At 44.3% G+C, this 72089-nt stretch overlaps 2 protein-coding genes across 2 annotated transcripts; both read right to left on the bottom strand.

The window, feature by feature from the left end:
- Window positions 1–42508: 42508 nt before the first annotated feature.
- LOC137351685 (uncharacterized) lies at window positions 42509–43245 on the bottom strand. The gene is made up of 2 exons (XM_068016390.1): window positions 43231–43245; window positions 42509–43177 (listed from the first exon to the last, which is right to left on the bottom strand). Exons 1-2 carry the CDS (start codon window positions 43243–43245, stop codon window positions 42509–42511), a joined length of 684 nt encoding a protein of 227 aa, XP_067872491.1.
- A 13972-nt stretch (window positions 43246–57217) lies between these two features.
- Window positions 57218–57928, bottom strand: LOC137351683 (actin-5-like). Its single transcript, XM_068016389.1, has one exon. The coding sequence runs from the start codon at window positions 57926–57928 to the stop codon at window positions 57218–57220; it is 711 nt and encodes a 236-aa protein (XP_067872490.1).
- Window positions 57929–72089: the final 14161 nt, after the last annotated feature.

Raw genomic sequence — 72089 nt, 5'->3', positions numbered from 1 at the left:
GCCTCCCTCAGTATTCTGGGGTAGATCCCATCAGGCCCTGGGGACTTATCTACCTCAATGCTTTGCAAGACACTCAACACCTCCTCCTTTTTGATAATGAGATGACTGAGACTATCTACACTCCCTTCCCTCGGCTCATCATCCACCAAGTCCTTGTCTTTGGTGAATACTGATGCAAAGTACTCATTTAGTACCTTGCCCATTTCCACTGGCTCCACACATAGATTCCCTTCTCTTGAGTGGGCCAACCCTTTCCCTAGTTACCCTCTTGCTCTTTATATATATATATAAAAAGCCTTGGGATTTTCCTTAATCCTGTTTGCCAATGACTTTTCATCACCCCTTTTAGCCCTCCTGACTCCTTGCTTAAGTTCCTTCCTACTGTCTTTATATTCCTCAAGGGATTCGTCTGTTCCTAGCCTTCCAGCCTTACAAATGCTTCCTTTTTCTTTTTGACTAGGTTCACAATATCCCGCGTTATCCAAGGTTCCAAAAACTTGCCAAACTTATCCTTCTTCCTCACCGGAACATGTTGGTCCTGGATTCTAATCAACTGACATTTGAAAGACTCCCACATGTCAGATGTTGATTTACCCTCAAACAGCCGCCCCCAATCTAAATGAAGCAAAGAATTAACAAACAAATTGAAATATAAAAGTTCCCTTTTTAAATTACCTCCCACCCGCAGCCCCCACGCATACACACTGAAAAAAATACAGAAATTCTCTCTATCGAGGTCTGTCATTGAAAAAAATCGCCCAAAAAAACTTTGGCCAAATACTTTCTAATTCTTGATGAAAAAAGGGAAGATATGGAAGGAAGTCAGTTGTCCCTTTTCGTCTGGCATCCAGGTACATGAAGACAGGTCACTGGGATCTCTTCTAAAGCAGTTCTTTTCAGGCAGTGTTGAGAATTAATCTGGCAGGTTTTTCCAGCTTCTCAGGAGAGATGCAGCACCAGGAATTTTAGCTCTCCCACACTGGATCTTTGTCGGGTTTCTTCAAAGAAGTAGAGAAAGAGGTGAGCTGGGTGGTTTTTCCTTGGCAAGTTGATCTCCAACTGTTTTCAAAACAGTTCGCATCCCAACTAGAAAGTCAACCTGACTTCCATAAACCTTGACATGTGGCTTCTCTGTAAACATCTACCCCAGGTCACAAAGGTTTCTATTGTTTATTGAGCCCAAAGCACATGATTTCCAGCAAAGGTGGTTTTCAAACAGTGAACTGTCAACAACAAAGCAAAGTCCAGCATTTATGAAATCTTCAGCCTTCCAATTAATCCATCTCTACAATTTAAATATAAATCCTCAAAATATATTAAGAAAAAGGAAGCATTTTCATAACAATGGACAAGAAAAATTAAAAGTAACAATTATTTCATTGGAACATAGAAATTTATATTTAGAGATACAGCACTGAAACAGGCCCTTCAGCCCACCGAGTCTGTGCCGACCAACAGACACTCGTTTATACTAACCCTACAGTAATCCCATATTCCCTACCATCTACCTATTTACAATGGCCAATTTACCTATCACCTACAAGTCTTTGGCTGTGGGAGAAAATCGGAGCACCCGGCGAAAACCCACACGGTCACAGGGAGAACTTGCAGACTCCGCACAGGCAGTAACCAGAATTGAACCCGGGTCTCTGGAGCTGTGAGGCTGCGGTGCTAACCGCTGCGCCACTGTGCTGCCCTGAATTATCCTTGGTGTCCTGGCCAATATTTATCCCTCGATCAATAACACAAAAATAGATCATCTGGTCATTATCATATTATTCCTTGTGGGAGCTTGATACGCGCAAATTGGCTTCCACATTTCCTAGATCACAACAGTGACTACAATTCAAAAGTACTTCATTGGCTGTGAAGTGCATTGAGACGTCCAGCAGTTGTGAAAGGTACTATATAAATGAAAATCTTTTCTTTGAGGTGGAAGATACTGCTGAACAAAAAATAAATTCAACCCCTTATGGCTCCTGAATATAGGTGAGCCTACATTGCTATCAAGCTGGCTAAAACTACACAGAGTGAAATATGTTGGTGCAAGAAACTGGGTCAGTCTGTGAAGTTAGGTTAAGTAGTCTGAAACAGCGATATGGTTTATGTAATGAATGTCTTGGGTAAGTTATTATATTCATACAATCTAAAACTTCACCTCACTCTCTTGACTATTTAAGAATAAAGAGGGTTAAAATTAATCATCAATGAGGGTGCAAAACAAGCTGTAGTGGATCATCTCCCTGTTTTGCACCCTGCCCGATTTTATTTCCAGTTAAGTCACTAAACGGAAGATTGGGCAGGGTGTACAAAAGGCAGCTGATCTCTACCACGTGTTTTGGTCACAGTTGTTATTGGTTCTTTCTTTCCCTTGGGCATGAACTTTTGTTGCCCCTCTCCCTGTAACCCCATTCCTCCCCTGCAAGATCTTTTTATATTTCTCCTTTTCAAATATATATCCCATTCCCTTTGAAATGAAGTTTTAGTCTGTACCTCAGCCACCACATATGATGAAGTATGCTACAGTCTAATAGCCCAGAGTTTAAGAACTTTCCTCCTCTGTTTTCCTTTTTCTCTTCCAGTGAAAATCCTTGTTTTTCATTCCCGAGTTCCCCATTTGCTCACCATTGGAAATAATTTTCCACTATCTACATATGTTAAGGTCTCCATATGTTAAGGGGACCTAACTTCACAGACTGACCCAGTTTCTTGCACCTACATATTTCACTTAAATCTTTGACTGGCAGCTGCTCTCTCAGTGTCACTCCCACTCACTAGCTTGCTCGCTCTGTGGTAATGCTTGTCTCCATGCCCACCCCCAACCACCTACTTTTGAGCCCCACTCTCCTGACCACTAGTCCCCTACTCTCCAATGACATCCCATCTCCTAATTTTCATCTCTCCCCCAAGCCCCAATTCCTCAGACTCAATCTTTCCCTCTGATTCTAACAACAAGTTAATGGCAGAATAGTGGTTATGTTACTGGACTACGCATCCAGGAGTCTGGAGGCATCTCTGGAGCCATAAGTTCAAATCCCACCATGGTGGCAGGCAAATTTAAATTCAGTTAAATAAATCTGCAATAACCTGGTGACTGTAAAACTACCAGTTTGTCGTAAAAACCCCTCCAGTTTTGGGAAGGAAATGTGCTGTCCTAATTTGGTCTGGCCTACATGTGACTCCCGACCCATAGCAATGTGGTTAATTCTTAACTGCCCTCTCAAATGGCATAGCAAGCCAGTCAGTAGTATCAAACAGCTACATAAAAGTTAAATAAGAAGTATGAACAGACCAGCTGCCATTGACCAAGGAACTAAAAATGACAGAAGCACACCCAGTCGACCCAGCAAATTCTTCCTCAATAACATCTGGGGACTTGTGCAAAAATTTGCAGAGCTTTTTCACAGACTAGTCAAGAAACAGCCCTACATAGTGATACTCACAGATTTAAACCTTTCAGCCAATGTCCCAGACTCCTCCATCACTCTCCCTGTGTATATCCCTGTCCCAGTGGAAAGACATACCCACCAGAGGTGGTGGTACAGTGATATACAGTGAGGAGGGTGTAGTCGTAGGAGTCATCAGCATTGACTCTGGACCCATGATATTTCATGGCATCAAGTCAAAAATGGGCAAGGAAACCTCCTGCTGATTACCACCTACTGCTCCCCCTCAACTGATGATCCCCCTCAACTGATGAGTCAGTACTCCTCCATGTTGAACACCACTTGGAAGAAGCACTGTGGGTACACTGGGCCTGTGGCAGGTGGTGAGAAAACCAATAAGAGGGAAAAACCAACTTGACCTCATCCTCACCATTCCACCCGTTGTGGATGTATCTGTTCATGACAGTCTTGGTAGGAGCGACCACCTGCACAGTTCTTGTGGAGACGAAGACCTGTCTTCACATTGAGGACTCCCTCCATCATCTGTGTGGCACTGCCACTGATATAAATGGGATGGATTCTGAACAGATCTTGCAGCACACAGTTGGGCGCTGTGGTCCATCAGCAGCATAAGGGCTGTATTCCGCCACAATCTGTAACCTCGTAGCCTGGCATATCCCTCACTCTACCATTACCGTAAAGCCAGGGGACAAATCCTGGTTCAATGAGGAGTACTGGAGACCGTGCCAGGAGCAGCACCAGGCATACCTGAAAATGAGGTGCCAACCTGGTGAAGCTACAACACAGAACCAGATGCATGCTGAACAGCAGAAGCAGCATGCTATAGACAGCTAAGAGACAACATAACCAATGGACCAGATAAAAGTTCTGCAGTCCCACTACATCTATTTGGGAATGCTGGTAGTCAATTAGAGGAGGAGGCTCCATGATGATGAAGGAGGAGTCCAGCATGTCAAGGCTGAAATATTTGCGACGATTTTCAGCCAGAAGTGCCCAGTGGATGATCCATCTCGGCCTCCAACTGGGCTCCCCAACCTCAATTATGCCAGTTTTCAACAATTTGATTCACTCTATGTGATAACAAGTAACAGCTGAGCGTATTGGATACAGCAAATGCTATAGGCTGCCACAACAGCCCGGCTATAGTGCTGAAGACCTGTGTTCCTGTGCTAGCTGTGCTTCTTAGCTAAGCCGTTCCAGTACAGCTATAATACTGGCATCTACCTGACAATGTGTAAAATTGCCCAGGTACATCCTGCCATAAAAAGCAGCACCCCATCAGTCAACTCTCAATCATCAGCATAGTGATGGAAGGTGTAGACAACAGTTCTGTCAAGCGGCACTTACTCATCAATAATCTGCTCACCAATGCTCAGTTTTGATTCTGCCAGGACCACTGGGCTGCAGACCACTTTGCAGACTTGATCCAAACATGGACAAAAGAACTGAACTCCATAGGAGAAGTGAGAGTGACTGTCCTTGATATAAAGGCAACATTTGACAGAATGTGATACCATGGAGCCTTTGCAAAACTGATGTCAATGGGAATTGGGGGAAAACTGTCCACTGACTGGAGTCATTCCTAGAACAAAGGAAAATGGTTGTGGTAATTGAAAACCAATCATCTCAGCCCAGGACATTCCTGCAGGTGTTCCTCAAAGCAATGTCCTAGGTCCAACCTTCTTCAGTTGCTTCATCAATGATCTTCCCTCTATCAGAAGGCCAGAAGTGGGGATGCTCACTGATGATTGTACAGTGTTCAGTACCATTCACAATTCAAGAACACGAGAGCACAGAAATAGGAGCAGGAGTCAACCACATGGCTCATCGAGCCTGCTCCTCTGTTCAAAATGATCATGGCTGATCTTAGGATCTTATGATCGAAGCTCTGCAGTCCTGCCACATCCAGCCATGAATGGTGGTGGACAATTAAACAACTAACTGGAGGAGGTGGCTCCACAAATATCCCCATCCTCAATGATGGGGGAGCCCAGCACATCTGTGCAAAAGATAAAGCTGAAGCATTTGCAACAATCTTCAGTCAGAAGTGCCGAGTTGATGATCCATCTTGGCCTCCTCCTGAAGTCCCTAGCATCACAGATGCCAAACTTCAGCCAACTCGATTCACTCCGCGTGATGTCAAGAAACGACTGAAGGCACTGGATACTGCAAAGGCTATGGGTCCTGGCAATATTCCGGCAATAGTACTGAAGACCTGTGCTCCAGAACTTTCCGCACCCCTAGCCAAGCTGTTCCAGTACAGCTGCAACACTGGCATCTACCCGGCAATGTGGAAACTTCCCCAGGTATGTCCTGTACACAAAAAGCAGGACAAGTCCAATCCAGCCAGTTACCGCCCCATCAGTCTACTCCCAATCATCAGTAAAGTGATGGAAGGTGTCATAGACAGTGCTATCAAGTGGCACTTGCTTAACAATAACCTGTTGTGTGATGCTCAGTTTGGGTTCCACCAGGGCCACTGAGCTCCTGACCTCGTTACAGCCTTGGTTCAAACATGAATAAAAGAGCTGAGCTCAAGAGGTGAGGTGAGAGTGACTGTCCTTGACATCAAGGCAGTATTTGACTGAGTATGACATCAAAGAGCCCTAGCAAAACTGAAGCCAATGGGAATCAAGGGGAAAAGCCTCCGCTGGTTGGAGTCATACCCAGCGCAAAGGAAGATGGTTGTGGTTGTTGGAGGTCAATCATCTCAGCTCCAGGACATCACTGCAGGAGTTCCTCAGGGTAGTGTTCTAGTCCTAACCGTCTTCAGCTGCTTCATCAATGTCCTTCCTTCAATCATAAGGTCAGAAGTGGGGATGTTTACAGATGATTTCACAATGTTCAGCACCATTTGCGACTCCTCAGATACTGAAGCAGTCCGCGTAGAAATGCAGCAAGACCTGGAAAATATCCAGGCTTGGGCTGATAAGTGGCAAGTAACATTTTTGCCACACAAGTGCCAGGTAATGACCATCTCCAACAAGAGAGAATCTAACCATCACCCCTTTACATTCAATGACATTACCATCACTGAATCCCCCACTATCAACATCGTAGGGGCTACCATTGACCAGAAACTGAACTGGAGTGGCCATATAAATACCATGGCTACAAGAGCAGGCCAGAAGCTAGGAATCCCGAGGTGAGTAACTCACCTCCTGACTCCCCAAAGCCTGTCTGCCATCTACAAGGCACAAGTCAGGAGTGTGATAGAATACTCTCCACTTACCTGGATGGGTGCAGCTCCAAAAACAATCAAGAAGCTCAACACCATCCAGGACAAAGCAGCCTGCTTGATTAGCACCCCATCCACAAACATTCACTCCTTCCATCACCGACGCACAGTGGCAGCAGTGTGTACCATCTACAAGATGCACTGCAGCAATGCACTAAGGCTCCTTAGACAGCATCTTCCAAACCTGCAACCTATCCCAACTAGAAGGACAAGGGCAGCAAATGCATGGGAACACCACCGCCTGCAAGTTCCCCTCCAAGTCATGCACCGTCCTGACTTGGAACTAAATTGCCGTTCCTTCACTGTCGCTGGGTCGAAATTCTGGAACTCCCTTCCTAACAGCACTGTGGGTGTACCTACCTCACAAGGACTGCAGCGGTTCAAGAAGGCAGCTCACCATCACGTTCTCAAGGGCAGGTAGGGGTGGGCGATAAATGCTGGCCTGGCCAGCAGTGGCCAAATCCCATGAATGAATAAAAAAAAGGAATCAACTCCACTTTCCTGCCTGTTCGCCATATCCCTTGATTCCCTGAGAGACCAAAAATCTGTCTATCCCAACCTTAAATGTAATCAGCGATGGAGTATCCACAGAATTCCAAAGATTCACAACCCTTTGAGTGAAGTAATTTCTCCTCATCTCAGTCCAAAATGATCGGCCTCTTATCCTGAGCCTGTGCCCCTGTGTTTTAGATTCCCCGAGCAGCGGAAATAATCTCTCAGTGTCTACCCTATCCAGTCCCTTTAGAATCTTATATGTTCCAATGAGAGCATCTCTCATTCTTCTACACTCCAGAGAATACAGGCCCAATTTACTTAGTCTGTCATCATAGGACAACCCCCTCATCCCAGGGACCAATCTAGTGAACCTTTGCTGCACTGCCTCCAATGCAAGTATATCCTTTCTTAAATGTGGACACCAAAACTGCACATAGTATTCCAGATTTGGTCTCACCAAAACCCTCAACAATTTTATCAATACTTCCTTATTCCTGTACTCCAATCCCCTTGCAATGAAGGCCAACATGCCATTTGCCTTCCTAATTGGAGGGAACAGGCTATTCTAGATTTGGTGTTGTGTAATGAGGTGGGATTAATAAATTATCTAATTGTTAAGGATCCTCTTGGATCATAGCATGCTAGAATTTCAAATTCAGTTTGAGGGCAAGAAGCTGCAGTCCCACACGAGTGTTCTGGAGTTAAACAAAGGTAATTATATAGGCATGAGGACAAATTTGGACTGGGCAGGAAGACTACAAGGTTGGAGAGTTGATGAGCAGTGGCAGATGTTTAAGGAGATATTCAATTTAACCCAACTAAAATATATTCCAGAGAGGAAGAAAGATTCTAAGAGGGGGAAAGGACATCCATGGCTAAGCAAGGAAGTTAAGGATAACATAAAGACAAAACCTAAGGCATGCCATATTGCAAAGGCCAGTGGCAGGCTGGAAGACTGGGAAACTTTTAAAGATCAACAAAGGGTTACTAAAAAAGTAATAAAAAGAGCAAAGGTAAATTATGACAGTAAACTAGCGCAAAATATAAAAATGGATAGCAAAAGCTTCTATAAGTATATAAAAGGTAAGAGAGTAGCTAAAGTGAATGTTGGTTCTTTGGAGGATGAGACTGGGGAGTTAATAGAAGGGAACACAGAAATGGCAGAGACACTAAATCAGTATTTTGCTTCAGTTTTCACAGTGGAGGACACTAGTACCATCCCAATAGTATCAGGTCATGCAGAGGTTATCGAAAGGGAGGAACTTAGAACAATCATCATCACTAGGAAAAAAGTACTGAGCAAACTATTGGGGTTGAAGGCAGACAAGTCCCCAAGGCCTAATGGCCTACATCCTAGGGTCTTAAAGGAAGTGGCAGTGGAAATAGTGGATCCATTGGTTATAATATTCCAAAATTCTCTGGATACGGGAAAAGTTCCAGTGGATTGGAAAAAAGCTAATGTAATGCCCTTATTCAAAAAGTCAGGGAGGCAGAAAGCAGGAAACTAGACCAATTAGATTGACATCTGTCATTGGGAAATTGTGAGAACCATTATTAAGGAAGTAATAACAGGACATTTGGAAAGTCAAAATGCAATCCATCAGAGTCAGCATGGTTTTATGAAGGGTAAATCATGTTTGACTAATTTGCCAGAGTTCTTTGAATGGGTCTTTTTCTGGTTGGCAAGATGTAACCAGTGGGGTGCCACAGGATTCGGTCCTCGGGCCCCAACTATTTACAATCTATATAAATGACTTGGATGCAGGGATAGAAGGTACTATAGCCAAATTTGCAGATGACACTAAAATAGGTGAGACAGTAAGTTGCAATAAAGATATAAGAAATCTACAAATGGGTATGGATATATTAGATAAATGGGCCAAAATTTGGCAGATGGATTTTAACATGGATAAGTGTGAGGTTATCCATTTTGGTAGGAAGAATAGAAAGGCAAATTATTATCTAAATGGAGAGAAACTTCAGAGTGCTTCGGTGCAGAGGGATCTGGGTGTCCTTGTGTATGAATCGCAGAAAACTAGTTTGCAGGTACAGCAGGTGATAAGGAAGGCAAATGGAATTTTGGCATTTATTACTAAAGGAATAGAGTATAAAAGTAGGGAAGTGTTGCTGCAACCGTACAAGGCATTAGTGAGACCGCACCTGGAGTATTGCGTACAGTTTTGGTCCCCTTACTTGAGAAAGGATGCAGTTGCATTGGAGGCAGTTCAGAGGAGGTTCACTAGATTGATTCCAAGGATGGGGGGCTTATCTTATGAAGAGAGATTGAGCAGTTTAGGCCTTTAATCTCGAGAGTTTAGAAGAATGAGAGGAGATCTAATTGAGGTATATAAGATGATTAAGGGGATTGACAAAATAGACATAGAGAGGATGTTTCCTCTAGTGGGGCAATCTAGAACAGGAGGTCATAGTTTTAGGATAAGGGGTAGCAGATTTAAAACAGATGAGGAGAAATTACTTCTCTCAAAGGGTCCTGAATCTGTGGAATTCACTACCCCAGAGTGCGGTGGATGCCGGGACATTGGGTAAATTTAAGGAGATAGACAGACAGATTTTTAATGAGAAATGGGTTGAAGGGTTATGGAGAACAAGCAGGAAAGTGGAGTTGAGGCCGAGATGAGATCAGCCATGATCGTATTGAATGGTGGAGCAGGCTCGAGGGGCTGAATTGCCTACTCCTGCTCCTAGTTCTTATGACCTTATGTTCTTTAATTGCTTGCTGCACGTGCATGTTAACTTTTTGCGTTCCTTGTACAAGACCACCCAAGTCTCTTTGAACATCAACACTTATAAGTTTCACACCTTTTAAAAAATATTCTGCTTTTCTATTCTTATGATCAAAGTGAATAACTTTACACTTCCCTGTTATTATTGTTGCCATCTTGTTGCCCACTCACTTAACTTGTCTATATGTTGTTGTAACCTCTCTGTGTCCTCCCCGTAGCTTACCTTTCAACCTACCTTTGTATCATCAGCAATCTTATATGCATTACTTTCTGTCTCTTAATCGAAGTCATTAATATAGATTGTTAATAGTTGAAGCCCTAGCACCGATCCTTGCGCCACTCCACTATTTACTGCCTGCCAACTTGAAAATGTTTATGCCCATTCGTTGCTTCCTGTCTGTTAACCAATCCTCTATCCATGCTAATATATTACCCCAATTAATCTTTTGTGTGGCATCTTATCGAATGCCTTTTGGAAATCCAGTTATACTACATCTACTGTTCCCCTTTATCTACCCTGTGAATTACATCCTCAAAAAACTATAATAAATTTGTCAAACAGGATTTCCCTTTAGTAAAAACATGTTGACTTATTCTAATCATACTGTGCTTTTCTAAGTGCATTGTTAAGGCATCCTTGCTAATAGATTCCGGCATTTTCCTAATGACTAACATTAGGCTAACTGGCTTATAGTTCCCTTTTTCTCTCTCCCTCCTTTCTTGAAAAACGGTGTAAAATCTGCCAACTTCTGATGGGACCGTTCCTAAATCTAAGGAACTTTGGAAAATCATAGCTAGTGCATCCACTATATCTACAGCTATCTCTTTTAGAACTCTTGGGTGCATGTCATCAGGTCCTGGAGATCTGTCAGATTTTAGTCTCTTAAGTTTCTCCAATACTTTTTCTCTGCTGATATGAATGTCCTTAATTTCCTCATTCTTTTTATCCCCTAGGTTACTGTCTATTTCTGGTATGGAACTTGTGTTTTCTACTGTGAACACAGACACAAAATATTTGTTCAATGCCTCTGCCATTTCCTCATTCCCCATGATAATTTCTCCTGTCTCTGCTTCTAAGGGAACAACATTTACTTTAGCTACTCTCTTCCTTTTGATATACCAATAAAACCTCTTACACATGGATTGCAGTGGTTCAAGAAGGCAGCTCACCACCACCTTCTCAAGGGGTAATTAGGCATGGGCAATAAATGCTGGCCTAGCCAGCGATACCCACATCCCATGAATGAATAAAAAATTTTAAAAATCTATTTTTATATTATTGACTAGTTTACTCTCATATTCAATTTTTTCCCCTTTTTATCACCTTTTGGGTGGCCCTTTGCTGGTCTCTAAAACACTCCCAATCCTTAGACTTGCTACTTTTTTTTTTGCAACATTGTAATCCTTTTCTTTCAATCTACTACCATCCTTAGCTTCCTGAGTGAGCCACGAGTGGGTCTTTCTGGCTGAGTTTTTGTTTTTCAAAGGAATGTATTTTTGTTGAACATTTCGAATGTTTCTTTAAAGGTTTCCCACTGTTTATTTACTGCCATACCTTTTAGTCTATTTACTCAGTTTACCTTAGCCAGTTCTCCCCTTGTGCCTATGTAATTGCTTTGTTTACGTTTAAGATTCTTGTTTGTGATTGGAGCATGTCACTTTCAAACTTAACATCGAATTCAGTGGTGGTATGATCAATGTTTCCCAGTGGATCTTTAACTATGACATTGCTAGTTAGCCCTGCTTTATTACACAATACTATATCTAAGATAGCTTTATCCCTAGTTGGCTCCACAACATATTGCTTCAAGTAACTGTCCTGAAAACATTCTACAAACTCATCTTCTAGAACACTCTTGCCAATTTCATTGTCCCAGTCTATATGAAGATTAAACTCCCCCACAATTATTACATTGCCTTTGTTACAAGCTCCAATAATTTCTTCTTTAATGCTCTGTCCAGTGGTATAACTACTGTTAGGGCCCTATAAACTACTCCCACCAGTGTTTTCTGATTCTTGCTATTCCTTATTTCCACCCATAGTGATTCTACTTCATGATCTTCTGAGGCCAGATCCTTTCTCACTGATGCGCTTATGTCATCCTTTACCATCAGTGCTACCCATCCTCCTTTGCTATTCTGTCTGTCTTTCTGAAATATTGTGTACCCTGGAATCTTTATTTCCCGACCTTGATCACCATGCAACCATGTCTCTGTAATGGCGATTATATCTAAATCACGACCTCTATTTGTGCCATTAGTTCATCTATCTTATAGCAGATGCTTCGCACATTCAGATATAGAACCTTTAATTTCATTTTTTTGCTTCTATTCCCTTCTATGACCTTATTTGCTGATGTACAATTATTTGCTGTCCCATTCTGCTTGTCTTTACCCACAATGCTTTACTGTTCCGATGCCTTGGCCTTTCTCTTTGGATTTCTAAATCTCACCTCTCCCGAACCCTTCCCCAACTCTGTTAGTTCACAACCTCTAGTCTTATCTGCTGGATCACTCTTGAGTTTGCACGCACTTTCCCTTCCTGTCACATCCTGATTATCATTATCCTTATTGCTATCTTGCCTGCTCCTTTCTATTTAAATTATCACATCTTCTCTCACGTGATCCCTCAATCCCACTATTTAGTTTAAAGCCCTCTCTACTCTCCTAGTTATATGACTCGGCAGAACACTGATTCCGACATGGTTCTGGTGTAGACCATCCCAACGGTACAGCTCCCATGTTGCCCAGTACTGGTGCCAGTGCCCCATGAATCGAAACCCATTTTTATTCTTTTTTATTCTTTTTATGGGATGTGGGCATCACAGACTAGGCCAGCATTTATTGCCCATCCATAAATGCCCTTGAATTGAGTGGCTTGTTAGGCCATTTAAGAGTCAACCACATTGCTGTGGGTCTGGAGTCACATGTAGACCAGACCAGGTAAGGACAGCAGGTGGCAAGGGTGCAGAATGTACTCTGGCTGGGGGACTTCAATGCCCATCACCAAGAGTGGCTTGGTAGCACCACTACTGACCGAACTGGCTGAGTCCCAAAGGACATAGCTGCTAGACTGGGTAGGCAGCAGGTGGTGAGGGAACCAACAAAAGGGAAAAACATACTTTGCCTCGTCCTCACCAATCTGCCTGCTGCAAATGCATCTGTCCATGACAGTATTGGTACAGTCCTTGTGGAGACGAAGTCCCGCCTTCACATTGAGGATACCCACCATCGTATTGTGTGGCACTACCACCGTGCTAAATGGGATAGATTTCGAACAGAGCTAGCAATGCAAAACTGGGCATCCATGAGGCTCTGTGGGCCATTAGCAGCAGCAGAATTGTACTCAACCACAGTCTGTAAACTTATGGCCTGGGATATTCTCCACTCTACCGTTACCATCAAGCCAGGAGACCAACCCTGGTTCAATGAAGAGTGCAGGATGGCATGCCAGGAGCAGCACCAGGCATACCTCAAAATGAGGTGTCAACCTGGTGAAACTACAACACAGAACTACTTGCTTGCCAAACTGCATAAGCAGCATGCGATAGACAGAGCTGAGCGATCCCATAACCAACGGATCAGATCTAAGCTCTGCAGTCCTGCCACAATGGTGGTGGACAATTAAACAACTGACAGGAGGAGGTGGCTCCACAAATATCTCCACCCTCAATGATGGGGGAGCCCAGCACATTAGTGCGAAAGATAAGGCTGAAGCATTTGCAACAATCTTCAGCCAGAAGTGCCAAGTTGATGATCCATCTCGGCCTCCTCCTGAAGTCCCCAGCATCACAGATGCCAGACTTCAGCCAATTCGATTTACCCCGTGTGATATCAAGAAACGACTGAAGGCACTGGATACTGCAAAGGCTATGGGCCCTGACAATATTCCGGCAATAATACTGAAGACCTATGCTCCAGAACTTGCCGCACCTCCAGCCAAGCAATTCCAGTACAACACTGGCATCTACCCGGCAATGTGGAAAATTGCCCAGGTATGTCCTGTACACAAAAAGCAGGACAAGTCAACCTGGCTAATTACTACCCCAGCAGTCTACTCTCAATCATCAGTAAAGTGAAGGAAGGTGTTATCAACAGTGCTATCAAGCGGCACTTGCTTAGCAATAACATGATCAGTGACACTCAGTTTGGCTTTCACCAGGGTCACGCAGCTCCAGACCTCATTACAGTCTTGGTTCAAACATGGACAAAAGAGCTTAACTCAAGAGGTGAGGTGAGAGTGACTGCCCTTGACATCAAGGCAGCAATTGACCGAGTATGGCATCAAGGAGCCCTAGCAAAACTGAAGTCAATGGGAATCAGGGGAAAACACTCCGCTGGTTGGAGTCATACCTAGTGCAAAGGAAGATGGTTGTGGTTGTTGGAGGTCAATCATTTCAGCTCTAGGACATCACTGCTGGAGTTCCTCAGGGTAGTGTCCTTGGCCCAACCATCTTCAACTGCTTCATCAATGACCTTCCTTCAATCATAAGGTCAGAAGTGGGGATTTTCGCTGATGATTGAACAATGTTCAGCACCATTCGCGACTCCTCAGATACTGAAGCAGTCCGTGTAGAAATGCAGCAAGACTTGGAAAATATCCAGGCTTGGGCTGATAAGTGGCAAGTAACATTTTCGCCACACAAGTGCCAGGCAATGGCCATCTCCATCAAGAGAGAATCTAACCATCACCCCTTGACATTCAATAGCATTGCTATCACTGAATCCCCCACGGTCAACATCGTAGGGGCTACCATTGACCAGAAACTGAACTGGAGTAGCCACATAAATACCATGGCTACAAGAGCAGGTCAGAGGCCAGGAATCCTGTGGCGTGTAACACACCTCCTGACTTCCCAAAGCCTGTCCACCATCTACAAGGCACAAGTCAGGAATGTGATGGAATAGTCTCCACTTGCCTGGATGGGTGCAGCTCCAACAACACGCAAGAAGCTCGACACCATTCAAGAAGGGTAGTAGGGATAAACCAGGTAATTACAGGCCAGTGAGTCTAACATCAGTGGTTGGGAAAATATTGGAAAAAATTCTGAGGGACAGGATTAATCTCCACTTGGAGAGGCAGGGATTAATCAGGGATGGTCAGCATGGCTTTGTCAGAGGGAGATAGTGTCTAACTAACTTTTTTGAATATTTCGATGAGGTGACTAGATGTGTCGATGAGGGTAAAGCAGTAGATGTAGTATACATGGACTTCAGTAAGGCTTTTGATAAGGTCCCCCATGGGAGATTGGTTAAGAAGGTAAGAGCCCATGGGACCCAGGGCAATTTGGCAAATTGGACCCACAATTGGCTTAGTGGCAGGAGGCAGAGGGTGATGGTCGAGGGCTGTTTTTGCGATTGGAAGCCTGTGACTAGTGGTGTACCGCAGGGATCGGTGCTGGGACCCTTGCTGTTTGTCGTGTACATTAATGATTTAGATGTGAATATAGGAGATATGATCAGTAAGTTCGCAGATGACACGAAAATTGGTGGTGTTGTAAATAGTGAGGAGGAAAGCCTTAGATTACAGGGAGATGTAGATGGGCTGGTAAGATGGGCGGAGCAGTGGCAAATGGAATTTAATCCTGAAAAGTGTGAGGTAATGCGTTTTGGGAGGACTAACAAGGCAAGGGAATACACAATGGATGGTAGGACACTAGGAAGTACAGAAAGTCAGAAGGAACTTGGTGTACTTGTCCATAGATCACTGAAGGCAGCAGCACAGGTAGATAAGGTTAAGAAGGCATATGGGATACTTGCCTTTATTAGCCGAGGCATAGAATATAAGAGCAGGGAGGTTATGATGGAGCTGTATAAAATGCTAGTTAGGCCACAGCTGGAGTACTGTGTACAGTTCTGGTCACCACATGATAGGAAGGATGAGATTGCACTGGAGAGGGTGCAGAGGAGATTCACCAGGATGTTGCCTGGGCTGGAGAATTTCAACTATGCAGAGAGACTGAAAAGGCTAGGGTTGTTTTCCTTGGAGCAGAGAAGGCTGAGGGGGGACATGATTGAGGTATACAAGATTATGAGGGGCATTGATAGGTTAGATAGGAAGAAACTTTTTCCCTTAGCGGAGGGGTCAAGAACCAGGGTGCATAGATTTAGGGTAAGGAGCAGGAGGTTTAGGAGGGATTTGAGGAAACATTTTTTCACCCAGAGGGTGGTTGGAATCTGGAATGCATTGCCTGAAGAGGTGGTGGAGGCAGGAACCCTCACAACATTTAAGAAGTGTTTAGATGAGCACTTAAAAGGCCATAGCATACAGGACAACGGGCCAAGTGCAGGAATATGGGATTAGAATAGTTGGGTGCTGTATGGCCAGCACAGACACGATGGGCCGAAGGGCCTATTTTTGTGCTGTATAACTCTATGACTCTATGACCATCCAGGACAAAGCAGCCCACTTGATTGGCACCCCATTTACAAACATTCACTCCCTCCACCACCGAAGCATAGTGGCAGCATTCCTTAAACAGCACCTTCCAAACCCACAACCTCTCCCAACTAGAAGGACAAGGGCAGCAAATGCATGGGAACACCACCATCTGCAAGTTCCCCTCCAAGTCACACACCACCCTGACTTGGAACTATATTGCCATTCCTTCAGTGTCGCTGGGTCAAAATCCTGGAACTCCCTTCCTAACAGCACTGTGGGTGTACCTACATCACAAGGACTGCAGCGGTTCAAGAAGGCAGCTCATCACCACCTTCTCAAGGGCATTTAGGGATGGGCAATTTATACTGGCCTAGCCAACGACACCCACATCCCATGAATGAAAAACAAAGGTGGTGATCAGAGTTGGCCTCATCTGTGGGAGAGTAGTGAGGCCATATGAGACTGGGTGGCCATGAATATCAGTTGGAGACTTTATATGGAGGAAAAGACTAAGGGAGGATAGGAGAGTAGTGAACTCAGAGGAGAGAGAGCATGATGAAATGAGATGGAGATTGAAATCACAAGGATGAGAAGTCACTCAGTGCAGAAGCTGAGGGAGGAAAGCAGTGAAGATATCTCAAACCGTACCATTTTATTCCCCAAATCCCAGAGCCCTCATGAACCCAGACATTCCCCTAATGAACATTCACAATTTCCAAGCCTCCTGATTGCTAAGTCTTCAGCCACTGCCAATTGCAGTCTGTGTGGTTGCTGCTCTTTGCGATGGTGGTCGATTGACATCACCAAGACTGAAATTTTAACAGCAGCCAGTGATGATAAAGAGTTGGGGTTGGATTGTATACTGCAGTGGGAAATTTAAGCAGGTGATTTATTGGACTGCTGGAGGCACAGCATGGATGGTAATCCCAGTAATACTGGGAGGATTGGGAACCCTATTTGTGTCTAGAAATGGGTGGAAATATAGCCACTGCTGTAGGCCTGAAGGGCCAAAAGCAATCAGGAGGCCTTTATGCCTGAAGATCTCTGGGGAGGGTACAAAAACTAGTCCTTCATCTAGGTTTTTCAGTAAGATAAAGACTGGTGTCAACGAAAGATATGGGTTTGGATAGAAACATAATCATAGAATTGTTACATTACAGAAGGGGGCCAATCACCCCATCCGGTCTGCACCTGTTCTCTGAAAGAGCAATTCACTCAGTTCCATTCCCCCGCCTTCTCCCCATAACCCTGCACATTCTTCCTTTTCATATAACAGTCTAATTCCCTTTTGAATGCTTCAGTTGAACCTGCCTCAACCATACTCTCAGGCAGTGCATTCCAGGCCTTAACCACTCGCTATGTGAAAAGGTTTTTCCTCATGTCACTTTTGTTTCTTTCACCAAATGCTTTAAATTTGTGCCCTCTCATTCTCGATCCTTTCACAAGTGGGAACGGTTTCTCTCTATCTACTCTGTCCACACCCCTCATAATTTTGAATACCTCTATCAAATCACCTCTTAGCCTTCTCCAATCTATCTTCATAACTGAAGTTCCTCATCCCTGGTACCATTCTTGTGAATCTTTTCTGTACTCCCTCCAATGCCCTCATGCCTTTCCTAAAGTGCGGCGCCCAGAACTGGAAGCAATACTCCAGCTGAGGCTGAATGAGTTCTAATCCGAGTTCAACATAATTTCCTTGCTCTTGTACTCTATGCTCCTATTAATAAAGCCCAAGATACTGTATGTTTTATTAACTGCGCTCTCAACCTGCCCTGCTACCTTCAATGACTTATGCACATATACACTCAGGTCCCTCTGCTCCTGCACCCCTTTTCGAATTATACCCTTTATTTTATATTGTCTCTCCATGTTATTCTATAAAAATGAATCACCTCACATTTCTCTGCATTGTACTTCATCTGCCACTTGTCTGCCCATTCCACCAACTTGTTTGTGTCCTTTTGAAGTTCTACACTATCGTCACAGTTCACAATGCTTCCAAGTTTTGTGTCATCCGCAAACTTTGAAATTGTGCCCTGTACACCAAGGTCTAGGTCATTATTATATATCAGGAAAAGCAAGGGTCCCAACACCGATCCCTGGGGAACTCCACTACAAACCTTCCTCCCACCTGAAAAGCATCCATTAACCACTACTCTTTGTTTCCTGTCACTCAGCCAATTCCATATCCATGTTGCTACTGTCCCTTTTATTCCATGAGCTATAACTTTGCTCACAAGTCTGTTGTGTAGCACTGTATCAAACACCTTTTGAAACTCCATATACACCACATCAACAGGATTGCCTTCATCTACCCTCTGTTAACTCCTCAAAAAACTCCAGCAAGCTAGTTAAACGTGATTTTCCCTTAAGAAATCTATGTTGGATTTCCTTAAATATCTCACATTTGTCCATTTGACTATTAATTTTGTCCTGAATTGTTGTTTCTATAAGTTTCCCCGCCACCAAAGTTAAACTGACTGGTCTGTCATTGCTGGGCTTAACTTTACACCCTTTTTCGAAAAAGGGTGTAACGCATGCAATTCTCCAGTCCTCTGGCACCACTCCCGAGTCTAAGGAAGACTGAAAAATTCTGGTCAGTGCCTATATAATTTTCCACCCTCACTTCCCTCCATGTCCTTGGATGCATCTCATCCAGTCCACTTTAAGTACAGATAGCCTATGTAATACATCCTCTTTATCAGTTTTAAACCCTTCTAAAGTGTATGAATTACCTCCTCTTTCACCACTGCCTAGGTTGCATCTTCTTCCTTGGTAAAGACAGATGAAAAGTATTCATTTAATACCTCAGCTATGCATTCTGCCTCCATGTGTAAATCCCCTTTATGGTCCCTAATCGGCCCCTCTCCTTTTACCACCCTTTTACTATTTATTTGTCTATAGAAAACTTTGGGATTCCCTTTAATGCTAGCTTCCAGTCTATTTTCATGCTCTCTCTTTGCTTCTCTTATTTGCTCTTTCACTTCCCCTCTGGACCTTCTATATTCAGCCTGGTTCTCAATAGTATTTTTGACTTGGCATCTGTCATAAGCACACTTTTTCTTCTTTATCTTAACCTCTCCCTCATTTGTCATCCAGGGAGTTCTGGATTTGTTTGCCCTACCTTTCCCCTTCGAGGGAATATACCTTGACTGTGCAGGAACTATCTCCTCTTTTCTATCTATTCAGCTACCGTTTTTCCTGCCAACCTTTGACTCCAATGTATTCGCCCCAGTTCCATTCTTACCGCATTGATGTTGGCTTTCCCCCAGTTAATAATTCTTACTCTGGATAGTTCTTTGTCCTTTTCTATAGTCAGCCTAAATCTTAGGATACAATGATCACTGTCCCCTAAATACTCTCCTACTGATTCTTGATCCACTTGGCCCACCTCATTCTCAAGAACCAGGTCTAGCAGTGCCTCCTTTCTCGTTGGACTAGCAACATACTGCTGTAGAAAATTTTCTGGAACACAATCTAGGAACTCTTGCCCCTCACTGCCCTTTACACTACTATTTTTTGGATAATTAAAGTCTCCATTATAACTTACCCTATAATTTTTGCACCTCTCTGTAATTTCCTTGCAAATCTGTTCCTCCATGTCCTTTCCACTAGCTGGTGGCCTATAGACAACACTGAGCAATGTAACTGCACTTTTTTGTTTCTTAGCTCCAGCCAAATTGATTCTGTCCTCCACTGTTCTGGGACATCCTTTTTCTCCAGCAGTGCAATGCTGTCCTTAATCAATACCGCAACCCATCCCCCTTTTTTCCCCTTCCTATCTTTTCTGAACACCTTGTATCCAGGAATATTTAACACCCAGTCCTGCCCTTCTTTGTGAGTTATACCCACAACATCATATTTCCACATGTTAATCTGTGCCTGTACCTCACCAAACTTATTAACCACACTCTGTGCATTTACATACATGTACATTAACCCTGATTTAGACTTTATTACTTTCTCCCTTACTCTGACCCCACCTAATAACCTACTATTCCCTACTGTAGTGCTATCTATCTCTCTCAGTATTCTGTGGACCTTGGTATTCCTCTCTGATATTTCCTTCTGGTTCCCACACCCCTGACATTTCGCTTCCCTCCAATCTAAGCTCCCTCTCAGGTTCGTATCCCCCTGCCAAACTAGTTTAAACCCTCCCCAACAGCACTGTGAGCATATTAGTCCCTGTCCTGCTAAGATGCAACCCGTCCATCTTGTACAGGTCCCACCTGCCCCAGAATTGGTCCCAATGCCTCAGAAAGCTAATGCCCTCCCTCCTACACCAGTTCTGCAGCCACGCGTTTTATATCTCAATTCTCCTATTCCTATCCTTACTTGCACATGACACTGGGAGCAATCCTGAGATTACTGCTTTTGAGGTCCTGTTTTTTAATCTTCCTAGCTCCCTAAAACCTGCTTTCAGGGCCTCATCCCCCTTCCGACCTGTGTCATTGATACCAACGTGGACCACGACCTCTGGGTGTTCACCCTCGCCCAGAAGAATGTCCTGGAGTCATGTCTACAGCCACAGAAACACCTGTCTGTTCCCCTAACTAACGAATCCCCGATCACTACTGCTACTCTTCTTCCTTCCCTCCTGTGCAGCTGAGCCACCTGCGGTGCCACAAACTTGGCTGTTGCTGCACTCCTCTGAGGAACCATCACCCTCACCAGTATCCAAAATGGAAAACTGGTTAGTGAACGAGATGGTCTCAGGAGACTACTGCACTACCTGCCTGGTTCTCCTAGACTGCCTGGCTGTCACCCATTCCCTCTCTGCCTGCAAGCTCCTAACCTACGGTGTGACCACCTCCCTAAACTTACTAACCACATAGTTCTCTGCCTAGCGGATGCACCACAGTGACTGCAGCTGCTGCAGAGCTCAAGCCGGTGACACTTCGTTCAGATGTGTTTGTCTAGGATACATAGTGCATCTATGATTTTTCACATACCTCAGGCTGTACATTCCACTCAGTCGAGCTGCCCTACCATACCTTAACTTTAAAGACTATTTATTATAAGTGCTGAGGTGATGATCCATCTCGGCATCCTCTTGAAGTCCCCAGCATCACAGATGCCAGTCTTCAGCCAATTCAATTCACTCCGCATGATATCAAGAAATGATTGAAGGCACTGGATACTGCAAAGGCTATGGGCCCTGACAACATTCTGGCAACAGCACTATTTAATTGAAAATTATGGAGATTGAAGGCCAATGTACACCAATATTGTGGTGACATATAATTGTCTTGGAAGCAGCTGGTGCAAATACAGTTTCGAAGAAATGCGAAATGAATTGATGCAGATATCCTTACAGGAAAGATTTCAATAATTTTTCTGAATTTACTGTGTAACATCTCGCTTTACCATTTTGGGCACAACATTAAAATGACCCCCAAAGATGGGTGATTGTTTGAAGCGCAGGCAGCAAACCATTTTCTTGCTGCCTGCTCATTAGCATGATTTCTTGGTGCAGCCAGTGCTAACTGCCTTGTTCAATGGGTTCATGCACCAGCAGGGGGGGCAAAATTGTAACTTCCTAGCACTACTAAAAGCTAGCCTCCACCACTTTTATTTGTTCACAGAACGTGAGCATTGCTGGGAAGGCCAGAATTTATTACCCATCCCTAATTGCCCTTGGAAGGTGATGGTAAGCCGGCCTTCTTGAACCGCTGCAGTCCTTCTGGTGTCAGTACACCCACAGCGCTGTTTGCGAGGGAATTCCAGGATTTTGACCCTGTGATATTGAAGGAGTGGCAATATAGTTCCAAGTCAGGATGGTGTGTGACTTGGAGGAGAACTTGCAGGTGGTGGTGTTTTCATGCGTCTGCTGCCCTTGTTCTAGGTAGTAGAGGTCACGGGTTTGGACTGCTGCCACTGTGTGTTAGTGGTGGAGGGAGTGAATGTTTATGGTGGTGGATGCGGTGCCAATCAAGTGGGCTACTTTGTCCTGAATGGTGTTGAGCTTCTTGAGTGTTGTTGCACTCATCCAGGCAAGTGAAGAATATTCCATCACACAACTGACTTGTGCCTTGTAGTTGGTAGACAAGCTTTTGGGAGTCAGGAAGTGAGTTACTCACTGCAGCATTCCCAGCCACTGTCTTGCACATAGAGCCGCAGTATTTATGTGGCTGGTCCAGTTAACCTTCTGGTCAATGGTAACCCCCCAGGATGTTGATGTTGGGGGAATTAAGTGTTGGTAATGCTGTTGAATGTCAAGGGGAGATGAGCTTCTCTCTTGTTTGTGATGGTCATTCCCTGGTACATGTGTGGCACAAATGTTAACTTGCCACTTATCAGCCCATGCCTGAATGTTGTCCAGGTCTTCCTGCATGGGATATGGATTGCTCTAGTATCTGAGGAATTGTGAATTGTACTGAACACTGTGCAGTCATCAACAAACAACCTCCTGCTAACCTTATGTTGGAAGGAAAGTCATTGATGAAGCAGCTGAAGACGTTTGGGCCTAGGACACTACTCTGACGAACTCCTGTTCTTGGGCTTGGGTTTCTTGTTCTTCCAACAACCACAACCATCTTCCTTTGCACTCGATATGACTCCAGCCTGTGGGGAGTTTTCATATTGCTTCCCATTGAATTCAGCTTTGCTGGGATTCTTGATGCCATACTCGGTAAAATGCTGCCATGATATCAAGGGAGTCACTCTCAGCTCACCTCTGGAATTCAGCTCTTACGCCCATGTTTAGACCAAAGCTATAATGGGATCTGGAGCTGAGTGGCACTGATGGGACCCTAACTAAGCATCGATGAGCAGGTTATTGCTGAATAAGTGCTGCTTGATAGCACTGTCAACAACTCCTTCCATCAATTTGCTGATGATTGAGAGTAGACTGATGGGGCTGTAACTGGCCGGACTGGACTTGTACTGCTTTTTGTGGACAGGAACATACATGGGCAATATTCCACATCGTCATGTAGAGGCCAATGTTGTAGCTATACTGCAACAGGTTAGCTAGGGGCGTGGCTAATTCTGGAGCATAAATCTTCAGTATTACAGCCCGGATATTATTAACACCCAGAGCCTTTGCTGTATCCAGTGCCTTCAGCCATTCCTTGATATTATGTGGAGTGAATCGAATTGGCTGAAGACTGAAATCTTTGATGCTGGGGACCACAGGAGGAGGCCGGGATAGATCATTCAGTTGTCACTTCTGGCTGAAGGTAGTTGCAAATGCCTCAGTGCACTCTTTTGCATTGACGTGCTGGGCTCTGCCATCATTGAAGGTAGGGATGTTTGTGGAGCTTCCTTCTGCAGTTAACTGTTTAATTGTCCATCATCATTCACAACTGGATGTACCAAGACAGCAGAGCTTTAGTCTGATTCTTTGGTTGTGATCACTCAGCTCTCTCATTAGCATGCTGCTTCTGCTGATTAGCATGCATACAGTCCTGTATTATAGCTTCAGCAAGTTGGCATCTCATTTTTATGTATACCTGGTGCTGCTCCTGTCAAGCTTTCCTACACTCCACATTGAACCAGGGTTGGTCCTTGAGATCGATGGTAATGATAGAGTGAGGGATATGCCAGGCCATGAGGTTACAAATTGTGGTTGAATACAATTCTGCTGCTGCTGATGGCCCAGTGCACCTCATGGATGCCGAGATTTGAGCTGATAGATCTTTTCCAAATCTGTCCCAGTTAGCACAGTGGTAGTGCCACACAACACAATGGAAGATGTCCTCAGTGTGAAGATGGGGCTTTGTCTATACAAGCACTGTGCAATGATCACTCCTACTAATACTGTCATGGACAGGTACATCTGCGACAGGTAGATTGGTGAGAATCAAGTCAAATAGGTTTCTCCCTCTTGTTGGTTCTCTCACCACCTGCCGCAGACCCAGTCTGGCAGAAATCTCCTTCATGACTTGGCCAGCTCGGTCAGTAGTGGTGCGACAGAGCCACTGTTGGTGATGGACATTAAAGTCCCCCACACAGAGTACATTCTGTGTCCTTACCACCCTCTGTGCTTCTTCCAAGTAATGCTCAACATGGAGGAGTATGGATTCATCAGCTGAGGGAGGGTGGTAGGTGGTAATCAGCAGGATGTTTCTTTGCCCGTGTTTCACCTAAAGCCTGGAGACTTCATGGGGTCTGGAGTCAATGTTGAGGACTCCCAGGATAACTCCCTCCCAGATGTTTAACACTATGCCACCACCTCTAGTGTACCTGTCCTGCCGGTGGGACAGGTCATACCCAGGGATGGTGATGGACAAGACTGGGACATTGCTGTAAGTTATGATTCATTGAGTATGGCTATGTCAGGCTGTTGCTTGGCTAGTCTGTGCAACAGCTCTCCCAATTTTGGCACAAGTCCTGAGGTGTTAGTGAGGAGGACGTTGCAGGTTCGACTGGGCAGGGTGTGCCTTTGTCATTTCCGGTGCCAAGGTCAATGTTGGGTGGTCCATCCAGTTATATTCATATTCAACTTTTCTGTAACGGTTTAATACAACTGAGTGGCTTGTTAAGCCATTTCAGAATGCAGTTAAGGGTCAATCACATTGCTGTAGGTCTGGAGTCACATATAGACCAGACCAAGTAAGGACAGCAGATTTCTTTACCTAAAGGACATTAGTGAATCAGATGGGTTTTTACCAACAGTCAGTTTCATGATCATCATTATGGCTGGACCAGGTGCTGGGAATCATGCAGGAAGTGAATCTGACCCGTGAAACAGTGACGAACGTCACAACATGGGAGAGCGCAGGCTTGGTGGAGAAGGTAGAAAGTAGGAGAGATGTGCTATATCCACAGAGGGCATGGAGGGCCTCCAGACACACAGCCAAAAGGCAAATCTGTGGTATCGGTGCCAAGAGTCTCGCCTTCAGAACTTTGACACAGTGTTGCAAGAAGTTCAATGACCTCACATAAGTGGTCAAAGTCAGTGAATGCATCTTCAAATACCATATCTACCAACTGCACCACTAGTCTTAGCCATGCTCCACTATCACTCACCTACCAACGATCTCTATCAGTTAGGACACATTCCTAACATTCATATGCTGCACTGTAACCTCGCATACCTAGCAGTGCTGCAAGCTTCCCACCCATATCTCAGAACTTGCACTCATTGCCAGCTATTCAACCATGACAACCACATCATTCAAAAAGATTGCATGAACCTCATTAACACACTTTCTCTTGCACAAGAAGGTGGCACACAATCGGAAGCAGCAGGAACTAACCGGAGGGAGGCAGGCGTGCATGCATATCCTAACCCCCATGGAGAAGCCGGTGCTAGCCATTATTGAAAATGCATTGATTAGGCCATGGCCAGCGGCTTAACTGAAACCATAGAAGATGGCCGTATCCTTATACCTAATCCTCTTTCTCACATCCCACATCCGCCTCATCCCACAATCTCTTCTGGTTTACAAACTGCAGATGATGTAAGCATGCACCTCTTAGTCCAACCCCTGACCCCCACCACAACCTTACCTGCCAGGTAGCTAAGAATTGCAACTTGGCCAGGCAGCACAGGAACACCAAGAAGACAGTGATCATGAAGGCACACAGTCACGTGATTTCACACTCACAGCCATCAGTTCAGATACTGACGCTGCGTGTATTTTACAGGATAGATTAGAGGTGGGTTCTGCGTGTGGTGAGATACCGAGCAAGAGTGCACTGTAGCGAGGGCAAGCGGCAAGAATAGCACAGGTGCCAGCTCAAGAGGATGAGGTTGTACATGAGTTCTGCTGCAGAAAACTCAGATGAGGACTTTGATGGGCAGGCTGCAGAAGAAGACTGATAGACACATACAACAAACTGCTTGGTGAATTGGTAAGCCTGCCAGAAAGCCTTCACTTAATGTTAAGGAACATAGAGGAGTGTAATACTAATTTGGCACAGGGCTTTGTGCATACTTTGGAGCCCAACCTGTCTAGCATGGAAGTGGTAGCCAACTCAATTGGCACACTTGCGGACCAAGCTATGATGCAGCATCTGATGACTAATGTCTTGGCTTCCACCAAAAGTCTGATTGCTGCAGTGAAATCTCAGACTGAAGTTATGTAAGGCTAGCTTGCTGTCATACAAGCTCAGAATGCTGCCATCATATCTGCAGGTACCAGTGTTTAAAGAGACTTGCAGGATGTGTCACAACAGTCCAGCAATCTGTCCTCAAACTAATTTCTAGAATTGCTGAGGGGCCATCCTGGGGGAGTGACAATGGCTCAGTGGAGCACAAACCTTCTGTCCTCTCTCAGGATGACAGCATTTGCCCCCTCACCCCTGCCACTCTGCCAGTGCTCTTGCTGTTGACATGCTGAGAGGTTGCAGTGTGAAACCAGGCCTTCTAGGCGCAAGATCATCCTCCAAGGCCATCTGCATTCTCCTCCACTGAGAGTCAGCAGCCTTCCGCTAGCCATGCTGCAATCAGTGGGGTAGCACTGTGTTGGAGTAGGAGTACAGACAAAGACATACGGAAGACAGGCACTAAGAGAATGCACAAGGGTGATTAGTTGATTTTTGTATACAATATGGCATGATTTATAATTTTTTTTTGCAATGTTTATTTTGTGGGTGGCTTTTATTTTTACAATGTTGTCAAGAGGGCGATGTATTGATCAGTGACAGAAGCAAGGTTGGGAGTGTGGGACTTTTAGTGAAGGGGGAATTGGGGTTGTGGTTCCCAGTATTGCAATCAAATTAGTTCTTCATGGATAGCCCAGGCAAACGGCAGTGTCTAAGTTGGTGCTTTCCCTCTGCCTACTCTACCTGCTCCTCATCCTGATGCTCCTGAGCTGTTCACCATATAGCTGATCACAAAGGCAGTCCTTTCATGATGGCAATGTTGTAAAACATGCAGCAGACCAACACGTATTGTGAGACTTTCTCAACTGAGTACTGCAGGGCTCTACCAGAGCGATTCAGGCAGTAGAATCATTGTTTCAGCATGCTAATGGTCTGCTCTATCACATTTCTTGTGGTAGCATGGCTCTTATGCATACTGCTCTTGAGTTTCGAGCAGAGTCAATAGCCTGATAGTCAAACAGTCACCCTTTGGTTTGCCATGGTGGCTCAAGTGCAGCTGGCACAGCAGACTGCAATAGAATGAAGGCATCGTGACTGCTGCCAGGATACTGGGCATTGACCTGCATGATGTACTGCCGATAGTCACACACCAACTGAACATTGAGGGAGTGGAATCCCTTTCGGTTCCAGTATATGGCAGAGTTTACATTCAGCTCCCACAAAGCGACGTGCATTTAGTCTATGGCACAATGCACCATAGAGAAGCCTTAAATCCTAGCAAATCCTCAAGCTTGCTCTGTCTGCTTGTTGCTGGCAAGAGAGCATGAAATGTATTTGGCTCTCTTTGAATAGAAAACCTCACTGCCCTCCCTTATGCAACTGTGGGCAGCAATTCCAGCTCCAGCCTGGAAGGAGCCTGACACCTAAAGGTTCATGGTCACGGTCACTTTCACAGCCATTGGCAATGTAGTCCTTGGTCTACTCTGAGGTTGGAGTTGTGGCTGCAGCAATTGGCAGTTTAATGTGAGGGCATCCTTATTGAAGCACATACATCTCACACAGGTAGGAGAATTGCTCCCTGAACATTCTGGGTGGATATGGCTTCCTGCTGAGTGTTCTTCTCCCCTTCCTCCTCCTCCTCTTTTTTCTAGCAGTTTGTCCTGCCATGGTCTCTGCTCATTCTCCCAGTCATGCTCTATTCCAAGGGGAATACCTACTAGTGCAGCCCTGTCTTAAAGTAACTGATTTGTGCAGAAGCCTTGAAGTCAGCAAAAATTCCTTCAGTACTTGCCACACCACTGTAGACTTTAGCAACTTGAAACAATTATGGAAAGCACCAAACACTTGCAGAATTGTAGCATCAGCCGGAAGAAATCAACCAACAACTAACCAAATGGGTGTCCTTCATGCAGCTTAACGCATGTTCAGCTGTTCAAAGTTAAGAGAGGGCATCAGCTGGTGTGTGGAGCTCCAAAATGCACTTCCAGCATCAAATCAACTTTGCATGCTGATTGATGACATGCTCTGCCTGTTCTGCATACTTAATGTGGATATTAGCTAAGGCACACTAATGCCTTGATCAAAACACCTTCTGGCATGATTCATGGCAGAGGTACATGCAAGCAGGGGACTCTGTTTTGTCCCCAAACCGCACCCATAGCACCCAAACAATGGGTGCTGTCGAACTCAATTTTACCCCCTTATTCTTTTCAGCTTTTTACATGCATCTTTAAACTTAATTACATTGAAGCAGTTATACACAGAATGGTTAACCTTTTGGAAGACGTCATTCGATTTAGAGCTAGATTAGGAGTACAGAATCGCCAAACAAAGACAATGAATTGAATTTTTCAGCGACGCTCGAGATCCCAATGCTGAAGAGACTGCTTTTTGGGAAGGGGTGGGCTGGGAAGTGGTATTCAGCAATGGCTGGCCAATTATCTGCTGACAGATGGAGTAAGTGCCTTATTTAAGGGGCTGTGAGCACTCTTTTACATCGATCCAGCCCTAAAGAAGCCTGAGTGGAAGAGCTGTGACAGAGGGCCTGTCAAAGAATGGCAGAGGAAAGATCCTGGGTGGCCCCATGGTTTAGTGATGCCTGCCTGCAATGTCTCCTCCAGCCTGCTCGGCCAAGTCGGGAGGTTCTCTTCCCCCGAGATAGGAGGAGACCTGCCCACGAGAGCAAGCTAGCCTGGACAGAGATCGCAGAGGAGGTCAGCAGGCATGGGGTCATCCTCAGAACTTGGCTACAGTGCTGCAATTGGGTGAATGACCTCATGCAATCAGCTAAGGTGAGTGAACCAAACATTGGCCGAGATTTTATGTGGCCACCTGAGGTGGGGTCAGATGCGGGATGCATGGAATATCACGATGGGGGCGGAGGATCTGTCACCTCCCCGTCGCCAAGCGGTCTTCACAGGGGCGAGATAGGTCGACGATGGCCTCCCCACCTACAGGCCAAAGGCCCGTAAGTGGCCTATTAAGGGCCTCTTCCCGCCACTGCTGGAATCTTACCAGCGGTTGGGGGGTGCCTCCACCATGCAGGGAGGGCACCTTGTAACTAGAGGAGCACTCCCTACGGGCTTAGGGGTGGTTACTTCCTCCATGGGAAATCTGTGGCCCATGGAGGAACCCCGTTGGGAACTGCTTTACCCCCAGGAACCCCCCCGCCCTGCCCTTGCCGGGGCTTTCGAACTGGCCCCGGCAACCCCGCCTCACTTCCTGAGATCCGGGATTCCAGTGCTGGGCCTGGGTCCGAGGCCTCTGCAGTATCAGCAGTGGCCACCACTCCCAGTGGTGCTACCAATACTGCTGAGCTGCTGGCATTCTGATTGGCTGGCAGCTCTTAGAAGCGGGATCCACGTCTTTAAAGGGACTTGGTTCCCAGCTCCTGAAACTTAGATTTAAAAAGACCGGAGCTAGCTCTGGGGGGGCCACGAAAAGGTAGAGGCAGGTTTTCCCCCGCCTTTTCAGCCTGGCACCGGGAGACCCACCTCCAACACTATATCCAGTCCATTGCTTTCCTTAAGGGCTTATGTGTGGCTATACATGAGAGTGAGCTTGCTAGAAAAGGAATGCCAACCTAGTCACTGCCATTGGGGCCAAGCCACAGCATTGCCTTTCAGAAGCATGGTAGCATCTTTGTGAATGGCCCCAGTTCATCAGAGTTGACTCCTGCACTGCCACGTCTGAGTGGCCACATGCAGGGGGCATTGCAGGTGGTAAGGGGATGGTAAGGTGGCCATGAGCGTAGGTATTGGCTGTGTCTTTGCCGGCAATAACAATGCTCATCTATGTGCTTATAGGACAAGACAACCCACAATGTGAAGGAAAAGGCAATGACGGCAATGGCATCCCATTCCTCACAATCCTGGAGGCACTAGAAATTGGAGGACACCATGGGGGCCGTTCCATCACTGATAGTGACATAGGAGTAAAGACACGAGAGAGTGAATGGCCGCATGGATGGGCACAAGAAAGCCTCAGGCAAACACAAGGCATAGTGTTCATATGTCCAGAACAGGTTACGTGGAGCTCGACGCTGGGAGTAGTGTAAAGGAAGTGATGGAATTCACATTGTCTTCTAATTAATCTTCTCTCTCATGCAGAGCAAATGCAAGAACAGCCAGCTCCAGAGACTGGGGAACAGCCGTCCACCTGTGAGGAGTAGAAGGGAGCCTCAGGGGAAGCACCGTCTCATTATTCCCCTGCACTCTCCACTCGGGCAGATGCTCTAACTTTGGTGTCTATTCGTTCGCGAGTAGTTCTGGGACCACAATCTGGTGTGCACACCATATACTCAAGCAGCTGATGGAGGCTGTGACAGCTGAGTCCACCAACACCAGGAGGACTGTGGGAGGCCAGGGCCGACAAGGGAGTCAAAGGTTATCGGGGGAGGTCAGGAAAGCGGGGTTAAGGCCACAATCAGATCAGCCATGATCTTATTGAATGGCGGAGCAAATTTTTTTGTTCACTAATAAATGTGTGATGTGACAAGGCATGAAGTTCTCTTGCATCTCTTGTGGGCCGCTGAGACTACAGGAGCACCCTGGCTCCGTCAAAGGGTGTGATGGGTGGGACCACAGTCAATGCATTCCCCATGCTACAGTCTAATGTCTTACTGGGTGCAGGTAAATGGCAATATCAATGAAGGCGGCAGCAACAGGGCTGCAGAGTGTTGATTGCATGGATCTGTCACTGATCATTTGAATCGTGCCTGTATTAACACCTCCCAAGCCTCCCTTGCACATATCTCATGATACTTTGCCTGTGGTCCCTGGGGTTCTTCAGCATCCTGCACTTGGGCATCATCATCCTCCATCTCCTCATCGATGGAGAAGGCATCGCGCTCCACAATATCCTCATTTTCCAATTGCTATCCCCTCTGTAGCTTCAGGTTTTGCAGTGCACAGCACACCACAATGATGCGTGAGACCTTTGCTGGGGAATACTGAAGGGCTCCACCACATCTATCTAGACATCTGAACCACATCTTCAAAAGCCCTATGGCCTGCTTGATGGTCGCTCCAGTTATGCCCTGGCAGGTGTTGTACCTCTCCACTGCAGTAAGGCTAGGGGTTCTCATAGGCATCAGTATCCACAGCTTCAATGGCCACCCAGTAGCCATCCTTGAAGGTGCGCGGGCAGTCTAAAAAGGTCTGGCACCTGGCTCAGACTTAGTTCATAGGCACGTGGCTGCTTCCCGGGAACAGTGCACACACCTGCAGGAAGTGCTTGTGGTGGTCTCAGACCAGTTAGTTGTACATTGATCAAGTGGAAGCCCTTCCTTGTTGATGAAGTCTGATGGTTGGCCCATGGGAGCCTTCATGGCCAGTTGCATGCAGTTGATCACACCTTACACCTGGGGAATCCCACTATGGCCCCAAATCCTATGGCCATCTCAGCCTGACTGTCTAGATTGGTATGAAAGCGCACGTAATGGCTGGCCCTCTTGAAGATGTCATTGGGACCATCTTGTTGCAGAGATGAGCCACAGATGCGGAGATCCCACTTATATTTCCAGTGGATCCCTGAAATGATCCTGAGGGATAGAAATTCAGTGCCACGGTGATCTTCAGCTCTACAGGCATTGGGTGCCCACCACTTCCCATGAAGCTCAGCTCATCCTCCAACATGGCACTCTGGAGAAGCAGAGTCTTCGGCGACACTGCTGTTCTGTTATCTGACTGTAGCTAGCTGAGCCTCATATGGTAGACCGTCTATGGTGGCGAACCTCTTCACACACAAGGCTGGTTGTGTGCCCCTCTGTATCTTTGTCCTGTGTTCCCCCCATGAGGCTAGCCCTCCTGCTGCCCCTCTGGTTGATGCTGCCCGGCTGCCTGTGGCTGCAGCTCTCTCCCTCTCTGATGCATCTCCTCACTGGAGGAACCAAAACCTGAGTGAATGAGGCCCATGGTGTGTGGATTCACTCAGTCTTCACAGTCTCTTACCCTCCCCCTCCCTCCCACTTTATCCACATAGGTGCCAGCTTCAAGATGCGCTCTGGCTGTATGTCTCCGCAGTTATGGCAACTTTTCCCCTTCTCCTGATTGCCAGTGCCAATCCCCACGTTGTTCCACCTTCCCTGCCGAGCCCCACTAGGTTTCACGATGACTGCTGTTTATAGTTAGAACTGACCTCCTGCTAGCTCACCATCTCCTTATACCTTATGAGGCTCTGAAGCCCGTGGTTCCTGTACACTCTTGGAAAATCTGAAAGCCCTGGTAAAATTGAAGTTAATTGCCTGTTTAACAGACTTAATTACCTTCCTGCCATGTGTGAGCGTGAGGTCCTCCTGTCATGCTGACCATCCTTGGGAATATCCAGTTGCAACATGAAGATGTCGGGCTTCCGTCCTGATGCCTTCTCTCCCGATATTCAGACCCCTCCTGCCTCCCATCCCAACCCTAATAGAGTGGGAATATTCAGCCTAATGTTTTAATTACCACTTTTTTGACAGTTCTCTTTGAAATGATCAAATACACTGAAGGGCTTCTGTTTTCAAATGCTCTGAGTTAAGTAGAAGTTTTCAAATTTTTATCCTTTATTTTCTTTTCAGTGATTTTTAGCTGTTTTTGAAAAATCAGAAATAATTACTTTTGAGAAATAAAAACTGAAACTGAGATTATAATCTGGTACCCTTATGCTAAATCAAATTGAAAGTTGAATCATTCTCAGTAACGTGTATACATATTTTGGAATTTTATTCAAGTCCTTAATTGTCATATCCTTCAAAAATACAACTTAAAAATAGATTCAATGAAAGTTTTGGAAGTTTGGTTATTTCTGCTCCAAGAAAACCTTTTTAAGAATTGTCCTAAAGTATTCTCTTGAAATTTTTGCAGCCTTTAATTCATTTGCATGTTGCTCTATGGTGCAACTTTGCCATCTACTGCTTAACATTAGAATATTTTTTGCCAGAGTTTTTCATCATTCATAATTTTTGTTAATTTTTTTCCTGCTAACCCAGGTGAAGGATGTCAATACTCGGAATAGAGCACTTTTCCTTTTTCTGCATGTAGTGTCTGCATCAAGCACTTTGAAGTCTGGTGTAACATTGGTCAGATGAAGGGTAATGGCTTTCTCTGATTTTCTCAATATCAATTCCTCAACTTCAGAGCACCCTCTATTGGAGTAATAATTTTTTTGCACTTCTCACACCAACTATCCCCATGGCTTCTCTGAGTAAATATAATCATGTAGTGTCAATTTAATACAAGTAGGGAGGCTTTCATCCCACACTTGTTGCATTTTAACATTTACTATTGAGTCAAAAGCAAATGTGAATGTGAAATAATCCATAAAATTGAAGTTGAATCAATTTTTCTAATTGAAACATGAATAATTTACCTTTGTTATGAGGGTTTACTTTTTTAAAAACTTAATCTATATTTTAAATAAAAGGGAAAAGGATTTCATGGATGATGGAATCTTAAAGAAGCTAAACTTTGGGTGTTTTTCTTAAAAGGAAGGTCAACAGAAAGTTGACCAGTACACACGTCTTACTGGAAAGCATCTGATTTCAAGTTAACACAGCGGGGCGTTGTGTTTTGACCTGAAGAGCTATTTGCTTATTGACAAGTCAATAAGAGTGGAGTGCTGACTTAGGGCTGCATTAGAGTGCTAAAGTGGGACTTTTGTGACTGAGGGTAATTAAGGGTTAGTTTTATCGAAAGTCTAGTCTTTCTTTTATTTAGCAAATAAACTTAACAGTTGCTGTTTGGGCTGGAGAAGGTGAGTTTTAGACCAGCTTTAAACAGAGTTCACTCAGGCTCTGCTTGCAGCTGCACCTTGTTAATTAGATAACTGGCTTAAACCAGTTTTAAGGGGCTAGAGTCAGACAGTATAAAAGTGGGCCATCTTATAGTGCTGACTTAATTTGCACTGGAGTGCTGACTTGGGGCTGCATTAGAGTGCTAAAGTGGGAGTTTTGTGACTGAGGGAGTTTGGTGAGGAGGGAGCGAGGAGCTCCTTTCATTTCCTACCTGTCCTCAAAGAGCTTGAGGGGAGCCGAGAGTTTCCAAAGAGCACAGCTGACTGGTGAGTAAGTCCTGGTGGGTATTTTTCAAACTGGATTGAATTGTAAGTCATTGTTTTAGCAAGACTTAGTTGATTTATTTATTTTTTATTATAACAGTCTTCTAAAGTTTTAAATTTAAAGGGTTTAGTCATGGCAGGAGGGCTTAAAGCCATGGTTTGCTCTTCTTGCTGCATGTGGGAATCCAGGAACATTTCCAGTCCCCAGGACCAGCATCTGTGCAGGAAGTGTGTCCAGCTGCAGCTCCTGGAAGCTCGGGTTTCAGAACTGGAACGGCGGCCGGAAACACGGTGGAGCATCCGCGAGTCTGAGAGCATCGTGCATAGCACATTTAGAGAGGTGGTCACACCGCAGCTGAAAGGACTTGAGGAAGGAAGGGAATGGGTAACCACCAGGCAGTCCAAGAGAAACAGGAAAGTAGTTCAGGAGTCCCCTGGGGTCCTGCTTGCAAACCGGTATTCCATTTTGGAGGCTGGTGCGGCTGGTTCCTCCAGGGAGTGCGGACAGAGCCAAGCTTCTGGCACCACAAGCAGCCTGTCTGTACAGGAAGGGGGAAAGAGAGGAACAGCAATAGTAATAGGGGATTCTATAGTCAGGGGAACAGATAGGCGCTACTGTGGCCGTCAACGTGACTCCAGGATGGTGTGTTGCCTCCCTGGTGTCAGGGTCCAGGATGTCACTGAACGGCTGCAGGGCATCCTGAAGGGGGAGGGTGATAAGGCAGAGGTCATGGTACATGTTGGTACCAATGACATAGGGAGAAAGAGGGATGAGGTCTTGCATCAAGAATTCAGGGAGTTAGGTAGTAGTCTAAAAAGCAGGACCTCTCGGGTTGTGATCTCTGGATTACTCCCAGTGCCACGTGCTAGCGAGTATAGAAATAGGAGAATAGCACAGATGAATGCGTAGCTTAACAGTTGGTGCAGGAGGGAGGGTTTTAGATTCCTGGACCACTGGGACCGTTTCTTGGGAAGATGGGACCTGTACAAGCGGGATGGTCTACATCTGAACCAGAGGGGGACTAACATCCTTGCTGGCGGGTTTGTTAGTGCTGTTGGGAGGAGTTTAAACTAATTTGGCAGGGGGAGGGGACGCAGACTTCTAGCAGAATAGGGACACAGCTAAACACAGGAAAGCAAACAAGTCAGAGGGAATACAGCGGAAGTAAGTTTCAAGGGAGTAAGACCAGGATGGATAGCCTCTACTTTAATGCCAAGAGTTTTACAGTTAAAACGGATGAGTTAAGGGCAAGGACTGACACGTGGAATTGTGATATAGTAGCTATCACAGAGACATGGTTGAGGGAGGGGGAGGATTGGCAGCTCAATATCCCGGGATATAGAATCTTCAGACAAGGCAGAGGAGGGGGCATTGCAATATTAGTTAAGGAGTCAGTTACTGCAGTAAGGAGAGATGATACCTTGGAGGGGTCATCAAATGAAGCTTTATGTGTAGAGTTTAGGAATAAAAAAGGGACAGCCACATTGCTAGGTGTTTATTATAGACCCCCAGATAGTCAGCGGGAAATTGAGGAGCAAATATGTGCGCAATTCGCAGAGGTGTGTAAAAATAATAATAGGATAATTATATTAGGTGATTTCAACTTTCCCAACATTAATTGGGATAGTCATCGTGTTAAGGGCTTAGATGGAGTGGAGTTCTTAAAATGTATACAGGAGAAATTTTTAGCTCAATATGTAGAGGATCCAACAAGGGAGGGTGCAGTGCTGGACCTAATTGAAGCCGGACAGATGGTTGATGTGTTGGTGGGGGTGCATTTTGGTGATAGCGACCACAACATGGTACAATTTAAGCTTGTTATGGAGAAAGAAATAGACAAGTTGCAAAAAAAGGTTATTTAGTAAAATAAGGAAGGATCTGGCCAAGGTAGACTGGATAGAGTTACTTGTCGGGAAATCTACAGAAGAGCAGTGGGGGGCATTCAAAAAGGAAATGGGGAGGGTACAGGCCCAACATGTTCCCTCATAGGTAATAGGTAGGAGCAACAAGCCCAGAGACCCATGGATGACCAGAAACATTCAGGGTACGATGAGAAGGAAAAGAGAGGCTTTTAGCAAATACAAGGAGAGCAAATCAACAGAAGCATTAGTGGAGTACAGAAAGTGTAGGATGGAGCTTAAGAAAGCAATTAGGAGAGCAAAGAGGGGATATGAGAAAGTTCTGGCTGGTCAAAGTAGGGAAAATCCCAAGATATTCTATAAGTATATCAATGTTCCGCTTAATTGAAAGGTCAGTTACAAGGGGACACAAGTTTATGGTGAGGGGCAGGAGGTTTAAGGGGGATTTGAGGAAGAACTTTTTTTACCCAGAGGGTGGTGACGGTCTGGAATGCACTGCCTGGGAGGGTGGTAGAGGTGGGTTGCCTCACATCCTTTAAGAAGTACCTGATGAGCACTTGGCACGTCATAACATTCAAGGCTATGGGCCAAGTGCTGGCAAATGGGATTCGGTAGACTGGTCAGGTGTTTTAATGCATCGGTACAGACTCGATGGGCCGAAGGGCCTCTTCTGCACTGTATTATTCTGTGATTCTGTGAAGTCAGGATTTATGGCTGTCATAGGACTTGCCTCTGGAAAGGCTTTTGTTTCATTTTACCTGTTAAAAAAGCCAGAGGGTGTTTGGCCAAGAGCAGTTGGAGTCTGCTTATTGACCTGCCAGGAGAACAGAAGAAAATCCAGACAGCTGATATCTTTCTCTCTTTGAGGAATCCCTGCTCTTGAAAAGTAAATCCTGCACCAAGTTGTACTGTTGCCTCCTGTATTTGAAGAAATCCTGAATGTTTGCAGAAACCTTACATCTTTGAAAGAATTTTGCATCGAATGTGAGAACTGAAACCTTTGTTGCTGCACCCCTGATGTAAGAGCTATGTAAAGCATTCTGTGCTGAATCTCTTTGAATGTCTACCCAAATAGACCATCAACATCACCTGGAAAGAACTGTTCCAGGAAGATTCCTAATGGCAGCCACCTATTCGCCTTTGGGACACCTTGCCAAAACAAAGGACTTCCATATCTTCTCTTCAGTCTGTTATTATTTATTCCTTCTATTTCTTTGTAATAGCTGTAAACAAAAATCCTTTCTTTTCCCAGTATGTGAGTGTGTGTGTGAGGGCTAGGATAAAATAAGGGGCTTTAATATTTCCATTTATGCATATGTTTTACTTCATCATTGGTTCAGACTTGGTTTATAATAAACAGATAATTTAGTTAAAATGGAAATACTCAGCAGGTCTGGTAGCATCTGTGGAGAGAGAAGCAGAGTTAACGTTTCAGTTCAGTGACCCTTCTTCAAATAATTTAGTTGTTTATTCAAGAAACCCTGGTTGGTGTGCTTTAATTTGGGGACAAATAGAGTATCTGATGGACTGTTTCAGTAAGTGGGAAAATTTAAATATATGTTGTGACCTGTGGAGAAGTGGGACTGAATTAACAGTGCACTCCCCCCACCTCAGTTGTAACATCTTACAACCTACCACAGCAGTGAATGAACAACATTTTCCTTCTGAAGCAGGCTAGACTTATGACTTTTACACAGAAATCCCGCACTTCTCCACGTTTGCAACCATGAAACCGTTACCTTACCTAAAAAGACTCAGAGGATCAAAACTCTGCTACATGGTGTGACATTATGATAATATAAGGTCAGGAATTCCACTGAACAGTACCAGCATGAACTGGGAAATGAGAGAACTGTCGAATGTTAATGTCAATTCTATGATCTGGAGACTGGAGAATGGAGAAGAATGCAAGTGTGAACTGGGGAGGGAGAATGAGGGAAGGATTCTCCTGTGAACCACAAAGAAAGGAGAACGGGAGAAGAGTTCCAACAGCAAAAGAGAACAGTCTGTGTAATATTATTATCAAAATTTCTGCTTATCCAGTCCTGGTTGTCAGAAAAGCAGCATGCTGAATCTGAGGCAATGGAGGAGTCGAGAGAGGTGATGGTGAGGTCGAATTCGGTGTCATCAGTGTACATAAAACCTGATGCTATGTTTTCAGATGATGTTGCCCCTTGGCTATATGTGAATAAGAAATAGGAAGGGGTCAAAGATAGATCATTGGGGAATTGACAAGTGGTAGTGCCATATTAATCACTCCCTGCACCTTGGAAAACTCAGTAAACTGGAAAAAATCCAACCCTGGGCTCTCTAGAGAGAGTGATGTACTTACGGTGAATGAACCAATGTATTGCAGCCTGGCTAATGTTGGCTATATTGCCTGTCGTCACCACCCCCCCCCCCCCCCCCCCCAACTCCCACCCACCCCAGAACTTTCCCTTTCCTGAAAGTAAAAAAGTTTATGCCATTATCACGTGCAATTCACAAGGCCTGTACCTGTCCTGTACCATGGCTCCAAGTAAGCTTGCAGGATGTCATTTAGTTTCCACAAAATCCTCCTGGATAAACATGAATCTCTAGACACATTGCTCCACTGTAGCTGCTGCAGGAACAGAAATGCAGGTGGAAGGGTACAAGCAGGTTGGTGACCTCATTCTTTCTGTGTTGTTTTTGTTTCTTGTCAAGAAGGAGAACTTGGAGTAAATCTTCATCTTTTCCTCCTTGTATGCTGCATTTAAGTGGGTACACAATGGCCCAATCTTTCAGGAGTGACGGACAGGATTCTTGCAGTACTCTCCAGCACCCAAACCAATTAGTTCAAAAAATTCAAATCCATTACTGTTGGTCTCGAACCCTGGAATCCTGCTTCAAGAAAAGATAGAAAAGCCAAAAACTCACTCAAGAAGTAGTTACAAAATCTTAGACTCTGAGCAGCTGATAGAAGTAAACGAGGCACCTTGTACCTCAAATGCTCATGTGTTTTGTGATGAAGTTCCTGATGTGGATAGTGGAAATGTGAGTGATCATGATACACTTAACAGAGCTATTGCATTCAAAGACTAAATGCCCAGGGTGGGTACTCAGGTGACATATATTCCACAATTACCCAGTGAATGGAGGATACGACAATTGCAGAATAAGCTACTGGCAAGTTTAAATATTGGTTGAATGTTCGGGATGATGGACAAGAAGCGAGGTCCATGAACTGGCAGAATGGGGTGAAAGAAAGTGCAGTGCGAGTACTGATAGTGGGTCCGGAAGTGACTCTTGTGTCAGAAAAACAATCATGTACCAGGGATGGACCCTCTGATTGTGCAAAAGGGAGATCTCACAGTAGTAACCCCAACAGACATAAAAGTGTAAGTAAAGGCCTAGCTTCTATAGATTAGATGATGAAATAAAGACTACAGAAACAGTCTTGGAACAGAACTAGAAGCAGAAGTCCTCATGATTGTTAAGTTTTGGTGGCTGCCAATAAACTTGGAGTAAAACTAATAAGAGAGGCAAAACAAAGGGAATTAGATGGTTGGGGAGAGTTTGGAGTTTATTCTGAGGTACCAGATAAAAGGCAACCAGCTTTGTCACATAGGTGGATTTGTGTTGAAAAAATCCTTGCAAATGGGACTTATAAGGCTAAAGTGAGTTGCTGGGGGTTTCGAAGAGTGACTGGGTGATACAGATGTTAAAGTGGACTCTCCCACAGCTGGAAAAGTAATCATAAAGTCTTTTTTGCCCTTTTGGCCACATATTCATGGGAGTGTAGATTAATTGACATAAAAGCTGCATTTCATCAGAGTGATACTTTTAAGAGAGAAGTGTTGCTGAAATGGCCCAAAGAGGCAGCAGATGCAGGAAGAAAACTATAGAAACTAAATACATCTTTGGCCTGAATGATCATCCAGGGTGTGGTATTTTTCGGTGAGCTCTGTTTTCCTGAAAACAGGTTGTGTTCAACTAAAAGCAGATTCCAGTCTTTTATTGATGTCATAAAGGAAATCTTTCTGGTATCTTCATGATGCATGTTGATGATTTCTTATGGGATGGTACTATGATGAGAAATATGTTAATAAAATTAGAGTTGAATTTAATATTGGGATCTGTCTTGTGGGGCTTTTAAATATTAAGCAGAGTAGGTCTGGAATAACCTTAAATCAACAAACCTATTTAGAATGTTACCCCCATCCTGGTTAATCATACTCAGTCATCACAGAAAAATGATGTTATATCTAAAGAAAAGACAGAGTAATTGCTCTGAAGCTTGCTTGGTCAGTTGAACTGGTTGTGTAGTCAGATGAGACTTGATCCTCGTTTTTTTTTGTATTGGAGTTAAGTACTTCAATGAAACACCCTGTAGTTGAGAATGTTTTGAGGACAAATGAAACATTAAAAAAAATAAATCTGGAGAAATGCGTTCTTAAATTCCCATCATTAGGTTACCCCAAAAACACAAAACCAGTCATTTTTAGTGATGCTTCACAAGCTAATCTTTCTGATGGGTGTTCTAGTGCAGCTAGTTTCATAATATTTCTTATGGGTGAGAATAGGAAATGTTGTCCTTTACTTGGGAAGCTAAGAAAATAAAAAGGATTGTTAAAAGTTCTTTGATTGTTGAAACACTGGTTCTTATGGATTTAGTGAATATGAGATTCTATTTGTCAAAAATTTCAGTGAGATTCTGTATAGTGGGTGTACTGAAGATAATATATCCATTGAATGTTATGTAGATAATCGTTCATTGTACATTGATAATGTACACTACAAAAACTGTGAGTGAGAAGAGGTTATGAATTGATCTTGCTGGCTGGAAACAAATGCTGGCGAGAAAGGAAATCTCTAAAATGAAAAGGGTGGATGCAAGTCATCAACTGTCAAACTGTTTTACAAAAAGAAATGCATATGCAAAGACATTGCTACGTGTACTAGAGGAAGGGCATCTTGCAATGTAATGCTTTGTACAGAATATGGGGAATTTTGATTTAATTTGTTTTGAAATTTTGGTTGTACATATAGACTCAATTTTTTATTTAAAGAGAGAGAAGGAAGTCTTAATTGCAGATTAATTGTACTTATTTAATTGTATATTGCAGGTGGTGGGCATTAATTGGGATTCACTTGTGTCCCTATAAATAGACAGACTGAAACTATGGTTGCTGGGTTAGGAGGTGTATGCTTGTAATGTGTAACATTAACATATAACATTCCAGACTCAACATTGAGTTCAAATCATAACCACTCCTCCCATGCTTTGGGACAGCAGCTGTTGGTAAAGATTCTGTTATTGTCATTTACATCTCCTCTAGATCCATCATTTGTTTCTTGTTCCATTACCCCATTCCCTTTTGCCTTGCACCAACATCCCTTTTGTCATTCAATCTCTCCTGCCTTCCACATTATCACAGACCTTACCTTTTGGTCTTACTTCCCCTCACCCCTTTCCTAGCCTCTGTAGTTGCTTAAAACTTGTTGCATCTATTGTTTTCCAGTTGCGATGAAAGGTTCATTTTGCTTCTTTCTCCACAGATGCTGCCTGACCTGCTGAGTATTTCCAGTATTTTCTGGTTTTATAGAAGTTAGCACATGCCTCTTTATGGCCTGTTACAGGTAGACATCAAACCATGGATGATATATGAGTGTATGTTCTCATGCCCAGCCTCTAAGAAATACCATGCAGCAGTTATTCGCTCAGCCTCATAGTTTTCTCATTGGCAATTTAATAGACATTTTCTACAGCATAATGGAAGGATTTACACAGCACAATTCACAGGGTGCTATCTAAAATCAAGCTCTAGACATCAAACTCCATTGATGGATACATGGCTTACCTATTACTACTTAATATAGATAATCAAATATGGCTATTACACAAAGATAAATGCCCGTGATGAGGTCATGCTCTTTCAGGAAGCTAAGTGACAGGTGACAGGAACACTCCCGACAGTCATTTACTATTGCCACAAATGCAACCTCAGAGTCTGGTTCTTAATCTTGCTCATGTGGCAAATGAAAAATATGAAATGCATGCTTAGGAGTTCTGAATCATGCAGTAGACCATCACCTTAACTCGATTTTGATTTTGTTGTCATTGAAGAGAGACGATAAAGACCAGAGCACCTTTCACCCCTTCTCAGTTCTCTCCTGATGAATTGTGTCAAAGTTCAAGTTGGCTTGGTGGTAAAGTGAACAAGTTTTCTTTTGGAATAGGTGAAAAAACACACCACTGATAACAGTTGTAATACTATTTATTGCTTTTACTGACTTTTTGTATCTAGCACTGCAGTTTTGTATTTTTTTCAAGAATGAACCAACCACCTCTTTCTCAAATATCACTGCACAACGGCAGAGCAAACCAATCTCAGTAGCACCTACGATGCACAATGAATGGTCCTCGTTCTTTATAATCTTCCTGGCGAACCCACAAAGACTGGAAGGCGTGTAGTGAGGCCAATATGGACCCGCCAATCCAGACAGCATATTTCCTCTCCGGTACGGCGTGGATATTGGTTTTGGTGTCTTTGGGAACCAAAGCAAAAATTTCTCTGCAAAACCGAGAATAAAAGCCCTCAAACATTGTCGACCCCCCACTCAACAGAACATTATCGTACATGAGTTGCTGAACCTGGGGTTGAGCTTTTTTCAAACTGTTGATGGTTATTATGTGAATACCTTCTTGGTTTGATCCCATGACTGATGGCTTGAAGAGTGCCTCCGGACATTTCATTCTTTCCTTTCCAATGGTAATGACATGACCATCAGGGAGCTCATAGTCAACTAGATACTCCTGATCAGACAAATTAGTCTCTTTTTCCTGATCAACAGCTACATAACAACATTTCTGCTTGATGTCTTCGACTATGTACCTGCCTTTCTCATGAAATGCGTTACCTGCCTCACTGAGCAACTTTATTAGGTAAGTAGTGAGATCGTGGCCGCCCAAATCCATTCGACTGATTCCATCAGGCATGTTGTAGCCGTCATGAACGGGAACAGCATGGGTCACACCATCACCAGAATCTACCACCAACCCCGTGGTTTTCCCATAAGAATATACAGCCAACACTGACTGGTAAGAGACGTGCATGGCAGGGACATTGAAACGCTCGAACAAAAGTTCCGCGATCTTCTCTCTGTTAGTAGTGGGACAGAGAGGAGGGTCTGAGATTAGGATTGCGTGTTCCTCGGGAGAAACCTTCAGATCCTCATAAAATACATGCCGAAGGAGATCTTCTGCTGCTGTCCAGTCCACAATAATTCCTTGTCGGGTTGGCCGAACTAGTTTGAGGTCGGGTTCGGTTGAGACCGTTTTACCCACAACGATCTGGTTACGTTTACTCTTTCCTCTCGGGTATCCTACCACTGACCCAACCAGTGACTGGGGCATTGGATCACCGGCATAACCCACTTTACAGTTCCCCGATCCAATGTCCACTACCAGTGCTCCAGTTCTCAGAACTGAGATTCTGGGTTGTGACCCAGAGTCTGGCTTATCTTTAGGTTTGACATCCTTAATCGTTCCGGGTAATGAGGGCGGTCTTGATATTTTCGCCTTTTCCACAGTGCGAGACGGCGGCCGTTGAATTTTCTGTAACATTTTCGAAGTCTTCGAAGAACAACCAGGCCGGTATGTTGTGTTTGATAGCCGGGATATCAATTTAGTAAAGCACTAGGGGTGAAATTTGTTAAATCCACCCCTGCACAGTGGGACATCATAGTCACATTTTACTTCATCAATTATGACGGTGGTGAGATGCAACTTGCAACTCAGGCACTTCTGGCAAAATTTGCTATCATTATATTTATACCTTTGAAATTGTTTATTTTAATTTTACCTTTAGACTGTCAGAGCATCCTTAAAGTGCGATGATAATTTAAATGCGTGTGCACATGAACTATGGTTAGCTGTGTAGAAAGTGTTGTGTACAGACTATCTAAATCAACACCCTCTTCACACCATTCAAAGAAGATACTGTTGTCAAACATTAAAGTGGAATTTGTAAAGTAAAAAGTATTTAGCCTCACGTGCCTGGTGTAATCTTTGACCTTGCCCTGACAACCTTTAACCTTACAGCTTCTCTACTCGTTACCCATAAAGTAAATCCAAAGAGAAAGTTATTATTTTTCCGGAAAATATAAGCATATTGACCTGAAATGTAAAAGTCCTGCCATTAACTGCTTCATCTTTCTCTGTAGTCTTGGCTAGGCTGAAGTTCCCCTTATCTCTAACCACTTTTATTTTTCTTCCACCGGATCTTTTTTGGGATCTCTGTCTTGTTTATTGCCATGCTGTAGGCATGTTAGTAACACAAGATAAAGATATCCAGTGGAAAAAGGTTATGGAACTGGAGTCAGAAAAGAAAAAGAGAATATCAGTCCATCACATTCATGTGTTTTTTCATTTTGACTAGAAATAGGCAGTTATTATTCTTATTACAACTTTTTTGTTGACTTAAGATTTATGGAAAAATGCATTTAAGCAAAGAAATAATCATTGTGGGTTTAAATAATTTAGTTGATCCTGAAATTGTTCTGAAATTTTTAAAAGAGCAGTATTAGGAATGATGCTGCATTTTGTTAAACAAAAGTCCTAAACCCAAAACATACAGGTGTAATTTGGATCTCCGACTGTCTCATTTGTACCTAGTTAGTTTTGATTTTTGACTTGCCTGCCATTCCAGGGGGCATAATTTGGGAGCTTCATTACTTTATACAAATTGGAATTAAGTGAGGTACATTACAAAGTCAATGCAATTTCTGACCTTTCTATCTGACTGACACCAACTACATCCTACTTCCATACCAATGGTATGAATTCTGAACCAGCTGTTTCCCAAGGTACTATACAACAGAAGCATCATCTGTTCATTTTTGTATTCCAGCCCTCCTTGAGATAAAGGTCAACATTCCATTAGCTTTTTTTGAATACTTTTTTTTAACCTCTGTACCAGCCTTTAGTGTACATGAAGATCTAAATCCCTTTTCTCTTTCACAGCTCCTGGTCTCTCATTAAGAAAATATTTTGTCTTTCATGTATTGACCTCCCAATATTGAACTTCATCTGCTATAGTTTTTCCCTGCTCACTTAATTTATGTTCTTTTGTATCTTCCTGTTTCCATCTACAGAACTTACTGTCCTAACTTTGTGTCAATTGCAAACTTGTAGATGTAACTCTTGCTTCCTTGAGCAAAGTAATTAATATATAGTAAAAAGCTGAAATCCCAATAGAGATTCCTGGGAAGCACCACTTGTCACAATCTGTCAATCAGAAACTGTTACATACATAGGAACATATGAATTAGGAGCGGGAGTAGGCCACTCAGCCATTCAAGCCTGCTCCGCCATTCAATAACTTCATGGCTGAACTGATTACTCCACATTTCCACCAACCCCCAATAACCTTCCACCCCCTTGCTTATCAAGAATCTATCTACCACTGCCCTAAAAATATTCAAAGACTCTGCTTCCACTGCCTTTTGAGGAAGAGAATTCCAAACACTCACGACCCTCTGAGAAAAAAATTCTCCTCATTGCTGTCTTAAATGGGCGACCCCTTATCTTTTTAAACAGTGACCCGAGTTCAAGATTCTCCCACAAGGGGAAACATCCTTTCCACATACTTCTTGTCAAGACCCCTCAGGATCTTATATGTTTCAATCAAGTTGCCTCTTACTCTTCTAAATTCCAGCGGATACAAGCCTAGCCTGTCCAATCTTTCCTCGTAAGACAGCCCGCCCATTCCAGGTATTAGTCTGGTAAACCTTCTTTGTACTGCCTCCAACGCATTTATATCCTTCCTTAAATAAGGAGACCAATACTGTACACAGTACTCCAGATTTGGTCTCACCAATGCCCTGTATAGCTGAAGCATAACCTCCCTATTTTTGTATTCAATTCCCTTTGCGATAAATGATAACATTCTATTAGCGTTCATAATTATGTGGTGTACCTGCATACTAACCTTTTGTGATTCATGCACTAGGACACTCAGATTCCTCTGCATCTCAGAGCTCCGCAATCTCTCACCATTTAGATAATATGCCTCTTTTTCATTCTTCCTGCCAAAGTGGACAATATCCCACTTTCCCACATTATACTCCATTTGCCAGGTCTTTGTCCATTCATTTAACCTAGCTATATCCATTTGTAGCCCCCTTGTGTCCTCTTCATAAGTTACTTTCCTACCTATCTTTGTGTCATCAACAAATTTAGCAACCATATCTTCGATCCCTTCAACTAAGTCATTTATATAAATTGTAAAATGTTGAGGGCCCAGCACAGATCCCTGTGGCACACCACTCGTTACATCTTGCCAACCGGAAAATGACCCATTTATGCCTACTCTCTATTTCCTGTTAAATCCATGCCAATATATTACCCCCTACACCATGAGCTTTTATTTTCTGCAATAACCTTTGATGTGGCACCTTATCAAATGTCTTCTGGAAATCTAAGTATAATACATCCACTGGTTCCCCTTTATCCACAGCACATGTAAAAATTGGTTAAACATGATTTCCCTTTCACAAAACCATGTTGACTCTGCCTAATTACCTTGAATTTTTCTAAATGCCCTGCTATACCATCTTTAATAATAGCTTCTAACATTTTCCCTAACACAGATGTTAAGCTAACTGGCCTGTAATTTCCTGCTCTCTGTCTCCCTCCCTTTTTGAATAAAGGCGTTACATTCGCTATTTTCCAATCAAACAGAACCTTCCCCGAATCTAGGGAATTTTGGAAAATTAAAACTAACGCATCAACCATCTCACTAGCCACTTCTTTTAACAATTTAGAATGAAGTCCATCAGGTCCTGGGGACTTGTCAGCCCGCAGCTCCAGCAATTTGTTCAGTACCACTGCCCTGGTGATTGTAATTTTCTGGAGATCCTCCCTCCCTTCCATTTCCTGACTTACAGCTAATACTGGGATGTTACTTGTGTCCTCAATAGTGAAGACCAATGCAAAATATCTGTTCAATTCATTTGCCATCTCCTCATTATCCATTATTAATTCCCCAGACTCACTTTCTATAGGACCAACACTCACTTTGTTAACTCTTTTCTTTTTAAAATATCTTTAGAAACTCTTACGATCTGTCCTTATATTTCTAGCTAGCTTTCTCTTAACTCTAATTTCACCTTCCTTATCAATCTTTTAGTCATTCTTTGCTGTGTTTTATGTTCTGTCCAATCTTCTGACCTGCCTCCCAACTTTGCACAATTATAGGCTTTTTCTTTCAAGTTTGATACTATCTTTAACTGTTTTAGTTAACCACGGGTGACAGGTCCCACCCTTGGAATTTTTCTTTCTTGTTGAAATATATCTATTCTGTGTATTCTGAAATATCCCCTTAAATGTCTGCCATTGCATCTCTATTGACTTATCCCTTAACCTGATTTGCCAGTTCACTTTTGCTAGCTCTGCTTTCATGCCCTCATAATTGCCCTTATTTAAGTTTAAAATACTCTCTCCCTCAAACTGAATGTAACATTCAATCATATTATGATTGCTGCTACCTAGGGGCACCTTAACTATGAGGTCATTAATTAATCCTATCTCATTGCACAATACCAAGTCTAGTATCGCTCGCTCTCTGGTTGGCTCCAGAACGTATTGTTCCAAGAAGTACATAGAATGTTTTCGGGATAATTTTCAGTTCATCTGTTTTGTTTCGAATGATATGTGCATTCAGATACAGAGCCTTTAGTTTTATCCTTTTATTATTTTTGTAACCTCTAGCCTTATCTGTTGATTTACTCCTAGATGTGTACACCCTGTCCCTTCCTGTCACAGTCTGTTTATCATTTCCCATATTAATACCTTTCTCTCTTGACTTGTCTCTAGTCTTTGATTTACCATATCTTTCCAAATTTGTTCCCTTGCCCCATCGTTCAGTTTAAAATCCTCTCTACTTCTCTAGTTATGCAGCTCACTAGAACACCGGCCCCAGCATGGTTCAGGTGTAGACCGTTCCAACGGTACAGCCACTACTTTCCCCGTTACTGGTGCTAGTGCCCCACGAACCGGAACCCACTTCTATCACAGCAGTCTTTGAGCCACACATTAATTTCTCTAACCTTATTTGCTCTATGCCAATTTGCACATGCCTTTGAGATACTGCTTCTTAATTTGGTGCCTAGTTCCTCATACTGACTATGCAGAACCTCTTTCCTTATCCTGCCTATATCTTTGGTACCTAGATAGACCACGACGACTGGATCCTCCCCCTCCCACTGTAAGTTCCTCTCCAGCCCTGAGCAGATGTCCTGAATCCTGACACCGGGCAGGCAACACAGCCATCTGGACTCTCACTCTTTGCTGCAAAGAACAGTGTCAATCCCCCTAACCATACTGTCCCCCACTACTACTACATTCCTTTTTTCTCCCTCCACTTGAATGGCTTCCTGTATCATGGTGCCATGGTCAGGTTGCTCATCCACCCTGCAACCCCCACTCTCATCCAAACAAGCTGAAAGAACTTCAAACCTGTTGGGCAATTGCAAAGGTTGAGGCTCCTGCACTCCTGCCCTTTGGATCCCCGTACCTGCGTCAGCTGCAGCCACACTCTCCTGTCCCTGACCACTGACCAAATCAGAAGACCCTATCCTAAGGGGTGTGACCACCTCCTGGTAACTTTCCCCCTCCCTGATGTGTCGCAGTGTCTGCAACGGACTCCAGTTCAATGACTCTGAGCTGAAGCTCTTCGAGCCACAAACACTTACTGCAGATGTGTTTGCCCTGAATCACACTGGCATCCAGGAGCTCCGACATGCTGCAGCCGTGACACGTCACCTGTCCTGCCATCCTTAATGTGTTTTAATTAACTCCATAATTATTTTATTCAATTATTTATTTTATTTTCCTTTTTTATATATATTTTATTAAGCTTACCACTAGTTCCTTTACTATTTTAAGCATTAGGATCAGGATGGACCTTAATCAGTTACTAGATCTTCACCAAACAGGTAGCTTCTTCCCAAACTAATCACCTACCTGCTTGCTTGTGATGTTTGATGCTCTGTTTGATTTAAATTAAATTAAATTAAATTAAAAGCTTACCTGTATACTCACCCCAGCGGCTGTCTGTTTCCCTGCTCTCTCTGTTGATTGTGACATCACTTTGATGGCACTTTTCGATTTTTTCCCTGCTCCACTCCTGCTGCTCCCGCTGTGCTTCTCTCTCTCACTCACTCTGTCTCCGGTCTCCGACTCTGGGCTTTTGGCATGCTTTTTAAACCTCTGTTCTCTTGATCCCTACTCTCTAATACCCATCTCCCAACCAATTCCTAACTGTTACGACCAGGTAAGAAAGGAGGTCTAGGGTTCCCTCTCCTTCTTCACCTGGTCTTAGCCTAACTTGGTTTAATTTTAAATACACCATGTTTTTAGCTCCCCCTTGGTGAATCCTTGTTCACTGCTTTCCAATTGTAAGGCAAGGAAACCAGCCAAACAGGTTTTCTTAGGTTTAAAGAAGAAAGGTTGAACTTTATTAAACTTAAACTCTAATTCAGTTAACGCCTACGGATACATGGCACGCCCACATTAGCATGCACACGTGACACACATGCAGATAGCAACAGAAAAGAGTAGAAGAAATAAGGTGGAAAAGTTTGAGTGAATATCTGAAGATGATTTGGTGACTGTTCTTAGAGCTCGCTGTAGAGTCCTTGATTGTAGGGAGGTCATGCTTTTCATAGGGCCCAATATTCTTCTTAAACCTTGTTCTGTGTAGGCGACTTTTCTCTCTTAAGGTTCATGTGTCTTCAGTGAGTTTGGAGTTCCGTGAGAAAGAGATGGGAGCAGGCAGAAGAGGTCTTCTCAGCCCAGGAGCAGTCTTTTTTCCTCAAGCTGTTTGTACAATTCAAAAGAACTGAGGTTGCCCAGTAGATTAGTCATGTGACTAGCTGGTTTGAGCATGTCTGTGTGTGTGGATTCTCTTGTCTTAGCCGACCCTAGAATGTCTCTTCTAACACACAATACCTAGTGATCAAAGTCCATTTTAGGATAAATGGATAAGGGAATAGCCCTTTTACTCCACAATCACTGTGTGTTAGTATGCAAATGTTTTTTCAGCCAAGTGTCTAGTGATTGTTTTTAACAAGACCTTTCTTCACTCCAGCAACAGCTTAAAATCAATGTTCATATGAAAAAATTAATATGCCTTATTCTCAGCAGGTGGGGGTCTGTAAGACACCTCCACACCCACTGGAATGAAATGCGATTTGAGAAAAGCATTAAAAAAGGGTCGAGAGAGAAAATGTAAGATACAAAAAAAACATGCATCTCTCATTCATTCACATTCATTCATAAATCCTAAGACTTATTACAGCCTGTCTTTTCTTGGTGCCAGTGTTGCTCTAACCTGCCCTTTTTCGCATCCAAAAAACAAGTGGTTCTTTGGGGAGGTTTTTCTTCGGTTTGCCCATTCCCATGACTGCCTAGAGTATTTATTCCTATTGAGGTCTGAAAAAGTGTAGAGGGTTGCGGGGGGGTGGGGGGGGGGGGTGGGGGGCGGGGGGAGGGGTGTTAGTTTTAATTAGCCCTATGTTGAAATTTTTTTTCTCAGGAGAGTCAATAGTGGGCGGGTCTATCCTGAACTCTCTTTCAGTACTTTGCTGAGTCATGCAAAGGCTTTTGACTTTAGGGGGAGGGGTGGTTCTCTTTTTTTTTGGACTGTAGGGGATTCTTTGCTAATCTCCCCTTTGTCCTCTGGGATATTCCTACCTGCAGGCATTTGTGCAGACTCTACTGCACTTCCCTGTGGCACTTCAACTCGGTGAGGCATCACCCTCACTGCTTCTCTGCCCCCTAGAGGTCCTTCTTTGTCTCTGCAGGTTCCTGTAAATGCTGTTAGCAACTCTGATGGGGTGCTTCTAGTGTCTGCATTAACATAGGAGGATGTGGGGTCTAATTTTTTTCAATCATTTCAGGGTTGGCTGACCGGACAGTAGGGGTTTTCATCCTGGATTTTTCCAAGACATTTTTTAACCTGCCCTCGGTCCCTTTCCCCTCGTTCCTTTCTAACCTGTTGTCAGCCTGGTGCCTGCCTGTCCTCTTTTGTTCTTGGCAGGGGTCCCTTACAGTTCACCAGCCCTCTCCTGGAGGGTCCCCAAACACTGATACAGGACTTAGGGGTGCAGATTTCACTGGAGGTTGGGGTTTCCTCTCTACTGGCACATGTGGCAACTCCTACAGTACTCCACCATATCTTTGTGAAGTTTGGGCCAGTCAAACCGCTGTCTTATGCGGGCTTTGGTTTTTCTTATACCGGTATGTACAGCCACTGTAGTCTCATGGGCCCTTCTTAATATTTCTCTCTGACTCCACTAACTGGTGAGCTACTGCCCACTCCTTGCTCTCAGGTCCGTGAGGAGAACTCCATTTCCTCATCAGTACCTCATTCTTTAAGTAGTAGCTATCAGGGACTCCCTCTGCTTCCCTTTCAGCCTGGGAAGCCTGTGCTAACTCTCGCAATATTGGGTCAGCTCGCTGAGCCTCAGCTAAGGAAAATCCATTTGATTCATTCCCTGGATCTCCTAACTTCCCAAAGAAAGTCTCAGACAGACAGACCTGGTCATCTGCCTGCAGTGCCAATTCAGTGTCCTCTGGGGGAGCTGGCTTGATCATGGCCTGATCCAGTACACGTTCAGGGAAACTTCAGGCGTCCGTCTCCTGCCATTGCCCTGTCTCTCTGACCTCCTGCGGTCTACCTTTCATTGCTGGGGGGTGGGGGTGGGGGCCACCACCTTCACCCCACCAGATCATTACCTAGGAGCAGGTCAACCCCATCCACAGGCAAACTAGGAACAATCCTCACAGTCACCGGTCCCGAAACTAGGTCGCACTCTAGGTGCACCCGGTATACAGGTACAGGCATACACTGCCCTCCATTACCATTCACCATCATTCTGGTGTTCACTGCACTCTCTGGGGGAAAGGTCAGACCTTTTCCCAGTAAAAGGGATCGAGTGGCCCCTGGGTCCCTGTGAAGTTTTGCGACTGAGGGTAATTAAGAGTTAGTTTTATCTAAAGTCTGGTGTTTTATTTAGCAAATTAACTTAACAGTTGCTGTTTGGGTTGGAGAAGGTGAGTTTTAGACCAGCTTTAAACAGAGTTCACTCAGGCTCTGCTTGCAGCTGCACCTTGTTAATTAGATATCTGGCTGAAACCAGTTTTCAGGGGCTAGAGTCAGACAGTATAAAAGTGGGCCATCTTATAGTGCTGACTTAATTTGCACTGGAGTGCTGACTTGGGGCTGCATTAGAGTACTAAAGTGGGAGTTTTGTGACTGAGGGAGTTTGGTGAGGAGGGAGCGAGGAGCTCCTTTCATTTCCTACCTGTCCTCAAAGAGCTTGAGGGGAGCCGAGAGTTTCCAAAGAGCAAAGCTGACTGGTGAGTAAGTCCTGGTGGGTATTTTTCAAACTGGATTGAATTGTAAGTCATTGTTTTAGCAAGACTTAGGTGATTTATTTTTTTATTATAACAGTCTTCTAAAGTTTTAAATTTAAAGGGTTTAGTCATGGCAGGACAGCTTAAAGCCATGGTTTGCTCTTCTTGCTGCATGTGGGAATCCAGGAACATTTCCAGTCCCCAGGACCAGCATGTGTGCAGGAAGTGTGTCCAGTTGCAGCTCCTGGAAGCTCGGGTTTCAGAGCTGGAACAGCAGCTGGAAACACTGTGGAGCATCTGCGAGTCTGAGAGCATCGTGGATAGCATGCTTAGAGAGGTGGTCACATTGCAGCTGAAGGGACTTGAGGAAGGAAGGGAATGGGTGACCACCAGGCAGTCCAAGAGAAACAGGAAGGTAGTTCAGGAGTTCCCTGGGGTCCCGCTTGCAAATCGGTATTCCATTTTGGAGGCTGATGAGGCTGGTTCCTCCAGGGATTGCGGACAGAGCCAAGCTTCTGGCACCACAAGCAGCCTGTCTGCACATGAAGGGGGAAAGAGAGGAAGAGCAATAGTAATAGGGGATTCTATAGTCAGGGGAACAGATAGGCGCTACTGTGGCTGTCAACGTGACTCCAGGATGGTGTGTTGCCTCCCTGGTGCCAGGGTCCGGGATGTCACTGAACGGATGCAGGGCATCCTGAAGGGGGAGGGTGATAAGACAGAGGTCATGGTACATGTTGGTACCAATGACATAGGGAGAAAGAGGGATGAGGTCTTGCATCAAGAATTCAGGGAGTTAGGCAATAGAATAAAAAGCAGGACCTCTAGGATTGTAATCTCTGGATTACTCCCAGTGCCACGTGCCAGCGAATATAGAAATAGGAGAATAGCACAGATGAATGCGTAGCTTAACAGTTGGTGCAGGAGGGAAGGTTTTAGATTCCTGGACCACTGGGAACGTTTCTGGGGAAGGTGGGACCTGTACAAGGGGGACGGTCTACATCTGAACCAGAGGGGGACTAACATCCTTGCTGGCGGGTTTGCTAGTGCTGTTGGGAGGAGTTTAAACTAATTTGGCAGGGGGAGGGGACGCAGACTCCTAGCAGAATAGGGACACAGCTAAATACAGGAAAGCAAATAAGTCAGAGGGAATACAGTGGAAGTAAGTTTCAAGGGAGTAAGACCAGGATGGAGGGCCTCTACTTTAATGCCAGGAGTATTACAGGTAAAACGGATGAGTTAAGGGCAAGGATGGACACGTGGAATTGTGATGTAGTAGCCATCACGGAGACATGGTTGAGGGAGGGGCAGGATTGGCAGCTCAATATTCCGGGATATAGAATCTTCAGGTGAGACGGAGGATGGGGTAAAAGAGGAAGGGGCATTGCAATATTAGTTAAGGAGTCAGTTACTGCAGTAAGGAGAGATGATATCTTGAGGGGGCATCAAATGAAGCTTTATGGGTAGAGTGTAGGAATAAAAAAGGGACAGCCACATTGTTAGGTGTTTATTATAGACCCCCAGATAGTCAGCGGGAAATTGAGGAGCAAATATGTGCGCAATTCGCAGAGGTGTGTAAAAATAATAATAGGGTAATTATATTAGGTGATTTCAACTTTCCCAACATTAATTGGGATAGTCATCGTGTTAAGGGCTTAGATGGAGTGGAGTTCTTAAAATGCATACAAGAGAACTTTTTAGCTCAATGTGCAGAGGATCCAACAAGGGAGGGTGCAGTGCTGGACCTAATTCTGGGGAATGAAGCCGGACAGATGGTTGATGTGTTGGTGGGGGTGCATTTTGGTGATAGCGACCACAACATGGTACAATTTAAGCTTGTTATGGAGAAAGAAATAGACAAGTTGCAAAAAAAGGTTATTTAGTAAAATAAGGAAGGATCTGGCCAAGGTAGACTGGATAGAGTTACTTGTCGGGAAATCTACAGAAGAGCAGTGGGGGGCATTCAAAAAGGCAATGGGGAAGGTACAGGCCCAACATGTTCCCTCTCGGGTAATAGGTAGGAGCAACAAGCCCAGAGAACCATGGATGACCAGAAACATTCAGGGTACGATGAGAAGAAAAAGAGAGGCTTTTAGCAAATACAAGGAGAGCAAATCAACAGAAGCATTAGTGGAGTACAGAAAGTGTAGGATGGAGCTTAAGAAAGCAATTAGGAGAGCAAAGAGGGGATATGAGAAAGCTCTGGCTGGTCAAAGTAGGGAGAATTCCAAGATATTCTATAAGTATATCAATGGGAAGAGGATAACCAGGGAAAGAGTAGGACCCATTAGGGAACAAGGGGGAAATCTGTGGGTGGAGCCAGAGGACATTGGTAAGGTGTTGAACGAATACTTCACATCTGTCTTCACCCAAAAGAGTGAGGATGCAGATATGGAACTGAGAGAGAGAGACCGTGAGGTTCTTGAGAAAAATTGTCATAGGGAGTGACAAGGTATTGGAGGTTTTGGCAGGCTTAAAAGTGGACAAAACTCCAGGTCTAGACGATTTGTGTCCCAGGATGCTGTGGGAGGCGAGGGTGGAGATTGCAGGGGCTCTGACCCAAATTTTTAATTCCTCTCTGGCCACGGGGGAGGTGCCAGAGGACTGGAGAACAGCCAATACGGTCCCACTATTTAAGAAAGGTTGTAGAGATAAGCCAGGGAATGACAGACCAGCAAGTCTCACGTCAGTGGTAGGGAAACTATTGGAGAAAATTCTGAAGGAGAGAATCTATCTCCACTTGGAGAGGCAAAATTTGATTAGGAATAGTCAGCATGACTTTGTCAGAGGGAGGTCATGCCGAACAAATTTCATTGAATTTTTTGAGCATGTGACCAGGTGTGTAGATGAGGGTAGTGCAGTTGATGTAGTTTACATGGATTTCAGCAAAGCCTTTGACAAGGTCCCACATGGGAGACTTATCAAGAAAGAAAATGCACATGGGCTACAGGGTAACTTGATAAGGTGGATTCAAAATTGGCTTAGCTGTAGGAGACAGAGAGTGATGACAGACGGCTGTTTTAGTGACTGGAAGCCAGTGTCCAGTGGCGTACCACAGGGATCTGTGCTGGGTCCCCTATTGTTTGTCATTTATGTGAATGGCATAGATGACTATGTGGGGGGTAGGATCAGTAAGTTCGCGGATGACACAAAGATTGGCCGAGTGGTTAACAGTGATGTTGAGTGTCTTGGGTTACAGGAAGATATCGACCAGATGGAAAAATGGGCAGAAAAGTGGCAGATGGAAATTAACCCCGAAAAGTGTGAGGTGATACACTTTGGAAGGAGTAATGTGACACGGGAGTATTCAATGAATGACCTGACACTGGGAAGTTCCAAGGAACAAAGGGACCTTGCCGTGTTTGTCCATAGATCTCTGAAGGCAGAAGGGCAGGTTAATAGGGTGGTGAAAAAGGCATATGGGACACTTGCCTTTATCAATCGAGGCATAGATTACAAAAGCAGGAAGGTCATGTTGGAGTTGCATAGAACTTTGGTAAGGCCATAGCTGGAGTACTGTGTGCAGTTCTGGTCACCTCATTATAGGAAGGATGTGATTGCACTGGAGGGGGTGCAGAGGCGATTCACCAGGATGTTGCCTGGGATGGAACATTTAAACTATGAAGAGAGGGAGAGGTTGGATAGGCTTGTGTTGTTTTCGCTGGAGCAGAGGAGACTGAGGGGTGACCTGATCGAGGTGTACAAGATTATGAGGGGCATGGACAGGGTGGATAGGGAGCAGCTGTTCCCCTTAGTTGAAGGGTCAGTTACAAGGGGACACATTTATGGTGAGGGGCAGGAGGTTTAAGGGGGATTTGAGGAAGAACTTTTTTACCCAGAGGGTGGTGACGGTCTGGAATGCACTGCCTGGGAGGGTGGTAGAGGCAGGTTGCCTCACATCCTTTAAAAAGTACCTGGATGAGCACTTGGCACGCCATAACATTCAAGGCTGTGGGCCAAGTGCTGGCAAATGGGATTCGGTAGACTGGTCAGGTGTCTTTAATGCATCGGTGCAGACTCGATGGGCCGAAGGGCCTCTTCTGCACTGTAGTATTCTGTGATTCTTTGACTTACCTTTCGAGTACGTTTTCACTTTCATCACCCATGGAAGTGGTTGAAGCAGTTCCTGTCTATAATTGCAATCAGGGCCCTATTATGTCACAGGATCATTATTTCCATTTTAAAAGTGGTTTTCTGCTTAAATCAAGAGGGAGCTTTGAACACAGGATACTAGGCCTCTTTTGAAATAAAGCTGGATGCATCGCCAATTTTTATTGGGCAGGTCGGCTCCCAAACCCATTTTGAGGATGTTACCTCTTCGTTAGTGCCTGACGAAGGCATTCAATCAAACCTTACAAAAGTCCCACCAGCAATAAAAAAAAGCAAGCTATCTGTCTTTTAAAGTCGGTGCATTTATTTGATGGTTTAATGTCTTAAATATAACTTCTAATAAAATATTTTAAATGGTATAGAAATCAGGAAGTTGGCCTTAATAATCACTTATGAAGAAAGATATTTGGAACTGACATTAGTAGCTATATTTGATGGGAAAAGTAACAAGCCAGCAATGGCTGATATACCAATCTTTTATTATCATCTTTATACAAAAATGACATTTTGAATTAAAATCTTTATTACTCTCTGAAACTATATTAGGACAAAGGAAGAAAAATGGTTTCAGTAGCACCTACGATGCACAATGAATGGACCTAGTTCTTTATAATCTTCCTGGCGAATCCACAAAGACTGAAAGGCATGTAGTGAGGCCAATATGGAGCCACCAATCCAGACAGCATATTTCCTCTCCGGTACAGCGTGGATTTTAGTTTTTAAATCATTAGGAGCTAAGACAAAAATCTCTTTGCAGAAACGAACATTAAAGCCATCGAATAATGTGGAGCCTCCACTCAACAGAATATTATTGTACAGAAGCTGTCTAATCTGGGGATGGACCCTTTTCAAACTGTTGGTGGTCGTTATGTGAATACCTTCGTCATTTGAGCCCATGACCGATGGATTGAATAGAGCTTCTGGACATTTAAATCTTTCTTTTCCGACGGTGATGATATGACCATCAGGTAGCTCATAATCCACAAGATGGTTTACCTCGTTTTGATCATCAACAGCTACATAACAACATTTCTGCTTGATGTCTTCTACTATGTACCTGCTTTTCTCATGAAATGCGTTACCTTCCTCACTTAGCAGCTTTATTAGGTAAGTAGTGAGATCGTGGCCGCCCAAATCCATTCGACTGATTGCATCAGGCATGTTGTAGCCGTCATGAACGGGAACAGCATGGGTCACACCATCACCAGAATCTACCACCAACCCCGTGGTTTTCCCATAAGAATATACAGCCAACACTGACTGGTAAGAGACGTGCATGGCAGGGGCATTGAAACACTCGAACAGAAATTCCGCGATCTTCTCTCTGTTAGTAGTGGGACAGAGAGGAGGGTCTGAGATTAGGATTGCGTGTTCCTCAGGAGAAACCTTCAGATCCTCATAAAATACATGCCGAAGGAGATCTTCTGCTGCTGTCCAGTCCACAATAATTCCTTGTCGGGTTGGTTGGATCAGTTTGAGATCGGGTTCGGTTGAGACCGTTTTGCCCACAACGATCTGGTTACGTTTACTTTTCCCTCTCGGGTATCCCAATATTGATTCCACCACAGAATCAGGCCTGGGCTGACCGGCATGTCCCACCTTGCAACTGCCCGAGCCCATGTCAATTACTAGTGCCCCCGTCCTCTTAGTCATGCAATTCGAATTCATCTTCGCTTCTGATTTAAGCTCTGATTTTGGTTTTCTGTCCTTACCCACACCGGTTAATGTTGGAGATTTTGATACTTTATGTTTCTCCGAACTACAAGTCGGAGGCCTCTGATGCAGTTTTAACATTTTTCTTAGTTCAGAAGGTCCACGCAAATAGATTTTTTCCGACCATACACACATCGGTAAAGAATGAAGAAGCTGAATGCTTCGGATTATCCATCACAAACTGGGACATCACAATGTCACAAACGGTATCAATTATGACGTTGGCGGATGTACGTTTTGTTCGTGGTGAATTTTAAGCAACTTTCATCGCTATTCTATCAACAAAAATATATGTCGGATTCCTTTAGAGAAACAACTGGCATTCTCCCCAAATCCCGGTTTCGAAAACCATCTAGTACATGATGGGGCAGAGCGGTACTTACATACAAAAATGGAACTAATGCTGTATTTTATAGTTAGTTGATCGTTTCCATCAGAAACTGCTGATGGTTTATGGAGGAATAACCTGTGGAAGTCATTTAGAGAATTAAGGGAACAAGAAGGGGCTAAAGGAACCACATAACATTCCTCCAACTGTATTACTAAATACTGTAAATATATTGAACAAGCTGCCTCCTACTGATTAGGAGATACTAGTTTTGTTATGTTTCTTGTTTTGAAGGCCCACAATTAGGAGGCTGCACTCGAGTTGTTCTTTAAACATTTGGCCCTCTTCTGTTGTGAAATAATTATGTTCCTAAGTATTATTTGTTTGTCCTGCGCTTTCTCTACAATAGGAGTTTGTAGAAAGAGGAAGAACTTTGTCTCCATGCTCTTACTCTGATGCTGCTGGGCTCACAATTTTGTTTGGGCTGTGCATGTTATGTCCCAACAGTAAAATAATGGCTTTAAAGACAGGTGTAATTATTTTGGTGCACCTTCTGATATCACAACTTCTTCCTCATGCATTCCCAGTGATTCTGGGAGACACCACTGCCTGGAGGCAATTTCAGTCCACCCAGCTTGGAAATGGATAGCTTCCCTTTCACATAGGGCCACCCTTTTTTACTGCACCCGTACAAGACCTTCAAGATATCATCCGCAAAAATGGAAGAATCTCCCATATCACCCTAGCCTCCATTATCCATCCAGAAAAGTTTTTGTTCAAACAGCAAAAAAGCACTCTGCTTTAATGGCAACCAACACTGCTTTTAAGAACTAATGACTTGCTAGATTTTCTACCCGGTAGCCAATTGTACCAATTTTTCATGCACAGAAAATGTACTAAAATTAGGAGGATGAGCTAGCCTCATAAAATCCCATTGGGCATTTCTATAGCCTGCTTGGGATTTGGAGGAGGAAAAGGAATTCCTAAGAGGGAAGAAAGACATGTTCTGTTGTTGTGAAAACATTAGTTCAAATCCCTCATCAGCAACTGGGGAATTTAAATGTAATTAATTAAATAAATCTGGAATTTTCAAAAAAGCTAGTATCAATAATGATGACAATGAAACTACCAGATTGTTGTAAAAATCCATTAGGTTCATTAATGCCCTTTAGGGAAGGAAATCTGCCATCCTTACCCTGTCTGGCCTACATGTGATGTGGTTGACTCTGAAATGGCCTAGCAACCACTCAGTTGTATCAAACTGTGACGTAAAAGTCGAATAAGAATAAAACCAAATGGACCACTCAACATCGATCTTGGCACCGAAATATGCACCCAGCCCAGTTGACCCTGCAAAGTCCTCATTACTAACATCTGGAGACTTGTGCTGAAATCAGGAGACCTCTCCCACAGATTTGTCAAGCAACAGCCTGAAATAGTCATACTCACTTAATCATACCTTAGAGCCAAAGTCCTAGACTCCTCCTTCATCATCTCTGGTATTAGTCTGTCTCAACGGCAGGACAAACCCACGAAAAGTGGCTCAGTAGCACCACTACTGATCAAACTGGCTGAGCCCTGAAGGACAATGATACTAGTCTAGGCCTACAGCAGGTGGTGAAAGAACCGGCATGAGGGAAAATCCTTCTCGACCCATCCTCACTAATCTACCTATAACGGATGTACTTATCCATGACAGTATTGTTAGGAGTGATCACTACACAGGCCCTGTGAAGACAAAGTCCCACCATCACACTGAGGACACCGCCTCCCCCCCCCCCCCCCCCCCACCCAACTCGCTTGTGTTGTGTGGCCCTACCACCATGTTAAATAGATAGATTCAGAACAGATATAGTAGCTCAAACTGGGCATCCATGAGGAACTGTGGGTTAGCAGCAGCAGCAGAATTGTATTCCACTATAATCTTTATCCTCATGGCCCACTATATCCCTTACCATTACCATCAAGCCAGGGAACCAAACATGGTTCAGTGAGGTTTGTAGGAGAGCATGCTAGGAGCAGCATCATGCATACCTAAAAATGAGATGCTAACCTAGTTAAGCTAAAACACAGGACTACATGCATGCTAAACAGTGGAAGCAGCGTGCTATAGGCAGAGCTAAACAATCCCATAATCAGCAGATCACATCAAAGCTCCACGAGCATCCCCATCCTCAATGGTGGTGGAGCCTAGCATGTCAGTGCAAAAGACAAGGCAGAAGCATCTTTAGCCAGAGTGCTGAGTGAATATCCTTCTCAGCCTCCCAGCATCACAGATGCCAGACTTCAGCCAATTCAATTCATAGAATCATAGGGCTGAAGTTTATTTATAGTCCGCAGGTCCTGACATCAGGACTAGGAGCGGATGCGGCATCCATTGGGGCAATCAGCAGCTGGCCAAATGCAATTGAGTGCTGGCTGACCAATTAAGAATCGGGAATTGCGGGGGTTGTCCATTGAGAGGATGGAGGTGGCAGTGGAGGCGGTGAAGACAGTGTCATGTGACACCACGGAAGCTGCAGGTACCACACTTAAATGGTAGTCAGCACCTGCTTGACTGCCTAGACCCTTAGCAGATCTGCTGCCTGACTGCCCAGACCCTAATCAGATCTCCTGCCTGACTGCCTAGACCCTCATCAGAGCCCCTTCATGCAGGACTGCAAGGCATCAGATTGGAAGCCTGCAGTCGGAATGGCAGAAAGAAGATCCCAGGTGACCCCATGGTTCAATGTTGCCTCCCTCCAGATTCTGCTCCAGACTGCAAGGGAAAAGCGGGAGATTCTTTTTCCCAGGGATCGGAGGAGACTGGCCTGTCTGACAAAACAAACATGAACGGAGATAGCAGAGGCGGTCAGTAGCTATGGAGTCACCCCAAGGACCTGGACCCAGTAGTGCCGGAAAAGGGTCATTGACCTCATCCGGTCTGCCAAGGTGCGTGATCCATTCCATTTGAAACCTTTGCACCCAGCTTCTGTTACAGCGAGAGATATCGTTTGTTGAAGGAGGGATCACCCAACCATGGAAATGGGGTATTTGAATCTCCAATAGGGTATGAATCATGGCCGCACCTCTGTTAGAGCTGCCTGCCTGTCAATGCATTCCCCTGAATAGTCTCTTGAGAGTGGCTGCATGTGCCCCGATCATGGCTCGATGGACTATCATCTGAAGTCTGTGACTTTTCACCACTGGCGATTAACCTTGTCCCTCATTTTGTCTGCAGAAAAAGACTGCCCATAATAGGAGGAAGCGAGCCAAGATTGGCGGAAATGTTCCTATCTGCATGTGTTAATACTGATGGAGGAGGAGGCCGTGGAACTGGCAGGGCAACAAGGTGGGTGTACAATGGCAGACGGCAAAATGGGATGCCACTCAAGAGAGTGAGTGAGCATCTCCCGGGGCACAAGGATGTCTCCAGTGTGAACTGCCATGTAGCGCATATATTCCTCATGGCATCAATGAAGAGGTACATTTGGGGTGGTATGAATAAGACGATGTAAAGACATGAATCCTTCTAATTCCATGATTTTTCTTGCAGGTCAAAGTGACCAAGAAGAGAGAGAAGGTCCAGAGGTGAGGGGACAGTCGCCCATCTTTGAGGAGTAGGAGGTGACCGTGATTTCATTCCCGCACCCTCCACCAGCACAGATACTCTCAAATCGGTGGGTAGTCGCGCGTGTTTAGAGATGGGCACACAATCTGGTGAGCACAGCACAGACAAGCAAGGACAGCTGACGGAGGCTGTGACAGGCCAGACCACTGGCAGTCGGAGGACTGTGGGAGGCCAGGGCCATGCTGAGGCCCAGACAGATGACGTGCCTCTGGTGTTGGCATCAACACGGGAAATACTGCAGCTGCAGCGAGAGATGAGGCAAAATCTGGCAGAAATGCCAGAACTTTGTGTAACCAATGCAGGAGGCATTGCTTCAGGCCCTGGGTGCTGCACTGTCTCTACCAATTGTGCATCTAGCTTCCTCCATTGAGGGATTGGTAACTCTCATGAAGAACCACTTTCAGCAGACTAATCAGTGACTGCTGGAGATCCGCGCAGACCTGCACACTCTTGCTTTGTCCATGAGCTCTATGCAGCAGTGGCAAAGCAAGAGGGGGCGAGGCACGTAGAGTCTGCACCAGGTCCATGTCCCTCTCTGGTCAGCAGGGAGATACAGATGTGCCTTATAAGGGGAAGGAGTGGCTGGCTGCCGCACCTCTACCAGTGATGCCAGCGCCTCTATCATCCCTGCCGATTGATGTTGTCCCTGCACCTTTGCAGGAGGCCCTGAGTGTTCCAGGGCCCACTAGGCCTCAGGCACCCAGAAGGTGGCTGCCAAGGTCATCCCAAGCCAGGAGGCAGCAAGGTTAGCAGCCTGCCTCTGCCTCAGCTCACAGCGCAGTGGGAGCACCACGTAGGAGCACCCGCAAACAAGTTTAAAAAAGCACATAGATTCACATACAGCATCATGGGTCATAGTGTTGCAGAGAAGGGACGGTGCGATGATTGCAACGTGTCAATAAACTGTGCTGTTCACTCACCACATCTCCTTTCTGTTGTGCATTCCTTTTGTGAGTCTGTGGTAAAACCTCCTCCTAAGGGGCTGGTAGTGAGGGAGGAAGCCTCGAGTGTTCAAACCTTCAACTTTGCCACTTTGCGACCGGCACCTGAGTGCTGCAGTACAGAAGTATGGATTGGGCACCAGGGCTAAATGTTGGTAAGGCTTTATTTGTGCAGTTCTAGAAGGAGGTTAGGCTCAAAGGAAACGTGTATGTATGAAAGCGTCTCGTGCCTCATTTGCACGTATGTCAAGATGCCTTTCATATTATACCTGGGGTTCTCCATCTGGCACTGCTTGGGTAGCATCCTCCTCCGCATCCTCATCATTGGAGGAGGCATCTGCTGCCACAATATCTGCACTGGTCATCATTTCACCCCTCTGTAGTGCCAGGTTGTGCAGTGCAGAGCAGACTACCACAATATGCAAGACCCTCGCGTTGGCATACTGCAGGGCTCCACCAGATCGATGTAGGCACCTAAACCTAATCTTGAGTAGACCAATGGCCTGTTCAATGGTCACTTGGGTTGACCTGTGGCAAATGTTATACCTCTCCTCTGCATCTGTGTGTGGTTTCCTCACAGGTGTTGGCAACCATGTCCTCAGTACTTGCCCTTGTCTCCAAGGATCCATTCCTGAAGGCGCGTGGGGGCACGGAAAAGGTCAGGCACCTGGCACTGCCTTAGTATGCATGCACCGTAGCTGCTTTCCAGGAATCATGCACACATATGTATGACCAGCTGCACTTTGAGGGAGTGGAAGCCCATCTGGTTGATAAATGTGGCAGGCTGGTGCGTGGGAGCCTTGATGTCAGACACGCGCAGTCAATCGCCCCCTGCACCTGGAGGAATGCAGCAATGGCCCTGAATCCTATAGCCCTCTCAGCCTGACTGTTTGAATTAGTGCAAAATATACATAGTCACTTGCCTTCCTGAACATGGCATTGGTGATCTCCTTGATGCAACGATATGCTACAGACTGGGAAATTCCACATATATCTCCAGTGGATCCCTGGAATGATCCGGTGGCATAGACGTTCAGAGCCACAGTTACTTTCAGTGCTGCTGGCATTGAATGTCTGCCAAGTCCCATGGGCCTCAGCTCATGCTGCATCATGGCACATAAGTCACAGATGGCCTCCTTGGAAAGTCGCAGTCTTCTGAAGCACTGCAGCTTGGTCATCTGCAGGTAGTTGAGGCTTGGCCGGTAAACCCTCTCCGGAGGGTAGCTTCTTCTGCACACTGGATGTTGTTGCAGTGCCCCTTTACAACCTTCTCCAGCCTCCTGTGCCCGGAGCTGACCCTCATGTGGGCCCCCAATTTTCTGGTGCTCCCCTGCCCATCCCTGAAGCTTTCTCCCTCTCCGTTCCTCCTCCTCCATGGGGCCTCGAGGCCAGGGTGAATGAGGCCCATGAGAGGTTGCCTCTCTCTGTGCGCAAGGCCTCTAGTCCAAAGAGACCTTCCAACCACCCATACCTCCAACCTGTGCCCTTCAAGGAGGTGGCACTGCCCTGATACCTCCCTAATGTGGGTGCCCCGCAGTACTGACACCTTGGTCCCCACTCCTGACAGTGTTCCCTGATTCTCCCCTCCTCCACCTTCCTGCCAAGTGATGGTACCTCAACCAATGGCTTTGCAGTGAAGCCAACACCAAGCTCCCACCTCATCACCTGCTTGAGCTGGGCGAGGTCCTGAAGCCCCATGGTTCCCATGCACCATCAAGAAAATTCAAAACTGAGAATAAAATTGTTGTGTATTGGCTTGTTAAATACCTTAATTGACAGATAGAACCTCAGCACATAGTGACACTTAGTGTATGATACCGAGGGGCTATGCACAGCTTGATGCAGCCGCACTCAAAGCTGGCCATCAGGATGAGGGCAACATTGGGTACGTTTTCCCCTCTTTACCTAGAGATTTGTACATGGTGTTCACACAGACATGGTCCATTTTCAATCTCCAGCTGAAGAAGAAAATAGCTTGGGTAACCGCCGCAGCACAAGAGTGGGGTATGAGCTCAGATTTGTGCCACTGAGAACCTCTCATGTGATGACCAGGTTTTTACACGCAATGGAGAGGGAGCGTCATGCCCACATGCCCAGTTTCTGTTTCACCTTGACTATATGATCCTCCGAGTTTTTGGCGCACATTCCCAGCCCTTCTGAACTATATTCCCAGCACCTTCAGGTCGGCTGACCTGATGGTGAAGGGGACAAAGAATCAGTCAGCTCAGTTCCCAAAGAACATGGCCTCGCTCTTGCAACAATTTACTTTAGCTCCAGAGGCCAATTCAGACTGGTCTTAGATGCTGATCTGTCTATGAACTGACAGCAGATCCGAGCAGAAGATGGCGAAGTCGTCCATAAAACAGGGAGGCTTTGACCTCAGTGCCTCCACTGCCTGGGATTGTCACCCCCTTATGCTCACATCCCTGCTGCTGGACTCAGCAAAGGATTCAATACAGCACATGAACAAGACAGAGGAGAGAGTGTGGCCTTGCTTCTCTGCAGATTTGATCTGAAAGCTTTCCCATTCCCACCCATTGATTGAGACTGCATGTACAGCAGTTGGATCCAATTGTGGATTCCTTCCCCGGACCCCATTTGGAGAGCACGTCCATCATGCAGGTGCGTGATATTCTGTCAAAGGCTTTCTCCTAGTCCAAGCTGATGAGGCAGGTATTCACCCTCCTGTCCTGTACATAAGCAATCGTATCCCTGTGTAGCGCGAGGCTGTCAGAGATCTTCCTGCTGGGTACAGTGCAGGTCTGATCAGCGTGGATCACCAATTTCAGAGCAGATTTGGCTTATTGGGGATGACGTTCGACAGAATTTTGTTGTCCGCATTAAGTAGCGAAATGCACCGTTAATTTCTCATTTCCTCCCTCACCCCCTTCTGCTTGTAGATGAGAGTGATGATGCATTTCCTCATGGATGCTATCATTCTGCCAGCCAGAAGCATACTCTCATACAGTTCCAGCAGGTCTGAGCTGATCCAATCAATCAAAGTCGAATACAACTCGGCCAGTAAGCCATCGCTTCTGTGAGTTCTACTCGCCTTGAAGGACCTGATGGCTTTCGTCAACTCATCCAGAGTTGGCCGTTTAACCAGACTCTCAAATGCTAGCATTTAAAACCTCTGTGATAGAGGACAGGAAGGACTGGGAGGCTGTGCTGTCTGTGGGCCTCAGGTTGTACAGCCCAGCATAATAGGATTTGCTTATCCTTAGCATGTCAGGCTGCAATGACATTACTGAACCAACATCTTCTTTCAGGCTGTTGATCACAGAGCTTTCTCTGTGTACCTTTTGGAAGAAGAAACGAGAGCACTTCTCATCCTGCTCCACAGTCCAGACTCTGTACCGGAAGATGATCTTGCAGGCCATTGAGAATTGTTGAAGCTGCAGTCATCCAGTTAAGTGATGAGTATTTCATATCAATCCTGACTTGTGTGTTGTAGAAGGTGAACAGGATTTGGGGAGTCAGGAGGTGAGTTACTTGCTGCAGAATTCCAAGCCTCTGACCTGCTTTAGTAGTCATTGTATTTATATGGCTGGTCCAGTTAAGTCTCTGGTCACTGGTAACTCCCAGGATGTTGATGGTGAGGGATTTAGTGATGGTAATGGAATTGAAGAAGGGAAGATGGTTAGGTTCTGAGGTACGTTACCTGAATGTAACTGTTTACAATATATTGCAATGATGTGGCTACAACATACTTTTACTTCAGCAAATAAATAAGTTTTGTAGTCATTATTTATTTTCATTAGTCATCCTTCCACATAGCTCCTCAATTAGTTAAGAAAGAGGCTAAAATGGATCTCTGAGTGATATTAAATTCAATACTGGAAATTCCCAGGCATTTTTTTTTGCAGAAATCAACAAAGCTGTATCCTGACAAGTACAAATTGGGGATTGAATTTGGTCCATCTGCTCATCCTTCAGTGGAAGCCTTTTGTTCCTGCATCACAGTGCAACTGCTCCATGAATGATTCAGGAGATTTGCCCTACCACCCTACCCCAGAGGTCATTGCAGATATTCATCACTGTATGCATGAGTAAGTACTTCCTGATATCAATCCTGAATTCACTTCCTTTACCGGTTCTTATCTATGTTCCCTTGCTTTACAGTCATGATTTAACTTAAAATAGCACTCCAGATTAACTTCATATTTTCTTATTTTTATTTAGTATCTTTTTGGGATCTAGGCTCTTCTGGTAACGCTAGATTTACTGCACATTCTTAGTTGCCCTGAAAAAGTGGCGGTGACCATCCTCCTTGAGAAGCTGCAGTCCTTGTGGTGACAGTGCTCCCACAATGGTGTTGGCTAAGGAATACGAGGGTCTTGACACAGCAATGATGAAGGAATATTGATATGTCAAATCAGTATGGTGGGGAAAGTTGGAGATGATGGTGCTATTATTGTTCTTCTCAGTGGTCATAGCTGAGGGTGGTACTGTTGAAGTAAACTGTTGCTGCATTACATCTTGTACATTGCATATAGTGACTATAGTGCTGGTAGAGTGAATATTGAATTGAGTAGCATGGAATTCAATCAAGCAAACTCCATTATCCTGGATGGTGTCAGGCTTCTGCACCCATCCGGGTTAGTGGTGAATATTCCATCACAATCATAACTTCTGTCAGGCACTGCCTCATTCGCTGCTAACATGGCTGAAGAGCCCTAATGTCTGCATGTCAGCCTTTTGTCTCTTTCTTATGTGCGTTCATAGATTTTTGTTTCCATTGCACATTGATGGCCGGAACTAAATAGTGCATTAATGGTTCAGCCTAACCAGAGAACGATAGACATTCAGTATGACAACTTCAGACTTACTGTATGGATTTGGTAATATAATTCAGAAGTCTGTGACACAATGCCTGGGAATGTCAAGAATTGAAATTACTGTCACTCACTTTTCTTAGCTAGGTGACAAGCTATGTGGAAGGATGTCTACTGTAAATAAGTAACTATTATACCACTTACTTATTCGCCCATTCATCTTTTGTAAAAAATTTGCTTCAAATTTTAAGATCTAATATGATTTTGAGGACTGGAGTGAGAAGTTAGGCAGGTGTAGGATAAGCCCAACTACTGGAAAGGATTTGTTGTTCATTTCTTCAGATGTAACCAAAAGCTCAACTTTATCTCAAAGTAAGAATATTTTGTTGAAGCAATGGAGAGTTGGGACTTGCTCATGAAAGCTATCTAAAATAAAAGAGTTAAAACAGTCTAGAATAAGAAGGTTTGAAAAGACCCCGCAATCTAACAATTCTAGTACACTTCATCATAGTACTTTACAATGTCAGTTAGCATATCATTTTCTCAAAGTCAAAAATGTTGGTCAAGTATGAGCATTCTCTTCTATAATAATGAAGGCTAAAACCTATTAGTTTATTTACATATTGGTAATCCTAAAGTTTGCTTTTCATGATCAGGTTTATTATTTTGCAAAATGCTGATTTAAAACTAGTGGTTCTGGACATAACCTGGATTTTTTATTGCATTATTGAAAATGGATATTACATTTGCTTTTTTCCCAATTCAGTGGGAGCTTTGCTGCACATATTAATTTCCTCATGATGGTTGTCAGTGTGTTACTCCTTTTCTTGTTTAACATCCTCAGGAATGTACTGTATGGTTTTATTATTTTTGAGTCAAAATTCTAAGTGAATGCTTGCAGAAAATAATCATTTCGTATATTAACTGTTTAGCTCATTCACAGTTTTAACCCTGTTTTCATTCTTAGCGGAGATCAATTCTTTTTTGATATCTTTGTTTTTATGATACAGGAAGAATTGCTCACTTCTACATAAATACACGTTACCAGTTCCCTCTTTCTTCCTCAAGTATCCATTTCTAGAGGTTTTGTATTCTTCCCAATGATTTCCTCACTTTTCTCCTTATAGACTTTTCAAATTGTGTTTTGCTTACTTATTTCAAGTTATATTGTCTTAGATGATAGCTTAATAGATGGTGTTAATTTCAGCTAATCACTAACATCTGCCCTAAGAATGCATGCCACTTTGAGTTGTGACGTGTTCAAGTGTGAAGCATGTGAAAATGCACTTCAGGTATGATACTTCTGAAAGGTATAAGACTTATCGAGATGATTCACAAAAATGTGACATAGTGTTAGTGTTGAATTGAAAACATTTAAAGGGAGTGAAATTCATCTTGGGTGATGGAATAAAAGAGGCAATAGCGAATCAAACTGCTTTGCACTCCACCCAATTCTGCTCTAAATATTGGACAGATTGTGAAAGAGGCTGTCAATTCGCTATCACCCGTCTTGTTCTAATGCCCAAAATGAATTTCACCCCCCAAAGTCTCCTTTATCCTGTTTTCTTCAGATTGTCTGAAAACTGAAGTCTGATTCTTCTTTCTTTTTGGAAAAAAAAACTTCTACTTATACAGCACCTTCCATGACCCCAGGCCATCCCAGAACACTTCCCAACCAATGAATTCTTTTTGAAGTGTAGTCATTGTATAATGAGGAAAATTCAGGAGTTAATTTGTGTATACCAACCCCACAAACAACAATGAAATAAATGATCTGTTTAGATGTTTTCATAATATTTGTTGAGGGATATATGTTGGCCCAAACAACAATGAGATAAATGATCCGCATAGATGTTTTAGTAATGTTGGTTGAGGGAAAAATGTAGGTTTGGACACCAGGAGGCTTCACTGCTCTTTGAATAGTGTCTTGGTAGTTTTATGTCTGTTGGAAATATGAACCTGAGAGGTGAATGATAACAACTGTACAAGATTGTGTTTGTGAAGCTTCAGTCTGTCTTTAATAATGTATAATTCTAAATTAAACATCATAATAGCATGACTAAAATAGACAATAATATTAACGAAATACTTTATACGATAGGAATTTGAAGATGATGAATACGGCTGTACTTCCATATTCTATACAAATACACTAGGTGGCACCACAGACACATGCATGCAAGATATATTTTCATTAAAAGTTGAAATTAATACAGGTGACTCACAGTAGCTATTCTCACACAAACTTGTTATGACAACTTACAAATGCTGTGATGCACATACCCTGACTGATAATAAATGTAATATCACTGTTGAATCTCTATTGCTCAAACTATAACAATTAAATGCTTTTGTTAACAGCAGGATGTTTTGCAAAAACAAATTGTTAAATTCTGTGAAGCATTGAGCAAACGTAAACAGTGATTTGAGGATCGTTTGACTTTAGGAACTCCAGATCTGATCATGAATTGGAAGTATACTAAGTTTTAGCCTACCTTTGTGTAAAGTTAAGTTAACCTAATTTGATCGCTACATCTGAGAAGTATTGATTATGATCTTCTATATATTGTTTACAATTCTATTTTTGATATTTCTGCTCTTTCATATCTTTTAGATAATTTCATAAAGAAATAAGGAGAAACTGTTTCCATTGGCAGGAAAGTCAGTAACCAAAGCATATAGATATAAGGTAATTGACAAAAGAACCAGAGGAAGGTGAGGAAGTTTTTTACACAGTGAGCTGTTCTGATTTGGAATACACTGCTTGAAAAGGGTGGTGGAAGCAGACTGAATTGTAACTTTCAAAAGATAAATGGACATGTACTCGAAGGAGAATTTTTTTTTAGGGCTACAGGGAAAGAGTAGGGGAGTTAAACTAATTGAATAATTCTTTCAAAGAGTCAGCACAGACACGATGGACCTACCAGCTTCCTTCTGTGCTGTATGATTCTATTCTATATGGGGAATTCAGCATATTTTGTTTTATTATTTTCCCTTTTTAAAAATCTTGCTTAATTGTTTCCTAAGCTCCAGAACTTTCAGTTTTGGTTCCTTTGTGCATTGGTTCATGGTTTGCAATCAGTGTGTCCCTTGGATTTTTCAGTCTGAGTCATCTACAGGTTTAATTTGTAGTAAGTAATAGAAGATAGAGGCAACTTATTTTGTGTGGGAAGAAAGTGTCTGGCACTGTTTACTTTTTCCCCATAGCAACAGAAAACATTGTCCGTGCCAGAAAACTGAATAAGGGCACCCTCTAGATCACCTTGGTAAGGAACCTGCAAATTCACAATTGTTCCAAATTTACTGAAGTGTTCATTGAGCTTTCTGATGTTATTGATGATAGCATGAGGCTAAATTGAAAAATTCAGATACATAATTCAAGACCCCAATAAAGTTTTGAAAAGACTAGGTAAGATACATCAAGAAGTAGGGGGAGGTGGTGGCATAGTGATATTGTCACTGGACTAGCAATCCAGGGGCCCAGCCTCATGCTAATGCAGCCGAATGACATCGGTTCAGATCCCATCATGGCAGCTGGTGAAATTTAAATTAAATTAAGAAAGTGATTCCTGACAACGCAGAGCATGCACAGAGCGATCGCAGATGTCAACAATGCTTGCTAACATTTGCCAGCTTGCCAGTATGCATGCACGCACATGACGTCACCACGCAATGACGTCCTCACTTCTCAGTAGCCATCTTCATTCATTCCCACCATCCCTGCTTCAATTGCCCCTTCAATCCGCCTGCTTCCCCCACCCCCCCATCCCCCCCAGCTAGTCGCTTCCGCTCCACTGGCTGCTCTCCCCCCTCGGCCACTCGTTCCAGGCCTTGGCGCTTTCTCCCCTTCCCCTCTCTTCCCCACAGGCCGCTTCCTCCCCTCAGCCACTTGCTCCAGACCTCGCCACTGCTCCCCTCCCCCAGCCGATTTTTCCCCGCTCCTCACTTCACCCCATCACCCCTCATGGCCCGCTTGCTTCTTTGGGCAGCGCGCGGAGAACGATCGAACGTGGGAGCAAGCGGCTGGAGAGCGGGGTTGGTGGGGAGGGGGAGGAAGCGAGGAGTGGGGTAT

This window comes from Heterodontus francisci, chromosome 36 (assembly GCF_036365525.1).
Source record: "Heterodontus francisci isolate sHetFra1 chromosome 36, sHetFra1.hap1, whole genome shotgun sequence".
Taxonomy (NCBI): domain Eukaryota; kingdom Metazoa; phylum Chordata; class Chondrichthyes; order Heterodontiformes; family Heterodontidae; genus Heterodontus; species Heterodontus francisci.
This window is presented reverse-complemented; position numbering and strand designations above follow the sequence as displayed.

Coding starts and splice junctions, on each gene's coding strand:
- LOC137351683 (XM_068016389.1), bottom strand. CDS start 57,928: ATGCACGTCTCTTACCAGTCAGTGTTGGCTGTATATTCTTATGGGAAA.